Raw genomic sequence first — 60,948 nt, 5'->3', positions numbered from 1 at the left:
ATGTTCACTGTAGTTAAAGTAGTTAATATTTGCCAGATTAGCTTGAGGCGTTTCGATGTAATGTGAAGATAATGGTGGCACAGCGTGCTTACACAGATAAAATGAGACATACTCACATCCAATGCTTTTCACAGAAACACGCCATCAGCACGGTTCCTCTTTAACCTGCAAAATCTTATTTTACTAATACCTTCTACAGACTATGTTGTAACAGTGCAGGAAGTGATTCATTTTAGACATACAAATGTAGTTATACTTTATCACTTTATCACTTTTCTGTTTCAACTTTACGTACAGCAAGTGGGTAAAACTTCAGCAGCATTTAGCTGTATGAATTAACCCCATGGGCTATGCCCACTGTGGCAGCAGGACTATTTGTCAGCAGAATTTCTTCTCACAGCCTACTCTTATCAGAAGACAGATGCGATTACTAAGCTAAAATGGTATGTGAAAACATATGGTGTTTTGGAGCTGTTGGTTGCTGTGGAGGATAAATAGCTCCTGACCCTAACCAGGATCTTTTCATGAAAAAAGAGCGGTGTCCCTATGCCTTATAAAGGCATGGGCAGGCTTATTCCAGCGCTCAAGAAGGGGCGGTAGCGGGTTCGTGCTGCTGATTTTTTTTTTCCAGCAGCGGTCGCAGGCGAATGAAGAAGTTGAGCTGAAACTGCCAACACTTCATCCCGGCACTTAGCGGCAAAACTCAGTCAAGAGAGGAGGAAGCCGGTGAAATTTAAAACAAAACAAAACAAACAAACAAAAGAAAGCCACTTGGTCATGGGGAAATCAGGTGAGCAAATGCCTTCGTGCCGTTGGCCGTGTGTTCGCACAAAGTCCGTGCCTGGTTCTGTGCTCGGAAAGCGTTGCTGGAGCGTTCAGTGGCTTTCCTCGGAGAAGGCTGCTTTCATTTGTGCATGGTACAGCCGGGGAGGAGCTTTGTCTCTGACAAAGGGTTGGATTGGAAAAAACGGAAAAGAAAAGCGACCCCCCTCTTCAGTCTGCACGGTGTAGAGGTAGTTGTATTTCAGATACAGTTTGTATTTTGTAACCTAAAGTAATTTTGCTTTGCTGTAAAAAAATGACTATGAATCCTGAAGCTTTAAAGTTATTTTGTGTCTTGCTGTCTAACAAAACTTATTAGCCTTGCAGATAAGCAGCAGGATGCTTCGAGGGGGGTAAGCTTTATCACTCTTCCTTGTCGGAAGGATTTAAATGTAAGATTCGGTTACCATTTAACTGAGGACAGCCTTGCTCAACTCCTAAGTCTCTCCCCAGCTGTGCAAATATTCTTTAAGCCTTTCCCTGGTGCTGCTGCCTGTGCTGCAGGTTCTTTCCCCACTGCTGCTGGCTCTCTCTCTCTCTGTGTGCCCTGTTCAGTTTGGGCTGGGAGAGACTTCTCCAAAGCTTCCCAGGAGCAAGAGACCTTAAGAAGGGAGTGCCCAGCGCCCCGGGTTTACTCCACCTTTGTCCTATTAAAGCCATGAGTGAAAAACTGTCCTGAATTTCTGAAACAGCTGTGAAACTGGATGGGACTTTTTGTTTTGTTCTTAGGGCATTGTTTCTGTGACAAATCAGAGCCTGGTGGCATGTTGTCTGTCTGTCCTGTGTGTGAACAGCACATATGGGGACACACTCAGCAAAACATAGTACTTGATTAACTCAAAACTATAGGCCTTTTCAGAGAAACTTAAGGAAAATCTTTGTGTGAGTAACACTTAAAGGGCCCCAGCATGGGTATATTGGATTTTTTTCTTTTTTCTTTATTCTTAAAGGTCAACTTGCTAGATGAGATCAGAGCTGTCTGCAAATGTGACTGTAGAGGGCTTACTGGTATGACACCCAGTCCAGAAAAACCACCTGCTTTTTTTTTTTTTTTTGGCAAAGTCCAGCTGCCAGTGGGTGTGTTTGGCCTTATATCCTGGCAGCTAGATTGGGATAAATAACCCTATAACAATTTAAATAAGTGTACTTGATGTGAAGTATCAAGTTCAGCAGTTCACATGCTAACATCATAAGGAGTACAAATGCCAAATCAGTGTAGTGCCATTACATTAGCAAAGCACATTGGGCAAAAGCAGAATAGATACTCCACTGTTTACCTCCCAATCCCCAAAGGACTAAAAATCTCCTTTTGTTTTAATACATGCAAATTGCTAAAGCAGTCATAAGGAAATTACTATTTTCATTTTTTTCCCCTGCACATTTATTGCTGTGCATTAGTTGATTTTTACAAACTTAGGAACAGTGACAGACTAGAAACTCCCTCTGCGAAGGCTTGGGTAAAAGTTTGCATCCTTTGTACAAATAGAGGTTGAGATCTAGGTACATGTTAAAAATGTTTTGTCACTTGTGTCACACTAGGTCCAGATTATTGTCTTTGAGCTGTGCGCAATATTTTTAGATGAATCGAAAACTGAGATCCTGCCCTGACAATTGGTTTATTGACTAAATCCCATCTGCCCTTTCTAGTTCACCGAAGTCTTCAAATTCCTGTCTGAGATCATTCAGTGTGGTTTGCCTTTGAATGGGGAGAGCAGCTGTTTTACAGAGCACTGCTTCCTCTGTGTTTTGTGCTAAATATAAAAGGTGTTCCTGCTCTAGTACTCTTAAGGTGTGATGCAGACACATTTCTCTGTACTGTACACGGGTACATGAACATGTAACAGGTTGCATGACAGATCTGCCTGACTTTAAACAGATTCCTTGCTCCTCTCCTGGGTCATAAAGATTAAGGCAGAGATTACCTGAAGGTTTAGTATAAGGATGCTCTAATTCATGACAAGTGGGGCCATTACTTTGGTATAAATGAGCACTTTCTTTAACTTTTTGGTTTTGGTAAATCTGTCTTGAGGTCTAAGTATCCCCATGCAAACAAAACCTGCTATTGGAAATCTCGGTTCTTTGATAAAAACTCTCCAACAATTTTGTATGACTAGTAGTTAAATTATATTTGAAGCAATGTTCATTCCAAGTGTCAGAGCTAGAGAGCATTGCTTTATTTCATTGGATAGAGCTGAATGTTGAAAGCATCTGTGACTCAGCTTTCTTCCCTGGAAGCTACAGGCTGATGAAACCAAATTCATATTGAAACTTCCTTGTCAGGGTTAGAAAAATGCCTCCCGTGTTCATAACTCCTGCAAATACTTAAGCCAAACACGGAGACCCCCTCTGCCCTCCCCCAGGTTTTCTCTTTTCAGACATTTGGATTAGTGGAGGCTGCAGGCAGCCGGCCCCACAGACCCCAAAGAGCTCTCACCAAAAAGACAGGGATAAGTATTTCTGCAGGAAAGGAGGAGATGGTGAGCAGGCAGCTCTTCCTTGCCCTGTTGCTGGGACTGCCGTGCCGGCAGGGCTCTGCCCCCGCTGCAGCTGTGCGCGGCGGGAGCCGGGGATCCTGCGGGCATTCCTGGATATCCAGGATATCCATCCCTGGGGGCAGCCCTGGGTGTCCAGGATATCCATCCCTGCAGGCAGCTGCAGGAGATGCTCAGGAAAGCAGCTGGCTGCAAGCTCCACTCCTCCACTCTGGAGCACGTGGATTTCTGCTGAGCAGTGGGAGTCTCTGAAAAGACTGGGATAGTGGTAGGAAAGGCTGCTAAAAGTCTTATTTCTCCCACTTCCCCCCCGGGTTCAACGTCGTGGGGGAAGGGAGTTTGCCCCGCTTTCTCCCTGCGGGGGAATAGCCCTCTTTATTCTGGCAAGTGGGTGCAGACGGTGTCGAAGTCAAGGTCAGGCTCTGTAAATACTGCGATCATTTTACAGAGTTTGGTTTTCTTTTTATAGTTTGGTTTTATTTTTCTGCTGTTTTTTCCCTTCTGCAAATGTGGGTGGGACTCCAGAGAAAGGGCTGGGAGTTTCTCAACTGCTCTGCGTGTTGAGTCAGTGCACAAAACAAAAAGGGGCTGAGAAAGGGTTTTGACAAAAGGAAAAGAGACAGAATCCAGACTCAGTGCAGTCTTCTACGCTGGTTTTAATCTCATTTAGAGGCATGTGCTGGTTTTTAACTCTTAAGATGCATCTTCGGAGTACAGTAAAAAGGACTGTTGTGTTTTCTGCAGAACAAGCTACATCTTCAGCTGAAATGCTGAATTGTACTTCAGCATCCTGGTAAGAGACAGCCGTGGCCGGTCATGACAAAAGTACAGGCATATTAGACAAGTGACCTGTTTGCTTTCTGAGAAATGAGATACTCCCAAGCTGCCAAAATGACAAACAGTTGGTTTTACAGTAGTGATGGGGATAGGGAAGATGGATTGTTCTGAGCTGCTTTTGCATTTGGTAACATTGGGACATTTGCAGAACTTGCCAACACAAGTTAGTGTCTTTTTCTTTACACCAGGACTGAACTGGAGGTGTGGTGGGAAAATGACGTTTCAAAACCAAAGTTAATTCAATTCATAGCCCTGCATCTCCAGTTGTTGTGTGCAGAAGACATTGATCGTTGGGTTCAAGTTCAATAAACAGCAAATTGTAAGAGCCCAGCCAGCGAGCAGAGGGATGCTGGACTCCAGACTGGCTCTTTAAAATGCTGTTTATTGTATCCACATAATACAGCAATTCACAGGTCATGGGTGAAAGAGCCTGGCCTACATCTGTCAGCCACAGCTGCAGGCTTGTCTGAAGGCAACTCTAGTTCTGGTTACAATGCATTATGTACTTTTCCTTGCAGAGCATCTTAATACATAACAACCAATCAATACCTTTACTATTACCTATCATAACTACTAACTTTACCATATTCATGCTACTATTTTGCAACCATAAAAAGTTAGTATGTTACAGTTTAAGCTAGAAGTTGTTTTTCAGTTTTCTTGCAGTGGAAAATTCTGAGACCTTTTTTTCTATTTGCAACATGGCGTTCTTGTTTGTCTGTGAAATCTTTTTGCTTGGTAAAAACATATTCTGTTTGAGGTGGATTTATCCTTTGCTCTGAGCTATAAAAACCCCTTCCAACTCACATACTAACATAGCCTTTGCCTTCTTAGTTATCCAGTAAGACTGGCTCAGCAGTTCTTCTATATCAAAACTTGTTTTCATTTCTATTCCTTCTTCAGATTCTACATTCAAAGATCTTTCTGTTGCACATACATATCTGTGAGACTTTCTTATCAAACTTTTTTCCATCCTAACAGCAGATAAAAAAGTCTTCCAGGAATGTGTCAGGCTATGGCAGTATCCTGGGCCCAATTTTTACCTGTCTGTTGGACCATCAGGGTTTTGGTGTGGGAGGAGAATGCAGCAGCCACCCCGTGCAACAGCGGTTGCTCCTGTGAAGTGTTAGATTATACCTGAGCTCCTCATGTTCAAGGCAGATAAATACCAAAACAAGTGGGAAGGGCTCAGGAAGAATAAGATAGAATGTGATGGTCTGTAGTAACTGAGATACCTACCAAAGCAGATACATCAAAAATAAAGAAAAAAAGTTGAGCATGAAGAAAGCTTTTATTACTGGAAACATGCAAACCTTGCATTTTCTATCAGTACAGTTGGTAGTGTCTGCCTTGCCTGGGTTTGAATTTGCTTCTGTTGTTGCTTAATGTGCAGGAACAAAAAGTAAGAGAAAACATGTATTTTGATTTTAACCATTTTGTTGTTTATTATTTACCTCAACAAGCCAGAAGGCTACAGCTCTCTTTCTGTAGAGGCTGTGCTGTTCTCTGAAAGATAAGTTGGAGCCTATCTGTGTTCTGTTTTTACAGGCAGATGTAGGCAAGTTCTGCCCAGTCTGTGAATTTCTGAACAGCAGCCAGAGCTGGGCTGGGTGACCCCAGAGAGGGGGGTGAGGTGAGGCTGTGTGGGTGCCTAATCTCCCTGGTGCAGAGCTGGCTCCTGTGCAAGAGGTGTGAGGAGGTGGTAGGAGTCCGGGGTGCTGTGTAGGAAAACAATATGGGCTTGTTTAGGTCTCTGTAAATATCATTTAATGTATCCTTGGAAATGTTCAAGGACAGGTGAGATGAGGCTCTGAGCAACTTAGTATAGTTGCAGGTGTCCCTGCTCATTGCAGCAGGATTGGACTAGACAGCCTTCAAAGGTCCCTTTCAATCCAAACCATTCTATTATTCTGTGATTCTGTGAAATAAATACCTTTTTAGAAAAGATTTTGAATTGTGAGAACTGGAGTTTGACCTGTTGAGGAGAGGGATGAAAAACAGGTGATGTAATTGATAATAAATGTGAGTAAAGAAAGAGTTCTGTGCCTCCCTGCCTGACTTGGCTACTGGATAGCTGAGTTCACACACATCAGTGATCAGGAGAAATGTGCATGGCCATATTTCCATGCCTCAGGGTGGTGCATGAGTAAACATACTTTGGGCATTGCCACAGTTATCTTGGATGTCCTTGGCAGAAAAGCAAGGTGGGAGGATATTTGAGCTGATGAAATTAAAACTAGTTCAGGTATGCGTACCCCAAACCATGATAGAACATGAATGCTAGAGGTGTAAAATGAAGGAGCATATCCCAGGAGACATGGGATAGTTCTTCTATCTCTCTTTGGTTCTTGTTTACATAATTTTTCACTTTCCAAAGACTTTAGTTAGCACCACACAGCTAGCAGTGCTATGTAAAATGAAATTGGCACTGTGTAAAAACAAGGTTATATCTGTTGCTGTCCATTTACAGAGCATAAGAACGTGCAGCATCCAAAATATGAATAGAAAAAATTATTCTGTTTCAGTTCAATTATTTCTTTTCAATTACTCAAAAAAATGGATTCCTGTTGTTACTCATTACTGAATATAGTTGTGTCTTATTTTCTTCAATAAATTTATGTAATTATGAACTCTAAGCAGATACAGTGTTGGGGAAAGAAGAGTTGGAGAAGATTACATGAATTATTTCTCCTGCATGGTGTGGTTCTAATGCATGCAGGTCACTTGTAGCTTTGTATTTGGAAGTGCCTGTGCCCTAGGAATTGTGAGGCAGTTGGATTTAAGAATAGAAGGTCTTTCTGATGGGAGAGTCTCCTTAGTCTTTTTAAAAGGGATAGCAGCATACACATTAACTGCCTACATATGTTGTCTCCTTGGGTGTGTCATGATTACAATATCCAGGTGTCCTTCCTGGCAGAATAGTAACAAAAACAACACTTTTGATTATCTTTCATGCAAAGCCAGGACTAACTGCTCTGGAGATGACGAGCAGTCAGTTCCAACCTTATGTAAGATGAACACTCCATGGAAATGACTGTTTGCTATCCTGATTGTTGGTCAGTTTGGAGGGGTCAGGGGCTACAAGCCAAGGACTTCTCCTCACACCCTCACCTCCAGTGAAAGTGAAAACTTGCTTCTGTCAGTGCTCAAGACCTCAAGACTGCTGATTAGTGCTGCTTGTTTTTTAAATACCTGTATCATGGAAGGCTCTGCTGCCTCTCAGAGCTGTGCAGCCTCCAGCTTACCAGGTGTTCCTTTTCAATCAGGGCAGTCAATTGCCTTACTGTTTATAAAAAGCTTTAAGTGAGGAAGTAATCAGCACTGTCTGTTATAGCAAGAATAGGATTTGCAATCAAACAGTGATATGACTAATGTCATTGAAACATTATTGCATTGGCAGCTTCATATTCGCAGGCCACATGCCTCAATTTGGGTATGAGGGAAAAGAGTGTGGTACATCACGTGGCACAGGTGATGCAAGGTTAAGTTGCCAGTTTGCTGTAGAGCAAGCCCAGATACTAAAGTAAGTGGGGTCCTTGTCCACCAGATCCAGTTAACTCAGACATCTTACTGTTGTCCTGAAATTCACCCCAGTGGTAAGCAGGTGTCTGAGCAAATTCAGGCAAAACTGGATGCTGAGAAACATCAGAGAAACTCTTTCCTGAAGAAGGATCTCCTGAGCTGAAGGGAAAGCTATTTTGAGCAGCAAACGTAGGAACATTCCAGGAAACTACTCCTATTTGAACTAGTATCTAATTATAACTCCCAATTCCTTTCACTTCCCTGAGCAATACTTTCTCTTCTAACTTTTAGTAAGGCTACAGGATAATTCAGGTTAGAAGGGAAATCAATTGTACCAACAATTATGATCTCCCATAAATGCCTATTGTATAGGATGGAGACCTTGCCCCTTTATTGAATTCTTGATTGCATAAAAGGAGACAAGGAAACCCCACCCAGGACACAATACTTTCTAAACATAGTATGATTTTTATCTTTCCTTTCCTCCAGGATTTATACATGATTTAATTTCTTCTGTAAATTTCCAAGCAATCAGCCATTTTTGTTAGAGAAAAAGGGAGTTTAACACTGAGGGAGATCAGTTTTTATGGCTGGAAATGATTCATGAATTGGAGTGTCAGATCGGTTTTCCCAAATGACATATTTAAGGGCCAGTCTTGGAAGATGTTACAGTCCCAAATGGGGGGGGCAAGAAAATTAAATACGTGCAGAAAGAAGTGTGGAACATTCACTCCCTGTGCTGCTGCAGACACCAGCCAGCACGAGACCACCCTGAAACTTTTGTGGCTTCAAACCAAAGTGCTGAGTCAAAGTGCAGTAGAACATGAGTGTCCTCCTAACATTTCTCATATCAGTTAGACATCCATCACTTCTCCATAGAAGGAATGCTATTCTCGAAGTGAAAGATTCAGCTAGGGATGGTCTCCAGAGAGTTACATTTCAAATGTGGATAAAGATTTATAATAAATGTCAGTTCTCTTAGAAGAGTCCAGATGCAGATGTGGTCTTTAGAAGCTGGGATCTCTTTTATTGACAATTTTGTTTGTTTCCAGTTGGTGAGTATACTTTGCAAAGTTTGTCACAATAGGAGTATTAGTTACCTGGGACAGTAACAAAGGACTTCTTGATGTAATCACTTTACAGTTCCCTAAAGCTTCTAATTATTATTTTCCTCAAACCTGTTGGGCATACTAAAAGCTGTATTTGCCACATTCTTATTCCATAACCCGCTTCTGCTTCCAGGGAAGAGTAGAGCAATTCTGCAGAATCAAGGAAGACTGAAGGGATTTCAGTTTTAAAGCAGAGCTTTAAACTCAGTGTTTAGGCAGTTACTCGATCACCATTAATGTGTTTTCTATCTACTTTGCATGTGTCTTCTCCATGTATTCTGGCACTTGGCTTCTGTTGTGGTTTAGGAATGGTATTCTCCAATTTAGTCTTCCCACTGAAACCACCCCAAATGATGCACTGCCTTCTATCCCCTCTCTCCCTACCCATGAGTGGCTGGAGAGGAGGATTGGAGAAACAAAAAGTAAAGATGCTAACAGTAAAAAGAAACAAACAGTAAAGAACTAAGGACAATTTACTGGAAATGGCAATGAGAAACAATTTACTGGAAAGAGGAAGAAAACAAAGAGTAACAGCAATAATATTAATAGAAAAATGTACAAGACAGATGAGTGATTCATGCTACTGCAAAAATTAGCCCTGGCCTGGCTAGAAGCAGGACTGCTGGAAGCAGTTTCTTTCTGCCCAGGTTCTGGGCCTGAAAGGGTAACGTGGAAATAACATGCAGTGTCCTGTTATTATATGAGCACATTTCTAGTTATTTGTTTTTGGGGGAAGATTGAAAGTTGGGGTCATTATCTCAATTTACCTGTAATGCATGCATTGGGTGAAGAGTTTGAGGCCTCTCTCATGGTTCAAAGAGAGATTGGGACAGACATAACAGTACCCTTCTGTGTAGGATCCTGAATAAGGTTTGTTTCATAGTAACATAGGGCAATTTGGGCTGGAAGAGAATATTGCAGGTCCTCTAATACAACCCCCAGAGCAGGTATATCTTCAACTACATCAGGTTGCTCAGAGCACCTGACCTTGAATGTTTCCAACATGACCTTGAATGTTTCCAGGGATGGGTTATTCACCACCTCTCTGGGCAGCCTGTGCCAGTGTTTCACCACCCTCATCAGAAAAATTCTTCCATACATCTAGCCTGAATCTACTTTATTTTAAACCCATTACTCCTTGTCCTATCACTACAGGCCTTATAAATTGTCTGCCTCTGTATTTTGTATTTCATTAAGCAGAGGGCACAATAAGGTCACTCCAAAGCTTTGTCTTCTCTAGACTGCACAGTCCCTACTCTCTCTTGTTGATAGCATTATATATTAATTATTTGAAGGCTTGAAAAACTTAGTATTTATGGAAAGTAAAACATTACCAGTGAAGGATAATCCATAAACAATAGGACAAAAAGCACTGAGAAGAAACAATACCTCTAGAGATTCATACAGGGCACATTTTTGAGTCACCAGGGTGGATACTTAGGCACAAAAATGTAAGCCTGTTTTGCAAGTCATGTGGGTGCCTGCTGTAATGTTGTGTGTCCTGAGTGCTGAGGTAAAGGCTACCCACAGGATTTCTGCTGTGTAGGGATTTGTGGAACAAATCACTGTTATCATCTTGTGGCTCCACAAGGAGGTGCAGGTGACAGCTGCAAAAGTGATGCAGGGCAGCTTGTGTTGTGGAACGTGTAACTTTGGGTAACTTACCTCTGTTTTGATGCTCAAACTAAGGCAGATATAGCAGGAGAAGATGGCTCTAAGAAGAGGCTGTATGGACTCAGGCACAAAAAGCTCTTCATGCAAGAAAGACTGAGTAGATTAGCACTGTTTAGGGACAGTAAGAATAGAGAAACAGAATACTCTGAAAAAAAAATGTGATGGGAAAAGGCAACCTAGATTCCTCTGCTTATTTTTCCCTGTTACACAAAGTTGATCAATGAAACTGGAAGTCCGAGAGCATAACAGCTGTAAGGTATGCTCTGTACCACATCATAGCCTAAAAATTCATCGTCACATGCTGCCATTATCTTAGCCAATGTTCCAGAAGAATAAGAAATAGAGGCAATTGAATATTGAGGAGCAAGCAACTGTATCTAATATCTTCAGTTGTTTTACTTAGTAAGCTGTGTAATGATTCATGACCAAACTTAACTCTCTGGCAGTAGAAAATATTTTTTTCTAGCAGCTTAAGCAGCTTACATGAAGGGAAAGAAGTACGTCTCCACAGCTGTTTGGGAAGCTGTTCCCATTTGGGTGGGAGCCTGAAAACTCCCATTAAGTCTCACTTTTAATGCCTGGCTTCTCACTGTATGGAACACTCGTAAAATGGAAAAACTTAACATGCATTCTAAAACAAATCTGAAATTTATCTGGCACTTGGGCGTCCCTCTCCACACATCATCAGGCACAGGAGAAGCTGTACAGAGGGAGGTGGTTAGCACATGAGCTTGAGTCACAGAAGATAAGCATTTCTATAGCAGCCACCTTTGAGGGAAGGGGAGGATGGAGGTTCTCCAGGAACAGCATAGCTGTGCCTGCTGTAGCTAGAAGCAACTCAGTTTTGTCCATGACTTGTTACTTTTTGTAAGTCAGAAAGTTAGTACAGAGCTACATTATGCAGTATTTCAATTAATGTATGGATTGAGCACTGACAAAATCTGTATTTCAGTTGACTTTTTTTAAAATAAGAATTTCCTTTTGATGTTATCATTGGGAGCAAATGATTTGGATGGAAACTTTCATACTTGCAGGTCAGATTGTTTATCTACTATTCAGTGCTGAGTGGGTGGGATATCAAATCTAGGTGATAACAACCTCAAGTTTAGCATGGTCTAAAGCAAAAAAAAAAGTAGTCTGGAGTATGTGATGCAACTTTCAAAGCTGTGTTTTTCAATGTCTTTAATTTGTAGGCTGTCTTAACATTTCCTTGCTGGAAACTTGGACCCCCTGTATCAGGGAAGGGGGTGAATTTGATATAGGCTTGCTTTCCTCAGTGACTTCTGATACATGCTGTAGAATCTGGCTGCCCCTAAAACAGAGCAGATGAGAGGTTTAGGACTCTGGCCTGATAGAATAAGTGAATTGTGAGGGATGGTAATTTAGAATGATGGGAGAGGTTCATTAGCAAAAAGAAGTTTGTGTGCTTGAATACCAGAATGGAGGTGCCTGATTTTTCAATGATGTGCAACCTGTGATACACAAAATTGAGGGAGAACTGAGGAGGAGAAAGGTGGCAGGCAGATGCCACCTTGCTCAACAGAGCTGCTGTGTTATACCAACAAACTGATACCAAAAAAAGTGAGCCTGAAAGCATATTATGGAGAATATATTAGATATATGTCCACAATGACACTTTGGTCAGGAAAAAGTCAACCGAACTTCAGACTGTGTTCAAAAGATTTAAGGTACTGCATGAAATTGTAATGGCTTTCTTATGTACTTTGGATAGTGGCATTATTTTAGGCTGCTATATTATCCCAGTGCTATTGAGGAAACTGGAGAGAACTCCAGGAACAGCCTAAAGCATGAGAGTGAGCTGGGTTCACCTTAGGAAAAAGTTCTGAGAGCAGTGTGTGCAAACTGACAGCTCTATTGTAGGGAAAGTGCATCATTACAAACAGCAGAAGACAATATGCTAATACAGCAGAGAATGACTGATTTTAGTTGTTAGGATCAAGCAGTGAGAGGAAGTTGAGAAATCTAAGGTTAATAACAGGAAACACTTTCTAGTCATAGGATCTGTTTGGATTTCTGAAGTGTCTTACAAGGAAAATTATGGTAGTCATGCTAACTGGAATATTCAGAAATGAAGCTGATGAATCATTAATAAATATAAAAACCCATGCCACAGCAATTGTTTCTTTCCTTACCACTTGCTGTTTGTGAACATTTATTTGTCTTGAGCCAAATAAAGGTGCATTTTGAGATTTCTGTGAATACGTACTATAAAATGAATTAGAATATTGCATGTGTCAAAGCACTTGAAGAGATCTAAACTTTTAGTATTTTCATTCTCTTTAGGTGGTGCCCTGACTAGTACAGACAATTCTTGCATAGAGGGACAATAATTTGTATTTTCAATGCATCTCCTTGAAGAACTTATTTGTTGCTTGCTCTGAGATTGGAATGGTGATGCAGTGCACTGATAACTTAAAATGAAAGTCAGTCAAACTGATTTCTGTTTTAAACTGACAAATGGATTGACTAACCTTAAATCACCCTGCTGTTGAGAAAAGCAGTAAGGATCACAGTTTTCTTCAACCTTTGGTGAGTCCATAGCTTCCCAATGGGAGTGTCTGTTAGAGTTTGTTTCTGGATGGAAGTCATTAGTGGATCATTTCATCCTGCTGCCAGGTAATGAGGGTGGTACTCTTGTGTTCTGTCCAGTGGCATACCAGGTACAGGGTATGCTTTTTCTGTCTTCACTAATGTCTGTATCTAACAGACCTTTCCAATTTTTTAATGTGATTTCAGCTTCCAAACAATTTGCTGAAGAAGTGTTGAGAGTACACAATGACTACAGGAAGAAACATGGAGTCCCCCCATTAAAACTTTGCAAGAAGTTAAACAGAGGAGCCCAGCAGTGAGTTCAATCCTTTCGTTTCTGTAATGAGATTTGTGACACTTTTGTCTGTTAGGTTTGACTGTGTTTGCTGCAAAGATATTTGCCTTTTGACATGCTGATAACCAGTGAAGACTTATGAGTAGAACGTGAGGGACTCTACTCCTTCATCCCCTCTTTTTCCTTCACATAGCAGTAGCTGCTCACATGGACACTTCTGTGGTCAGAACTGTATAAATCTTTCTTGGAGCCTTTTTCAGACGTGGACTACATCTGTCTGCCTGGTGGGTGTCCTCTGCAGAGGGCAGTTGTCTAAAACATGCTTCACCACCACTTCTGTCAGATGAGGGACTGTCATCTGCAGGAGAATATCTACTCCTGCTGAAATAGTGAGAAAATAACTTATTCATGGTAAGAAGTGGTGACTGATCTAAGATCAGTGGAATCAGGCGGAAGTAATTTCAGATAAATTTATCTATCTCCCAGCCCCAAAAGTAAAAGTATTGTATGTTCTCTGTTCTGTCAGGAAGGAAACATCTTGTCTCTTCTCCAGTGCTGAAGACACTGGAGATGCACAGCTTCTCAGTCTAACATAGAGTGAATAAATCTTCCTGCTCTCTGCCTTAAATCTCTCTTACAGAAGTTTGAGTCCAATACTGCTTGTCCTCCTTACTGTAGTTATAATAACCAGATTAATTCCCTTCTCTTTACAGCAGTCTTTTTCAAAAAGTAGATTTAAAAATCTTCAGTTCTTTTTCATGCTGATCCTCACAGTACAAAGAAGATAACTGAAGGAGTAAATGCTGATTAAATTATTCAGAAGATAAATTATACTCAGTGGTGGGCAGTTTGATCCCTACTCTAGACATAAGATCTCCTCCCATTAGCTTTCTACCGTAAGCATGCAGATTCCTCTGTGCTAGGTGACTGGGAGACAGAGATGTTGTGGTCTTTCCAGAACCTGATTTATTGTCCCAGCATGATGGGACACAGATGTCACACAGATGAACTGGCTCCTGACTCCTAGATTTCTCCCAGGTGTTGTGCTGTACAACACACCATGGAAATGGCATGTGGACATGACCTCTGGAAGCAAGAAAAATCTTTCTTTTGGTTTGTTTTTTTTTTTTTTTTTTCTCTCGAGACACCATTATAACTGGATATAGTATTCCTAAGACTTGGAATGCCAGTGACTCATTCACCAAACTTGTAATCTGCTGGGGCTTTCCTTCTGTTTGTCTAAAGGGTTTTTTTGTTTCTGTTTTTCATGCTCACAGTGAGGAAGAGATTTCATTGACTTGTCAATAGCACTTGTTGGGTCTCAGAAGTGCAACACTTGGTTTGAACAAGTCGGCTTGTATGAATAATTCAGATTATTTTATCAAATATGCTTTGCTCCACATTTATCTCTAAATGTGCTGTTGCCTTTGCTGGGTATTTTTAGATCCTTCAGAAATTCCTCACAGCCATCTTTGGTCTCAGCTGATGCCTTGCTGTGATGAACAACAATAGGAAACGTCTCTTTGGTTGAGGTCTGTAACTTGTAAGAACTAAAAGACATGTTCAGAGACGGGTAAAACTGATAGCAAGAATAAGAAATGTTTTGATCTGAATAAAAGACATGAAATTTAAGAAATCTCATATTAAGACAGATTTTGCATATTCTTAAATTAAGAACTTCACCTTTTCTTTGGATATATCCTATATATATATATAATTTTTAAAAATAATAATAAAATACTTTGTTGGTATGTATTTGGTGTATCTCTGGGTGCTTCTCTCTGCTTCTCTACTGAGTTGAAAGTGGTGTTTCCTACTATTTTCAGGTCCAATTATTGTGGCAGGTGAACTGACTATTGGATCCATGGCTTTAACATGAGATGAGTCAGTCTCAGCAGGTGTCTATTTATCTCTGACTGTGATGAAGCATAGGGTGATGATCTCAGATGAAAATCTCATGCTTTCAACTGCCTGAGCTGGAGCAGATTAACCACTCTTTGTCTCAAATCCCTGGCAGCTTCATCCATCTGCAAAGTGTACTTTGTCCCAGTCCTGCCTCTAACTTAGGATATGAGGATCCTGAGAAAAATTACAGGACTGTAGAGATAGTATCTAAAGATCCTCTAGTCTAGGATCTAGCAAACTGACAACTGACAAGTTGTCATTGTTTCTAAATTAATGGATGTAGCTAAATACTCTTTTTTGTTGTTGTTTTAGTGGGAGGATTAGAGCAGAAAGAAATTATAACCTAATGACTGAAGTACTGACTTGGGTCAAAATCTTCAGCTGGACAAAATTCATGTCTCTGGCAGATGCCAGTAACTCATGATTAGGGAAGGAATAGGACAAAACAAATGTGATCCTTCCCCCATTATCTTCTCCTGGAAATTACAGATTTATCCTGGAAATTACAGTTTTCCTAAGAAATAAGTTGTATTCTCATTTATTTGTTGCTGTTTAATATGTTGTGAAGATTCCTCCCAACATCCATAGAGTGTGAATTTGCCTCTCTCTTTTTCAAACTCACTTGTGGTTTGGTGTCTGCATTGTCCTGTGGCAATGACTTCTGCGGCACAGTGTGGAAGAAGTGCTTTGTCTCACTTGAATTTTAAATCTATGACCTGATGACTCTCTGTGTTGCCACTATAAGAAATAACAAATGGTCTTTCCGATTTCCCTGTCTCTATACTAAAGTCTTTCCAATGTTGGATAAAGAGAGTAATTGTTTTACCCATGACGTTCTTCTTAACCCTGTTGTTCTAAGAAAATAAAATACATCCCACATTCGCACACGTCAAATTCTATAGAAACAGTGCTGCTTATCCCTGTGTTGGTTTACACAATTGTTGCCTCAGAGTCTCCTTGTGTTCCCCTTCTCTTCCATCTTGTTGCCTGGTACATTGCTCTTTTTTTGCATTTGACGTTTTTTCTTTCATTTGTAAATGTAGGGGATTTATGCTTGCTTTGACTGAATCCCCACTCCTGTTTTTTTCCCAGTCTCAGTAAGAATATTTCATTAATTCCTGTGAGGGACCTAGAAATGCCAGGAGGTGACACCTGTAGCAATTGCTGTAGGTACTTCCCTTTCCACCAGCAGCTGTGGCTAAGGATGGCCATTGGATTTCCAGGTGCTGGTTAAAATGTGGTGCAAGGGGATCTGCCCTTTGATTTTTTTCCTGGGCCCTTCTCAGAATTCATACAGATACTCATGAAAGACAGGGAAAATGTGTTTCTGCTTTGCCTAACTCATAGATCTGTGTAACCTTAATGCATCTCTGGCTTCAGGGCTTTGCAACTTCACTTAAACCTGTCATCTTCCAGTGCAGTCCCTTGCTTGCATGTCCTTCTCTTCCTCCTGTTCCTTCTCCTTTCTGCTTGTTGCAGCTGTGGTCCCTTACCCAGTGTGTGGATTCCTTTGCTAGGTATGCAGAAGAACTGGCTACCACGAGGGTCCTCAAGCACAGCTCCGAGTCCGCTAATGGGAATTGTGGAGAAAACCTAGCATGGGCATCCTATGACCAATCAGGTGAGCTCTCTTCTCTTGTTGTCTCACAGACACCTGATAAATGCCTTATCTCAAGTGCTTCGGGCTCAGAGCATCTGATTGCAAGAGTGCTGGAGTTTCCTCTGCTTCAAGAATGTATCCAGCATAGCCCAGCCCAGGCTCCCTGGGGACAGGCTGGTGGTTTGCAGTCACCTCTGTGTCCTGAGAGCAAGAAGCCCATGTGGGCACAGAGGGAGTAAGTGGTGGTGTGGTGTGTTCCGTGGAACCTGTGTGTCCATGGCAGGAGAGAAGGAAGCTGACAATGCCCATGCTTCACCTGTATCCTTAGCTTGTCCCAGCCAAAGAGAGGTCTTCCCACAGCTGTGGTGAGGGAAATGGAAAAATGTCTCTTGCACACTGCACAGCAGTTCCTGTTTGTGGGGGCAAAAGCAGGGGACTGGACACCAAAGTGACAGTGGCTAATGTCCTTCCACAAATATCTTCCTCTCTGTCAGCAAACAGGCTTTAGGCCCTTTTCCATGATTACATTTTTGAAGACCATTTTACTCCATGTATTTTCTGATTTTAAGTGTAATATGTAACTGGGAGCCTTTGGTTTGGGTGCCCCAGGAGCTGAATTTTGGTCAGGCTGAGCCCTCAGTTGGAGAGAGATTCAGCAGAGTCTTTCTTCCCTTCTGCCTCCTCCAGTGGGCAGGGCTCATGCCTCAGCCTTCTGGGACAGCAGGTGGGATGTATTAAAAGTGACCACTTGCTTTCTTTATTCCATTCTACCCCTGGAATTTCCAGCACAGCTCCAAAGAAACAGAAGCTTGTTTCTGCAGGCTGGAGTCTCTGCTTGAAGGACCTGGAAATTTTAGTGAGTTTTAGTCCCAGGGATGCTGTTTGGCTCTTCTTCAAGTGCCAACTTTAGTCCAAAGTGAGCACATTGTCATGTTGAAAAAGAAACCTGTGGTGGAAAAATACAATTTGATCTGCTCATATTTGGCATTCTGTCCTTTTCAAGGGTGTGAGGAAATGATTCGGAGCAGCATGGGAAAACACAGATGTACAGCAGAGTTTGCATAGTGGCTATGACTCACTGACTGAGCTTACTTCTTTCTTTTTGTTTGTGTTAATGGCCTATGCTCCTTCCCTCGAGGTTAAAACCACAGAATTCCCATGCAGAGAGCTGGAAACATAACACACAAATCCTTGTACATAATGTCTGTATTTTCTCTGGATTCGGTCTGTTTTCTTCAATGCAGTTTCCATACATAACTTTCCAGTTTTGAGAAGTTTTGCTGGTTTTTGTCCACAGGATTAAATTCCATGTTGAGAAAATTAAGCTACATCCTCTTTTGTTCTGTGAAACATTTTTACATTTCCAGTACAGCAGGATCACTCAAAGTACCATAATGAGAAAGCTAGTTCTTCAAAGGAAGTTATTTTCTCATCTAGGCTTAGTCTTCACCTCTGTGGAGTTGGTTTATTCTTCCTCTTTTTCTCATATAGTTCCCTCTGGATAGTTAATTTGTACCCTGCTCAGTGAGGCTGAAATTTGGATTAAGACATCCATTCAGGGGCTTAACAAAGGCAGGCAGTGTCTTCTGGTTTCTTTCCTAGATAAAGCAAGACTCAATAAACCTCTAGAATACTCTGTATTCTCTCTCAAAAAGTGATGCTGTTGTTTATTTTGGCTCTTACTGAGTTCTGTAATAATGCCAGAAGATTCATTTCTTGATTCAGGGACGATTTAAGTTTTCAACAATAAAGCCTTCTAATATGACTCTTCTCCTGGTACAAGAATACCTTGAATTCTATTCAGGATTTTAGAGTTACATAGCCTAAAGCTGTTGCTAGAAATATGTTTATCCCTGTAATCCAAGAAATAGTTGGCAGCTGTTTCCTCCCTCCAGTCCTGCAGGAACTGCTCCGTGGCAGACTTTTCTTTGTCTGTCTTCAAATAAGTGAGCTGTCATCTGCCACTAATGCAAGAGACCCCAGCCTGCCTTGGCAGCTGTGCTATGTCAGGCTTCTCAGGATACCTCATCTCATTTCTCGTGTGTCAGGAGGCTGAAGGCAGGCACTGGATGTCTGAATTCTCTTTGGGATGGCTGGTGTGGCTGAGAAGAACCTGCCCTGTTGCTGGTGGAAACACTGCAGCTTATGAGCTCTCTAGAGAGTTTGTAAGAGAAATCCATAGTGTGCTATCCAAAATGTGCCCCAAATCTGTCATGGGAGGAATCTGGGTCTCCTAGAGTTGGGACTAGTGGGCAGAACAGCACAAGCACTGTCTGTGCAAGCCCTGGAGGAGTGTGCTCTGACTGAAGCCCTGCCTTGATATATCTCTGTCTAACACCAAGCCCATACAATACTGTTAAATAAAGTAAAATAAAATGAGGACCTGTGTGAGGGATGTTTAAAAGCCACTGGTATGACTTTAGTCTAGGCAATGTTAAATCTCCCCTCTTTCCCCTTGGACTAGTGGAAGAAACGTTGTAAAAATTTAGTTTTTAAGTAGATCACCAAGGTGCTGCCCATTTGCAGAGAAATATGGTCTATGTGATTTTATTAGACTGTTTTTGGCAACTTAGTTGGATTACTTGAGGATTTAAGCATTCTTTGGTATGAGGAGAAACAGTAAGGCTGGGCTGAGAGAAATTAAGTAGGCCCAGTTGAGGGGAGCTGAATACAGGAACAGCACAGCATTGTGTTCCCAATGGTGAGGCTGGGAATGTGTGCCCAGTCTTGCACAGTCTGGGAATGTGTTTCCAGCCTTACTCACACAAACACACATATATCATGGACATGGGTTTATGTGCAGAGCAGCACAAACAGATGCAGTCAGTATTAAAATGAACAGCACCAGTGGTGGCCTCCTCTTGCCTTTTCCAGCTGATTCCAATATATGTTCCAATATATGTTACTGGAGTATATATAAGTAAATTAATATAGTATATAAAAATACAAATATCTAGAATGTGTATTTTATAGTGTTAAATTACATAAATTTGTATATAAATATATAAAATAATACAAATATAATTCCAGTGTGGATCCCAGCAGTAACTAAGCTCAAACACTCAGTCTGCTCAGTAGCTGTCCCTGGGTCCCAATTTCACCAGTAGCTTGCACCTGGACATATCAATTCCTGAGGCTGCAGTTCCACTCCAGTTGTCACTACAGTGCATCTCACACACACAGGTCCCTGGCTGCTGACCAGAGCCCACCCTGCAATGGCCACACACTTCTCTAGCAATTCCTCCCAGAGCACTTCACCTGCTTTGCTGGTGCTCCAGTTGCTGGCACCACAGACAGAGGTCTCTGCAATCCTTGGTCTGGTACTGGTTGTTGGCACTCACACCCTCAACATCCACACAGAATGGAGTTCCTCACCCAAGAGGATAGCTAAAAATGACATTTAATGAGACAACAGCACAGCTGATGAGATGAGACCATGGCCAGGCCAGAGTAAAGGCACCTGCTTACATTCAGTGTCCCCTTGATAGTAAGGGGGATATAATTTAGAGTGTTAGTTCTACATCTAGGCTGAGCTTGCATGGTCTCTCCTCTGACCCTCTGAGGAAGCTTGAGGCACAGTCAGTGTGGCCACATTGCAAGCATGTAGCTTGTGTAAATAAAATGAAATCACTATGCTGGTTCTGGTTCTAGTCTTCGGCAAAACTATAGTTCAAGGACTGTTGCACCAAGTTTTCATGGGATTGTCCATCACGACTGATACTCATTAATGAACATCTAGTAAGCCTAGCTAAGCAGGTCATGAGTGAGCTATCTCTCACTAGGAGAAGGGTGGAGTCAAACTGTGTTTCCAAAGTGACAGTGTTGAAACTGAGTGTGGTTTACAGCAGTGCAAAGAAGAAGGATGATTTTAAAACCCAGCAGAATATTTATGAATCAGTTCCACAAGCAGAGCAACAGAAGAGAAGCTGCAGCTCTGACTGCAGGGCAGACCCATGTGCTTCTTGAGACGAGTAAACTTTATAATTTCTGCTCTGATCAGGAATGAGGGATGTGAGCAATTTCTTTTCTGCATTTTTTTCCTTCTGACTGAAAAGCATTTTGAACAGGAACCAACTTCCTCTGTTTTGGGGGAACTTTGGGAGCAGGGGGAGCTGTTTTCAATGAAACGTTGAAAAGCAATCAAAACAAATATGATTTATTTATCCTAAATATGATTTATTCCATAATACATTTAAATGGAAATATTGTGGTAAGATTTTTGAACCAGTAAGTCTGAGGATGCAAGTTGCTGCTAAAGCAGGTAGGCTAAGTGCACTCCTGACCCTTATGCTGTTTTCTTTCAGGAGTCACTGGGGTCACTGGGTTCAAAGCAGGGGTTTTCCTTAGTCCCCTGTGTGCCAGCTGTCACTTTCAACACTGGTTTGGTTTGTGTCTCCCACCAAGGCATTGTTTACTGCTCCATGAAGGGCAAGGCATGAGAAGAAAAGTATTCCAGAGGAAGGAGAAACTGTTTAATCACTGTGTACCTTCCTGTCTTCTCACGTGGCAATATCTTCCACACTGGACTCCCCCTCACTTCCTGTGCCACCTGACAGATACAATTCATTCCCCTCACTTACAGGACACTTCTTTAACATGATGTTAAGACAGAGTTTGTCAAAAGTTGCCTGGTCCTTTGGTGACCTTCTCTTTTGCTGGAAAAGAGCCAGTCTTTATTTTCTTACACCTTATGAGGCCGTGACTCTTAATTCAAGGATGATGACAGCAATGCTGTATAATGAAAACTTGATCCTGCATGTGAAAAATGGAGAATAGCCATCAGCTTCTTGGCTTTAACTGCCTGGCCTCAGTCAGTTGAAAGCTTTCATCCTTGAAATCTGGGAATTAACACATGATAGACTGTGTTGCCCAGCTATGCTCACTGCCTTTCAAGTACAGGATTGAGGCAGTCTTACCTGATGCCATTGCTATCCCACTTGAATTAAAAAACAAACTTTTTTTTCAATGATAGTATTCTTTAAATTAAAAGCAAATTAATTATGAAGAGGTAGTGTTTGTCAAAATTTCCATGTGCCCTGCAATACTTGCATTATGGAGATTTTAAGTTCTGTCACGTGCAGCTTAGGCACACTTCTCAGAGCTACAGTAAGCAGAGTGGAGGTGACTTTCTCTTTAAATGCTGTTTATACTATATCACACTGATACATTAACAGAGGGAATAAAAAGCTGGCAGCAGTGAGAATGCAGTACTACATCTGCTAAAATCCTACTTATGTGGTATAGTCACTTCAGCACTTGTACACAAAAAAATACATAGGCTTGATATGTCAGTCACATTCTGTACTTCTGTTACACCCAGCTTACCACAAACCCATCTGAATCCTTCATAGCTATGAAATCTAGAGTGGGATAGGATGATCTGATTGGTTTGCTGTGTGGTTTTTTACTGTGTGCCTTTTCTTTTCTCCTTGTATTGCATAAAGGTCACTATTTGCACTTTCTTTTAGTCTTCATTTTAGCCTTAGCATGAGTAAGAAACGAACAAATAAGTATGTATTACATACTTCAACCATAATACAGGACTGCTGGGTTTGGTTTTTTGATGCAAGGAGAGCAGGAAAAGAAGAAAGCAATTGCTATTCCTGAAACCTTTAGTTCGGGAGGCAAGAGATATTTTGTTACTTTTTTATGTAGAAAAAAATTTTGATTCTACTAAGCACTGTTCCTAGCAAGCAGTGTGGCATAAAAGTTCATAATACTTCCAGTTCATAAAGCTCTCTAGAGATGGCATTTCATTGAATATTTGCTCATCAGCTAGGGCTTTGACAACCAGCTTGCCAGCCTAACAGCATCATCCTTTGAGCTGACTTCAGTCATAAGGAGCTGAAGTTTAAAGAAGTTAATGCCGCGTCTGACTTCTAGAAGTGCGCAAGTTTAAACTTTTTGCTGCAAAATAGCAAAGCATGAGTCATTGCTCTTCTGCAGCCAACAGTCCACCAGGGACCAGCATTCTTCATGATGGCAGGCTTAACAGCTTTGGCAGCTTGCTTTGAAACCTCCTGGCCTTGTGTGGATGATGCATCCTGGAATGCTAAGCAGAAATTTAATTATCGAGATTGCTCAGGGAAAAACCTGACCCCTTTCATCCCCCTGGTGTTTGACACAAGAATTTCCTAACAACCAGTAATGGAAAACAAGTAACATTTGCCATTTGTCTGCATTGCATCTGCAGATTCTGGTCTGAGCTACATCCCTGGCCATAGTCACCATCCTTATACAGCTGTTGTCAGGGAAAGCCTTGGATGGGATGAGACAGTGCTGGACACACAAACTTCCTCACAAAAGCAGCTCCTGAGTATTTGAGGTTTCTTCTGTAGTACCCTGGACTAGTGTGCCTCAAAATGTACCTTCACAATGGCTTTTGTGCTAGGTAGAAACCACTAAAAATAAATGCACTCAGAAATCTGAAATATTCAATGCTGGTGAGAACATGGGAAACTAAAAGACATCAGAAATTTAATTTTTCTTTGGTTTACTTGGAGCTGAAAGGGGCAAATATCCACAGGTGTGTCCTTTTGCTTAGAAAATATAGCACACAGGAATTTCCAAATATTTCAAGAGGAAGGAGCTGGTAAAAGCTATATGTATAAGCCCGATGACAGGAGAACTTATCCAAGATGAGGGAGATGTGTCTTCATTACCTTCCAAGCTGAAAGTTACAGAAGATCTTACTGGCCAAGCTGTAAGTGAGCTACACTTTTGTGTTTATGTCATGATTCTGAAGCACATTTCTTTTTGTCTTTCAGGAAAAGATGTGGCTGACAGATGGTACAGTGAAATAAAAAATTACAGCTTTCAAAACCCAGGGTTTTCTTCTAGGACAGGTAAGTTCAGACTGGGAATTATCTCTTCAAAAACTAAACTACTATTATGCTAAAAATTGACAAATATGTAAAAGACCCTGAGAAATTAGAAACTAAGCAAAATTTGTAGGTGTTTTTTAGTACTGCATTTTCCCTCCAACTTCAAAGTTTTGAACAGGCAACTTATTTTTAAAGCAAATTAATTTGTAAGAAATACTAAATTGGAATCATATAGGAGTCTTACTAAATGTACTGTGTTGTTGTTTACATTTACATATGACTTCTGCTAAATTATATCACTCCACTCACAATGATCACCAGCTAAAATTTGGAGATTGGGAACAGGTTGTTGGCTGCATATTGACAATCTAGTGCAAAATGAATTTGAGAACATTGTTCCTCAAATAATGCTCAAGCAAGAGAGGTACCTGACCTTGTTTCAGATTAAGAAAATCACACTTTTCTCCCTGATTCTGGGATTTGCTTATGCATAGAGGAAACAACAATGTAGGGGTGGCTATTAAACTAGGCAGAAGAAGCTAGAAAAACAGTGGGTTTTTGAAGAGTTGCACATGAAAGCACATGGGGGAGTATGAGGTGGTTAAAGCAAATGAATAATAGTCACTCCCAGAACTGCTGTTCACACTGCAGGGAGTACAGACTGTGATGTCTTTGTCAAATTTTACATCAGATACTAATCAACTATTCCTTTCATGATTCTCAGGCTACACGTTCTTATTTGGATATAGGACATGGAAATGGGAATAGTGGTATGAAAACAGATTAGATTAGGGTTTTTCCAGACAAAATGCTAGAGGTAGGGTTCCTTTTTATGTCCTTAGCTTGTTCTCATGTTAGACAAAGAAGAAGTGTGTATTGTTCTTTTTTCCCCCAACACCTCACATGTTTAAGGGAATGTTACAGATTTAGTATCTAAGGGGAACATGTTCATAAACATAAGTTTCTCTCTCTTGCTTCAGGTCACTTCACAGCAATGGTTTGGAAGAGCACAAAGAAGATGGGAGTTGGAAAAGCATCTGCTAGCGATGGCTCTACCTTTGTGGTGGCTAGATACGACCCAGCTGGAAATGTAGTAAATCCAGGCTATTATGAAGAAAATGTTCTTCCTCCAAGAAAATAACTTTGTTTTTTTTAAGGTAGTCTTATTGCTTAATGACAAATGAATCTGGATTTGGACCTAACAGTGTTTGAAATGAAGCCCAATTCAATGAAATCTCCTGTTTGATACTGCTGTTCATGTCTCATTGTGGAGGAAGCAATTACATGTTGCTTGAGTCAATCTTCACATCAGGTCCCTGTTGTTTCTGAGGGAACCTCAATTTATTTGAGGATGAACTATATGCAGCATTTCTATAAAAGGGATAAAATGGGTAAGATTTTTTTTTTAAATTGTTTGCATGAACTCTGTGTCAGCATGTGAGTAAGCACATGTTGGATGTCTATTTTTTTTAAACCAACAAATGTATAGCTTTCTGTAAACTGAAGATACCAGCTTCTAATTATATTATGTACTCCCAGCTGTTCAGTACCTTTTAATAACTGTACCTTCATTGCTCTGTCTTTACCTCCTGCTGTTGTGGGACCTACTCTCTCCAGATGGAACACATGCAAAACATCCTGTATGAAAGGTACCTGTGTAAAGTGTAGTGGAATTCAGACCTGTGTGTTTTTATTAAGAGAATCTTGTAGAACACTAAAAGGCTGCTGGCAAAACTGTAGCCATCAAGCAAGCTGTAACTAATGCATGATCTAAAAAAAACCCTAAAATTTTTAAAATCCCATTTTAGATGCTGTTATATATGTTTGAGATGAGTGTATTTTAAGTTCAAAGTGCACCCTACAGTTTACAGTATGTACCTTGTATTATAACCCAATTGTTTACTTCCATAGCAGAAAAATAAGATTCTACTTTTTTGATATTTATGCACAAATAAAGTTTCTTTGATGGTGCACTTTGGATTTTATTTCTCAGTAACTTATTTTTTATTTCCTAAGGAATATCTTTTTAAGGTGTCATGCTATACAGGCAATAACATTCCCAAATCATCTCATCTCCTTTAATAATATAACAGTAGGGGTATTCACATTGTCATAATTAAGAGATGTTTGCTCTTTATTCATATTATTCAATAATAGTACTATTTCACATGCTGGATTTATACCTTGAAAACAATTAAGATTTCATTTCCTTAACAACAAGTCAAGCAAAAATTCTGGGAACACTCTTCTCTGATTAAATGTGGATTGGGCCATTTTGGCCAGATTAATATACTGTGCTTCAATCTGTAAAAGTTTCCCTTAACTTTTGCTTAGATTCTGTATGCCATAATCTGGTTCATGGACAGTGCCATTACAGAAATACTTCTTTTTGTTTACACAGTTGTAATAAACTGCACTCTAATGGCTTGATTATATGTCACTGTGATGCTGTTTGTTACAATTTTTTGCTGTAACCAAGAATTTGACACATATCATGAACAACTGAAAAATAAATATTTTTGAATATGAACTACTCAAGCCTTTGCTGTTACCTGATTCTTTGTTGAATAATCCTCAAATTTTATTTCCAGGACGTTAATATATGACATTATTAGTTTTGTAGTATGGAGCCAAATAAAAGCAGCAACTCTTCTAGTCCAGGAAAGGAAGAAGAGACCTTCTAAGAGAGGCTAAATCATACAGCAGATCATAAACCCTCACTTCATACAAAGACTGAGTGAAGAGTTGAAGCTGAAGAGGCTCTTTCTCTCCCGAGCTCCTGCTCTGTACCTTGTTTCATTCTGCTGCTCCCTCTCTCGGCTGACGTGTTGTCAGTAAAGAAAACCCACTCGACTCCCACTCAGGTGGGTTTGTGTTCCAGGAACTGCAGCCTTGGGGCCTTCCACCCCTCAGCCCTCAGCTGACAAAAAAGATGGGAATGAAAACAGTACTTTCTAAAAAAAATAACAGGCTTGCTGCAACTGACATAAAGTTAAAAGATGAAGAAATTGGCAGTATTAAAATACTCTGCTTTTTTCCTAATGGCTTTCATGCTATGGGCACTTGAATAATTGATGCAAAACTGTACATATTATAGCTGAGTGAGTCAATTCAGAATCTTTCTCTGCTGCTACCTAGGTTTTAATTTAAGTTCAGAGAGAACTGGGAAGTAGGTAAAGACAGGACAAAACAAAACGAAGTTTTACTTATATTTGTTTAAAATAATAATGGCAAGTGAACTTCTGGAGGTTTTTAGACCCCATTTTGAGGGGGCATCAGAAATAACTGGACATGGAAGAAGCACAAAGCCACTCAGATCGTCTCAGTGCTTGCTTCATAAACTTCACAAAAAGTCCGTGTAAGTATGATTGTAACAATTAAAAAACTCCAAACTTCTTCATGACCCAAGATTATGATATCTTCTGCAATTGAACTCTGGCTGTGCAGCAAACCATGGTGTACGTAGGAGTGCAAATGCCAAGGAAAAGGTAATGCTGCTGATGTGACTCACTCAAAAGCCACATGATTTTTGGGAATTGTACACTGAACCTTGACTTGCCAGCCATCAGTATTAAAAGACTGTGTTGGTGTATTGCCCCACTCTCTACCACATGTTGGAGAGTTGTGGAGATTGGGAGGTGGCAAAGAAAGGTTATCTCCTGTAGGTTAGAGCAAAACAAGATGGTCCTCAGGATTCTAGAAGTAGAAGTAACATTTGCCCTGGGAACAAAGAATAGGCTAAACTGAGAAAAATACTTATTTTTAGAGGCCTGCAGATGATTTCTAAGGTCTTTTTGCAGCAGGAGGAGGAGAAAGAGAAGGAGGGAGAGGAGAAATAGTTGTTGGTCTGAGGTTTAATTTCTAGTTTTCTGGGTTAAATAATAACAGAGCATTTGGGGAAGAACTGAGATTGATCCTCAAAAGGCGCTGAAAAAGGAAGTCTGCATTAAGCATTTTCAAATTGCCAGCTTCCCTCCTTTACCTTCCCAAAAGGACAAAACCTATTCCTGAGGAGACTTGAGGCTGTTGGTTGACTGGAAGTTCATTATGACCCGACAATATGCACTCACAGCCCAGGAAGCCAACGTCCTGGGCTGCATCCAAAGCAGTGTGGCCAGCAGGGCAAGGGAGGGGATTCTGTCCTGGGAGGTTTAGGCAAACCTCCAGGTGCCTCTTGGGCACCCGCACGGTCGGGCTTATTCTCCTTTTGTGTAAAAAGCAAAGCAGCTAATAGTTGCTATAAAGTTATTTATTGCAGAAGCACATCAGTCTCAAAAGCAAAAAACAAAGCAAAGCAATGGCATAAAAGCAATGGCCAAAGCAATGGCATAAAGCAATGGCAAAATTGCAGAGGCAAAATGCAATGGCAAAATGCACATGGCATAAAGCCAGCTCTCTCTGATGCATGTTCTTTTATAGAAACTTTCCAACTAGCTAAGACACAAACTCAGACCACTACTTCTTAACCTATTAGAATTCTGGTTTCTTAGCACGCCAGGCTATGTATAGACTATGTTCATGGCCTATCTTGTTCTAACTGAAAAATGTAAGCAATATTCTTAACTCTACCTCTATTATGTCTGTAGCTAGGTTCTGGGAGCCTCTAAGGAAACACTAGTATGTTTTTCAACCTTCACTAGAACATGTACTACTTCTCAGGCATCTAAGACCTTTTACTCACTAAAAACACTTAAAACTTAGTCCATTTACTTATTTACTTATTCACTCCATCTATTCACTTACTCATTCCATTCAAAGACTAATTCAGTCCCTTCACTCTGATTTCTCTCTGAAGAAATCAGAGACTCCTGAGTTATTGACTCCAACATGCCCCTCTGCTCTGCTCTGCTCTGGTGAGATCCTTTCCCTGCTCCCAGAGTACTGCATCCCCGGAGCATCTGGAGCCCCTGGTGTAAAAAGGATGTGGGCCTGTTGGACTAGCTCAGAGGAGGGTCATGAAGATGATCAGGAGTCTGAGTCACCTCTCCTGTGAAGACAGGCTGAGAGAGTTCGGGCTGATCATCCCGGAAAAGAGAAAGTTCCTGAAAGACTTTGCAGCATTCTTCCAGCGTGTAAAAAGGACCTGCATGAGAGCTGGAGAGGGACTTTCTACCCAGGTAGTGATGTGGGGAATGGCTTTAAACTGGCAGAAGGCAGGTTGAGATTAGATATCAGGAAGAGATTCTTCACTGTGGAGGTGCTGGGGCACTGGAACAGGTTGTCCGTACAAACTATGGATACCTCCATCCTTGGAAGTGTTCAAAGCCAGGCTGGATGGGGCTGGCAAGGAGGATTGTAGCTAGATGATCTTTAAGGTTCCTCCCAGCCCGAACAGTTCCGTGATTCTATGATCAGATATCCCCTCAGTCTGGTATGTGCTTTGCTGGTTTTTGACCGCTTACCTTTCCCACCACTACACTCCCAGCCGGTCCTGCTGGAGAACCAGCCTCAGCCCGCACTCCGGCGGTGTCCTGGTAGCTTCCCAGCAGTTTCCCGGCAGTTTCCTGACAGTGCCCCAGCAGTGTCCCGGCAGTGTCCCGGCTGTTTCTCAGCATTTTCTTGGCAGTGTCCCGGCAGTTTCCCAGCAATGTCCCGGCAGTTTCCCGTGGCCGCCGTTCCCGGCGCGGCCCGCAGGGGGAAGCCGAGCCCCGCGCATCCCGCCCGGCCCCGCCCGGCCCCGGCGCTCCCGCCGCTCCTCCCGCTGCGCTCCAGCCTCCTCCGGGTGTTCTTAATCTCACGGCATCCGGGGGAATATCTCAGGTCTCAGGCTGGTGTTTGGGGCTCTGCTGCACGGATTTGACTGAAAACGCGATTCGGAAATGCCTCAATATACAGTGAGATAAAGTGATGGGAACAGAGAGTGGATTTATATTCTGTCTTTTTTTCGCTCCAGTGACTGCACCTGTAGCTATGGCTAGGGGGGCTGCCCACACCCGCATCCAAAATTCACATTTAGCTGCCAGAAAACAAAGCAATAATATAGAAATTCACAAAAAGCTTGCCTTTATTAAAGTGTGGGGGCTGACACAGTTCTCAGTGTTATTTAGTCCTAACTCAATAGCTAAACGTCCTCTCTGGCCTTAGGCACAGGGAGAAGGTGGGGCTGGATACCTGTACGTGTACTGATGGGTGTCTGTCCATGTCTTGGGAGTGGCAGAACACAGAGGAGGGAATCATGCCTGGAACACTGTTTCAGAGCAGCTTGGCAGGATCTGTAGTGCTTTCTCCCACCTGAGGGAAAGCATTGTCCTTCCAGGCTGCATCAGGGGATATAGATGGCTTCCCCACTCCCCCTGCCTCCACTTTTCTTCATTCCCCCCCATTTAGTTAGGCTTTCGGCAAAATAGAGCAGAAACACTCTGCAACAGAGAAAGTTGGCTTTTTGTGGGTTTGCCAAGAAGGGCTCATTTGCCTTATGACAGTGGCAAACTCTTGTGCAAAATTACCTATCTCGTGTGTTTCTTACCCAAAGCAAATAGCTTAGAGTGCCTGGCATGCTTTGTGTCCATGCTGTGCACTGGCTGAGTCTCCTCTAGAAGCCTCAATACAAAAGCTATGCCAAGTGTAAGGAGCATGAAGGGATTTCCCCCTACTCTTCCATCACAGATACCTCACCAAATGCCTTGCTCCAGACACAGTTCAATTGTGGAAAATGTATTGAGTCACCATTCCTAGAGATATTAAAAAGATTCAGAGTTTAGGGACATGGTTTATGCTGGAATTGGCAGTGCCAGATTCGTGGTTGGATTTGATAGTGTCTTTTCCATAGCAAAAGATACTATGTTTCTCTGTTTCTATGAATTGTTTCTCCAACAAGCCAGCTATTTCTCTCCTATATTTGATAATTAGTGACATATTGTGTCCCTTTTGGCTGCTTGCCCACTTCCCTTGACAAGTGCAGAGCTTGCATATAAAGCTCAAAGAGTCTTATGCAATTATTTTGGTTTGTGTTGTCTCTCTTTTCCTTGGTTGGGAATTGCTAGTGAACACAGTGCCTTCAGGCTGTAATTTCCTGTTGCATATTTTCTGAAACCATGTGAGGGATTGCTCCTGATGAGCTTTCCAGGAGCCTGCTGCAATTGAACTTGTCTAATTATCAGCCAGTTATAGCCTTCAGCTTCTTGCCACCCTTTTTCTCTTGTCGTTCAGGATTGTTTTATTTTTTTCCTCCTGGGATTTGTGTGCTAATATGGATCATGGAGTCTCTGACAGTAGGTGTCACAAGATTGTCTGGGTTAGCACAGAAAAATGTCAGGAAGAGAGGGCTCTGAGCAGTAGAGATGCTTCATAAAGGGTTTATACGATGCCTGTATCCTAGACCAGGGCTTACCAAAGGATATTCCAGGAGACAGCAATGACTGTTCATGAGAGTCTATCACCCTTATGCTACTCTTCAGTAAAGATATGATCTGGTGGGCAGAGGTCATTGTGAAATTCCTAGGGCTGAAGGTGGCAGGTGGCTCAAAGAATATGGGAGGATTGACAGAAATGTCAGCAGCACTTGGAAGGATTGTTCTGTGCACGTCTGGTTCCTGCAGCGGAGCAGACGGAGGAGATGCCCCAGCTGTGCCTGAAGAGAGTCGAGGACTCTTAGGGCTAGAAAAATCATTCAGCACCACAGAGCTGGTTTTGACAGACCTGTGTACCAATACACCCTGCCTACCACACAGTCAGCAGAAAGGAACACATCAATTCGGGGAATCTGACCATAATTTCTGGAGGTTGCTTTATTCCTGAACAAAGCAGTATTCACTGCCATGTGTGCAGGTGTGTTTCTATGAGCTTGCTTCTTAGCTGCCTGTTTTCCCAGCCTTCTGCATGCAGTGCTCCAGGCCTTTGTGGGGCCATGCTTTTGCCTGCAGAAGTCTCACAAGGAAGAGTCAGCCTGAAGGTGATGTTTCCTTCTTTTTTGAGGACTTAGGTAGAAAAAGGCAATTTATGACTGTGTTCATGGAGCTGGGCGTCTATCCAAGGGAGGATGTTGGGATACTTGCCCTGGTTTTATGTGGTGTACATGGCCAGGAGTGGTCTGTAAGAGCTTTGAATTCCCCTCTTCTGGTTGCTGAAAGATTTCCTTCCCTAAACTTAGGTTGGCACTGTGGCACACTCAGGGTCTGCAGCCACTCTGGGTAAGGAGAGGTATTGTCAGGAATTCCCCAAAGACCATAGTCTTTTGGAGACAGTGGTGTACAGAGCTTTCAAAGATCAGAGGTAGCTTGAAAGATTAACATTCTTTTCCTCAGTCCCTGGACTGCCAGCTTTGTGCTGTCACAAGGCTCTGCTGAATATTGTCTGCCTTTACAAGTAAAAACAAGGTCTGCTTGCTGGCACTGTACCTTTCAATAGCATCTCTGTCCCTCTCCTCCTTCAAATAATAGGATTTAATGAGCAGAACTGAGTATTTGTGTTTACGTATAAAACCTCCCACGCATTTATCAAGGAAGTGTCCAAAAGCTTTGGAAAAATAAGAAAAAAAAGTCTTTTCTCTCTCTGTCTTGTAAACTTCTATAAAATCTAATTCAATAATAAGTTAGTGATTGTTTCTCCCTTGCTGTAACTGGTTTCAGTGTGCCACTGTACTCAGAAAAATGTATTATATATGTTAGCAATTGTTTCTCTATGCCCATCACAATAGCTAATGATCTTTCCAGCAGCCTAGTTATTTTTCAGCTGCTCACTGAGGCCATTAATCAACATACCCAGGACCGCTTGAGCAACATTTGCTAGCAATTAACCTATGGGTATGGGATTTTTTTCGCTATTACATTTCTTTTCTAGTCTTCACATCAAATAAAAGATGTATCTTAACGTTTTTTGCTTTTGCTAATTGAAGAGTCTAGAAAACAAAAGTTCTCGGGCCTACATGGACCAGCTTGATATGAGAAAAGAGGGCATCCAATATGCTGGGAAAATGTGACATTAAATACTTTCTCAGACTGCTGAACATTACCCGATCTCTTGCTTTCTACTTGTTCTTCCTAATATTGTATGGATGATAGAATTGACATCTGAGATGTCTATTCTATCTTTTAGTTACTATGTATTTTAAAATACTTATTGAATTGCTCCCTTGGGGAGAAAAGGAACTGTGTATGTGTTCCCCTGACCTTTACACTGTCTTTACACTCAGCGGTGCCACTGAGTAGTGGTATCTCCTCATTTTTCACTAGTGAAATGCAGTACCAAAATATTTCTGGTTTTACTTAAGTGGTGCCAGCGAAGCTACACCTGGGGAAATCTCCCCCTCTAATATATTCTACTCTCTGCAAAACGTATTTGACTGGAAAGTGTTACTGTGTGACTTTGTAGAGATCCTTTATGTCAGAGAAGAAAGGAAACAGGAAAGTTAGTGGGAAATAGAGGAAAGAGTTTGCCTCTGAAATTATTGCAGGGGACTTCTGGTTTGCAGGACTTTGTGAGATGGAAAATTAAAGATGTCTAAAGGAACAAACACACCATAAGGAGAGCTGGTGCAGTATCCTACCTGTATTGATATGACAGCAGAGGACCAGTATCTCCCATCCCAGCATCCAGTGGCAGTTCTGTATGGAGGTGGTCTAGAAGCCTTTACGTTGCCTAAAGCTGCAGGAAATCAGGTCCTGAAACTGTGATCAGAAGCAGCTTGGCTGAAGCAGCACATGCACCAATGGCCAGGTTGCACCAGCAGACCCACTTCTGTTAGCCTTGGTGAGCAATGAAGGGAGGCTTTTCTGCCTGGAAAGGAGTATTTTTTCATGTGTGCATCCTTCTGCTGGTGGTATTTCAGGAGTGCAAGAGGAAATAGTGCAGTCCTCTAGCACAGCCAATAGAAGCTTTGGATCCTGGCTCCACAGGAAGGGCTAGTAAAAGAATTAAATTACCTGCCACGCTTCAGAGCCTGTTTGCATTGCTAAGATATACTTTTGGTCAATAATGAAGACAAGAGGGTAGTAATAAACTTATTACTAAAGCATCTACCTCAGAATTACTTAATTTTCTCGTCAAACAAGAGTTTGATGTTTGCTGTTTATTTTCCTTCACCCCAGACCTTGCAGGGAATGTGTTCATGCTCCATCTTAGGTTAGATTGAAATCCAGCCTCACCAATTTTGGCAGCATTTGTCATCCAGCCATGCAATTCTAATACGCAGGACTGTAAGAGAAGCCTAAATACAGTGATTCTCTTGGCCCTTATTTATGTTAGAGACAATGCCAGTTTCTAGCCCACATCACTGTGGGGGAAGGAGGCTTCAACATGTGACACAAAAGCAAACAAAAAAAATGTCTCCAAACACATTTAACATAATGCTCTTGCTTTCTTTTGGAGTATGACTCATGTGTTTTAAATTATTAATAGAGTCTCTTCTTCAATCCCCACTCAAAATAGCCCTGTTACCTCTGATAAAAGAGGAGGATGTCACTTTACTGAGTATGGCAGCCCGTCTTATCTGCACCAGAATGAAAAAGCAGGCAAAAAATGGGCAGGCCACAAGCCTAGAAAAGAGACAGTTTAGTTCCCCTGCCCTCATTTAGTATCTTTAACTCTGGTGAGTGTGAGATTTTGGGCTGAGGGACAGACCTTTCTGAGAGAGCAGTCTGAGCTGAGTTAAAGAAACAGGAGCTGACTCCAGGTCTGAGTGTAATGCAACCTAATTAAAATTAAGAGTGGTTGGAAATGTGTTTGGTTATGTTCTGCAGGCAATGAAAGGCCATTTTCCTAAAAATGCTATCTTAATGATTTGCCCAATTTATATTCTTGTCTTTTCATTTATTAGTTACCTAAACCTTATAAAGCAGAGCTTTCTCCATCCTCATGAGGCAGGTGTGTATACAAATGGCAGGTACTGATGAAATGTTTACTGAAAAGATTAGCTTGTCAATGAGGCAAAGGATGGATATTGATCCCCCTTCTATGTTTGTCAACCTGTAACCTGTTTAAGAAATGGCCTACAGCAATGAAATCCAATCAAGCACTCTTTGCAGCTCCAGTTTTCTTGGAATATAGGGAGGGGATTCAATCACAATAAAGGAAATGAACCACTTATCATATAAATGAGGGTAAGGCAATTAACAGGTTACAGGTTCCAAGTGAGGAGCATTCCGACTGCAACACAGGATTAAACAATGGCTAGTCTGTACACCTGAGCTTTCCTGTGGTCTTTCTGCAGAGAAGGGCTGTTATTTGCCAAAATATGTGGCAATGTTAATAGGTTTAACAGAAGAGAGCACACTGTGTCCCTCCCCTACCTATACCACTGCTTGATAACTTTGTAATGGAAATGTTTTCAGAGGTGGCCAAAGCACCTTCTAAGTAATTATCACCACTTGTCAATCCATAGGGCCACCTGAAAAACAATTTTTTAGCTCTATGACAGTTGTGAAAGTTTGCAGAACTTTTATTTTATTCAAGGTCAGAAGAAAACTTTCTAATATGATCCTCCTATCCTCACCTCTCCCCAGTAATGTGTCCCAGGATCAATTGTATTCAAGACAAGTGTTGGAACCACCAGGCTGCAGGTACAGCCTTCAATAGCTTGTCTTTATTTATTTGCATGAATGAGTTAGAGGGCAGCAGGATCTACAGACAGGGTGATGTGGATCCTCTCTTCCTTCCAGCAGAGTGGATACCCATGTACAACACCTAATTTGTAGGTTCAGATCCCTGCCCAGACAACAGCAGCTGATATTGAAGCATTACCATTTGAGAGCTTCCATCTCCTGACACACAATCCCAGACCTTGCTGGGAAAAGATGAGATCAAGTAATTTTTCCATTAAAAGTTTAGATCTTGGTACTGGCAGTGGGTTGAGTTTGGTTGGGTATCAGGTGCCCATCAAGCCGGTCTCTCACTAGCTCTCCTCAGCAAGACAAGGATCTTGCTGAGGAATGGAAGCAAGGGGAAAATAGGACAAAAAGAGGGAAAAATAGGACAAAAAGCTTATAGGTCAAGGTAAGGACAGGAAGAGATTACCCAGAACCTTGACATGAAAATCCAATACAGTGCTCCAGCCTTTCCAGCTAAAAAAGTGTGTCACTGCAAACATTTGATCCATGCTTAACCTAGAGAAAGTTTTCCATCTAATCTTCTATCTCCAGTGCCTTTTTATTTTCTTTTCTGTTCTAAATAATATTCTGCCTAATGGATATCTTTATTGCTTCAAATGTGTACTGAAATAGACTTCATTAGATAAGCAGCCTTCAGAGAGGAGATCAGTGAAAAATTATGCATGGCAGTCAGCAAAATGTGAGAATTCTGTGGACTTGGGGAAGGTGGGGAGGCACAAAGCCCTCAATCCCCACTCCCTGCGTCAGCCAGGCCATGGCAGCCTGTCCAATCTGATCCAACCAACAGCCTCTAAGCCCAACCAACTCAGCTGAAAGTGCAGAGAAACCACAGCTGATCTAAAAGCCTTTCTGAAAAAGCAGCTTACATTGGCCTCCTGGTGTTACCCCGGCCAGGAAGTCAAGAACAAGCTCTTGTGGCAGTCTGCCAGCAGTGGAGGGTTATCTTAAATTTTCTGGCAATTTACCTTGCTGAAGTAAACGGTGTTTCAAGTATTAGAAGTTGTTGTAGGTGAACAGTTACTGCATTCCTTAGACATATCCACCCTTCCAGTGATGACAAGTGCCATGTTTAATCTTCCAGTTCCATCCTCAAAAATGTTTTTCCAGTGGTGTAGAGAGTCCTTGAGCATTGTCTCTTCTTTTGTAGAATCGTGGAATAGAATCAAAGACTGGCTTGGGTCAGAAAGGACCTTAGAGATATCTTGTTCCAATCTCCTTGCCATGGGCAGGGCCATATTCAACCAGCTTGCTCAAAACCCCATCCAGCCTGGACCTGAACACTTCCAGGGATGGGGCATCCACAACTTCTCTGAGCAACCTGTTCCAGTGTTTCACCACCCTAATGTCCAATCTAAACCCACCCTCTTTCAGTTTAAAGCCACTCCCCCATGTCCTATAACAAGATGCCCTTTTAAAAAGTCACTATTCAAATCAAAATAATAATTTAATCATTAGAATTAGTAAAATCAGTGACTGGAGCTATTTCTCATGAGTTTTAAATCTTAGTTTTGTGACTTGGACTGACTCAGACAGCAGAAATAAGATCTAAATTAAAAGTAAATTTTAAAAGTTTTAAATAAAGGACTAAATCTTTCATATGCAATGATGTTAAATTTTTCATAAATAAGCAGTCTCTTGTGAAATAAAATGCTGAAATGAAGCTGTGACATGATGGTTCATCATCCTAAGTACAATAACCATGCTCCAAAATAAGTGTAGCTATTGGAATAGTCAGGATAGAGTCAAACCCTTCAAGGCTCTTATGGCATTATCTTGCCATGCAGACACCTTGCTGGTACCAGCACCATCTGGTCCAGCATTCCCAGGTGGAGATGTCTGCCACTCATTTGCAGGAGAGAGGAGAATCCTGTGTCTGGTTCCCTCTCTTCTCCCGATACCACGTCCCCCAGAGATTTACTGTCTGCTTTGTTAATGATTAAGAGCTAACTACAGAAGGGCACGTATCAAGTATGGACATATTATATGGTGCCAGAATTGAGGAGGAAGCCTCAGGCTTGTGTCCCACGGGCCTCTCTCCAGTATTAATCTTCTCAGTACATGAAATATTTCTCACCAATACATAACCTCACTTATTACTTCCTGCCATTAAGTGCAGCAAATACTCAGACACTCTTCTGGAACATCTCCAAATGAAATCTCAGAGTCATTACATTAACCTTTTCCATTATAGAGCAGAAGGAAATTAGCTATTGGCACACACAGAAATACTTAGAAAGTGGTAGGATATTTAGCATTACTGTATCTTTATACTTTCCAACAATGCAAAGAGTTAAACAAAAGCATTAAAAATCCTGCATGCTTCATTAAAAACTCTCAATTTCTCTATTTTCAGCAAAATAAGCCATCAGAGTTAGATTCTATAATTGACACCATTGCTTAGGGAACAAACCTATGAATCTTATTAGAGACAAATTCATTACTTTAAGTCCACCCTTAGGATGCAGAGCTCATAAAAGAAACCTCTGGAGGGTTCAGCTTAGGGGATGAGATGATTTCAGGCTGCAAATCTACAGATTTGCTGTAATTAACCTGAACTAATTATTGTCAGGCGATGGGTCAGACATCCTGGATAAAAGCCCCTGACTGGTTTTGTGGTCTACTGGGTTTTCAGCAAGAGAGCTGCTTGTTAAACAAAGAAAAAGTACTGAAAGCACAGCCCTATATATTCTTAAAGTAAAATAAATCTTTCCACTAGGAGAGAATACCAGAGTCTATTTAAAATGCATAGTCAATTGGCACACTGAAATGTATCAATGTTTAATACTTTTGTTAGCTATCTCACTGCAGGCAGCCATCACTAGCAATGGTCAAAAACAACTCCTGGGTGGGCTATGCTGCTCTCCCTCCACATGAATAGAATTCCTGCCAGCCTGCTTTTGCAAATATCACGAGAAGGGATCCATTAAACAATTCTTCGTGCACTGCAGGTACGGGTTCTAGTCCTGTAATGGATGCTGCTCTGTCACAATTCTGCTGCTGCTTTCAAGGGGTAAAAAAGATGCACGAGTGCACCTACAGAAGCTTCTATGCCTGGCATAGGGCAGAAGGAGCTGGCTGGCCTCTATAAGATATGCTGATAATTCATATCACCCCAATTTACTTATCACAGCTTCAAAAAGCAGTGACTATTTTTCAAACAGTGGAAGAACTTTTTAGTTTTACTGTTTCAAATACCAATTTTTGTATTCATCTAAATTTCTAAATTCTGTTGTAATCAGTGCCCATGGCATGAAAATATTTTGGGGTCTCTCCATGCTTTGAAGTTTTCAAGACATAGCTGGGCAAAGCTGACATGATCGCCTTCCACCTTGAGAGGGACATGACCTTCAGAAGTCCCTTCTGGCCAGTGTTTCTATGACCCAGTGTGGTTAAGACATGGTTTCAAGGAGGACTCAGGAGCTGTACTTTCTCAGAAGGAGATGCTTATTGACTGCCCCTTGCAGAGGATTTCTTTTCCTTTCAGTCCAAAGGTTCATCCAATGCCATTGCTTTTTCTCTTGTAAATATGCATCTTACTTTCCCTCTCACCCCTGATGGTGTTTCTTGGCAGATGGTCACATAATTTTACTGACTGTTTCACTGATATTGGGCAATTTGTTTTCCATTTCCTCTGGGTGTCTCTGATGCTGTGGGACTGAGCTTCTAACAAAGGACTCTGAACAAGGGAAGCCTGTGTGTGAGTGCAGCACAGTTAGAGCTGATTTTGGCAGTGATCACCTACAGACCCTGGGATACACCAGTGAGGGAGCACAAGGTCAACCAGTGGGGATACTCAGTGGTTCTTGTCACATGAGCAAATTAAAATACCTTGGTGACATTTTAACTCACTTGAATGTGATTTAAATTGCTTCAAATTTTGAGCCTCTGTGAAAAAATTCTCTGTCAGTGACACCTGATAAATTCCAGGTCCCTCCTCTGCTGAATGTCTGTGGAGTTTCTTCAAGTTCCTCATGCACTCAAGTGCTCCCAAATAAAACTTTCTGCCTCATGGGAGTATTGTGAGTGTAAGGTACCCTCATATCTGCAAACCTAATGGGATCCATCGAGCTTCAGAGGTCCTGAAAATGAAAGAAATTCTGACCAGTGTTTTGGGGGTTTTTGTTGTTTTTTTTTTTTTTTTTTTTTTTTTTTTTATCTTCAGCGTATTACATTGATGAGTTTGTTATTGGTTTTCACTATTTGTATTTCATTATCTTTTGTCCATCATTAGCAGTTTTCCTACTGGTATAAAGACATTTCCTAGCAAGCAGAGGATTAAAAATTACTGGTAAGAATAGCTAGAAATCTAAACAGTTGAACTGAAGGAAAGTATGGGAGGGATTGATACTGAGCATAACACTGCTTTTATGGGGAGGCAGCAGCACATGAGTTCTTCTGTAGATCTGAATGTTCTAGGTTATTGGATCCTTGTAATCAAAGTCAGAAGTTATTCATTACCTGAAACAAATTTTTAAATGCACAAGTAGCAGCATTTAAACCCTCGTAACATTCTACAGGAGGCAGCTCTTGAAGTACATAAAATTCCCAAGTTTTATGTTTTCTAAGGACATCCTGCAAACTAAGATCATTAAAATATCGCCCCTCTTACCCTGTAAATATCAAGCATTGTTTCTGTTTGCTGATTTGGGCATCCCTGTAATAACGATGTATCTTCCTGTTGGGAGAGCAGGGAGAGTGATGCCAGGTGAAAAGTTCCTTTTTGCCTTCCTTCCGTGCACTTCAGCCTTACTCAAGCATCAGACTTTACATCAGACTGACCTCGATGTAAACAACACCTTCTTTAAAGTTAACAAGCTTGCCCACCGTTGACTGCCCTGTTTACAGATAAAACCTGCTCCTTCAGCAACAGAAGGAAATCCTCCAAACCCCTCACTTCACTGTCCTGGTCAGCTGTGACTGGTGCTTCAGGTGTGACTTTTTGAGAACTGGTCTCTCCCCAACCAGCATCAACTTAGGGGAAAAGCATTGCAAGCTTGCTCTGTGCCTGTTTATGATGATATTGCAAACAAAAACTATTTGCCAGTGAATGGAAAATCCTGACTGCAGCAGGAAAAGCTGCAGTTATCAAGCATCACCACTGTATGCCACTACAGACTAATTACTCTAGTGGATCTCAGAGATGAGGCACTGCTACAGCAGACCCTCAAGAAACACTTAGTTAATATTAAATTGTAATCCTATTACCTTTAGATGTTCTCAGTGCTATTAATCTCACAGTTTCAAAGCCAGTAGTTTAAAAATGGATTATCTGAAAATCACAATGCCATTAACTTCTTTGTGTATATACCATTTTTAAGCACAGGAGCCAAGAGGAGTAAAAACAATAATAAATTTATGTTTTCAGTATCTTTCTGCCTAAGAATATTCCACATATAATTTAAAATTTATCAAAAAAGCACCAGTCATGGAAAATATTATTTTCATAATCTATTTATGCAAAAGATAAAATAAACATGAATAATCAGAAATGAATTATCTCATCCACTGTCTTTCATAAGTCCTCTATTGGACTGGTACAAAATTATCCTCAGATTTATATCCTAGCACTAAAAAGCGTAAATAAAATGCACTACAGAAAAATTATTGGTTAGATATCTTGAAACAGGTTTCTAGAGTTAATTTACACCCTAATAAATTTTTTGTTGAAAATTCACTAATGCTTTAGCAAAAAAAGTCTTTGCAACACAGACTACTGCACCAAAGTAAAAATTAACTTCTTGCTGACAGAACATGAAGAACTTCTTAAGCGTTTGTGTATAAATGCTTAAGCAAGATTGTAAGTGCATAGGTTAGCACTTACATGCTTTTTGAATCATATCCTAAATTTGGTCTCCATTCTATTGCTTTCTCCTACAGGCTTGAAATCTTAAAAAATATTTCCCTTTTTGGTCTCTTCTATTTTCTGATCATTATCATTCATCGTTGCTATATCTGGTTATTAACAGACTTAAGCAACTGCTTGTTTCTGTCTCTATAAAGGTGTATTTTTATGCTTTCCTCAGTTTTTATTTTGTCTGCAGTTTAAACTGTTCTTTGCTCAAGAAAAATCCCTGTAAGATGGGTAGGAGGGGGAGAACCAGTGTAAGGAAATTTATAGTTATAGAAATTTTCACTTCGGCAAAATAAATGATTCCTAGAAGTTTTTAGTATTTGTTACAAAAATTCTAGGGAATGTCTCCGTCTTGAACATGGAAGCCAAATAATGTGGAATTGTGGTCTCACCGAGAGCTAGGATGTTTAAATTCAAAACTTCACAACAGAATTATCTGGCACAGGCTGCATCATCACTTATCCCAGGGAAATGACAGACCCTCTTGGACTACATCCTTTCCATTCCCTGGGCAGTGAGGAAGATGGGTGGTGCAATGCTTGGAGAGTGTTTCCTTTTATGGCTGGGATATTTGCTCACCTTTGAGCAACTCAGAGATATCTTTCTTTTGCCTGTGCAAAGGAGCTGTGGGACTTATTTACAAAATGGATTAATATGAAAAACTGTATTAAAGAGATTAAATGGCAGGGGAAAAAAACCAAGAAAATGAAATCTTCCCCTTTGAAAGTGCACTCTTAGAAGGCTGAGGGGTGCACTTTGTTCCTAAAGTAACATCCATGAATTGTTTCAGTGCTGAAGATCTTTTCAGCTGATTTTACAAGAGCTCCTGCTAGAGTTTGATGATGCTACTTCTGCTGCAATGCCACAGCAGTTTCATGGAGATGGTACAAATTGATGCATTATTTCTAAGAACCCTTCCTTGTCCTCTGGGGTTTCTCTGGGCATTGTGAACCATGATTGCTACCAGGAAACTGGATCCAATCCAAATATTTAAATCTAGACGTGACTTCAATCATCTACTGAGTTTTGTCTCCCCAATAATTAGTAACTATTTGTATGTTTGACATTGGAGTTTACAGTTCTGTAAACTACACTTCCTTTTCTGGCTGCAATATGATATTTGAGCTCTGAAAGGGGTTATTCCAATCCCAGAAGTGAATGAATCCCTTCCACAAGAGTTAGCTTCTTAAAATAATTATTGGGAAAAATGAAAGTGTAATCATTAGTCCAATAATGGCTCTAGTGGAAGGAAACATAAATTAAGTCATATTGGATCTCTGAAACACTAAATTAGGCAAATTACAGATCTGATTTTTCTTTAAAAGCCTAAATCTATAGCAGTACTAAAGGAGGGCAGTGCTAGATGTGAGAGGAAAATAACTATCAGCTGTGAAATATCTTTGGACTGTTTAGCAACATTACCATTCACAGCCACGGAATACATTACATTTTATTGTAAACTTCGTTCCTTAGAGAAGTATAAATCTTGAAAGTGTGTCAATACTTGGCAAAGTAAGCAGTCTCTGGAGGCAAAAAATGTTTAAGACCATCTATCAAGTATAAGAAGTTGGTAGCAATTAAAATCAGAGCTGTTTATGTATAAACATAAATTGCAGAGGTAGCTTAAAACTGGCCAGTAAAAATCTTGGCTGGGTGGAAATTCCAATAGCAAAAGACTGCAAAAAGCAACATCTGAATTTTAAGAACTGTTTTTGTGGCATACATAATCTCTTTAGCAACGATATTTTCTATGAAATTTTACTACATTGAGGAAAATGTATGTGCTTATTTATTTTCACATCCAGATATTCTTTAAAAAACACCACAAACAACAAAACCCAAACTCCACTGAACAATGGGTAAAAAGAAGATAGCTTGGTTAAAATATTACTTAGATAAGTACTAAACCTGGTTATAGTTCAATGCTTGCTATTGCCCCAAAGAGATACAGAGAAGGATGGGGACTGATTTAATATTAATTACTATAATAATAATGATGATTTTTAAAATTATTGCGTATTAAAAGGGAATTATTAGTTGTATCTCTTTAATGTGTGGGGTTCTCACAAAATAGACCATTGTGGGCAGTCAGCACAATTTTATTGCTTTTCACAACAGTTACAACACTGAAAACTTCAGTGGAGTGAGAGCCCACAGGAAGAGTACTGGAGGCTCTTCTTCTCCTGAAGAGGAAAGGGACTGACCTGTGTGACCCAGGCACGGGGCACCCAGTTGCTGGTTTGAAATGAATGTGTTGGTCTTGTTCCAGGTTTCTGGTCCAGTGGTCAGTCTTGGGTCACTGTGTTTGGGTCAGTCCTAGAGGAGCTGGAAGGGGCACAGCCAGAGCACCCATTATTGCAGTGCTGGAGGGGATGTGTTGGGCTGTAGGAGGACCCTGCTCCTTCCACCAAGGCTTCCATGACTTTAGGGATGGCAAATAAAGTCAGAGAGGCTGCTTCCTACCTTAAAACTTGGGGAGATGTGAAGAAGACACCAATTCCAAGTGTGACAGTCCTGAGAAGCTTGAAGAGCAGGGCTGTTGTGCCCACAGTGGCCGCCCAGTCCATGCCATGGACACGGGGAAAAAACTTGCTGGCAGCAGGAACAGTGCCAGGCTGCTGGGTGGAAGGGAGAGACCTTGGCTACAAAAAGTGGGATTGAATGCTGTTAAACAGAGCATAATGTACAACGTTTATTTGAAATTAATGAGGCTTGCATGTCTTCAAAAAGCATTTTAATATTTAAATTGCTGTAAAAGTAAATTATTAACATAAAGGGTCCATGAATTATCAGCCTTGATCTCCCAAGCCACAGTACTAGAAAATGAGAAACAAAGAGTGCCTAGGTCAGTGAGGTAAAGGAAAGGCTGTCCCCTTTTCATGTTGAATTTTTTACACTGTCAGATTACCTCTTTTCATTTCTGTGGGAAAGATGTCTCAGGAAGGAAGTCTTAAAATGGGACCCAAATCAGGACCTAGTATGTAACTAGTATGTATGAGAGATTTTGGTGCTCCAGACACCATTATCCACCACTGAGGGAACAGAGCCAATCCACTCATGTAAGTGGATTAATTTTGGCATTAGACAGAGAAGAAACAGCTTTGTCAGGACTTTCCTCTCGTCTTCCTTACTTTCAGAGGAAGATCAGTCCAGCAACTTTCTACATCTCCTACAGAACAGTGCAAGAGGCTTTATTAAGTGCTCCCAGATTTCTAGAGGAAAAGTGTCTGAGCTTCCTCCCAGGTTTGCAGGGCTCCTGCTCTATGCACACACTGGGAAGAAAACCTGAACGAGCGAGAGAGTGAGGCAGCATTTCATTGCAGAGAGCTGCTAGACCTTGGATTTCTCCCCTCCTTTGTTGGAAGAGTCCTTGGACAAGGGACTAGTCTTCTTTCTTTTGCATGCAAGAGCAGGAATACTGATGGGTGCCTTATTAAGGAGTAAAGGGAAGCCCTAGGAAATAAATAAAAAAAAAAAAGTATTCTGGTATTTTTAAACTTAGGCATTGTCTTACACCCTCTCCACCAAGTATTTGTGAGAATTTCATAGAACAAGACGTGAACAAATCAATAGAGGAAACAGCATCTGAACCAGAATGCAGGCATTTAATGTCTCCTTGTGCATTAAATTACCCAATTAATGTTTCCTGTTGCCTTAGCCTGTTCTAATAAGGCTTGACTGTCGCTTATCAGCCCCTAATCTTCTAAATGATGAGCAAGAACTGCAGCTGGATTTACAAGAGCCTTTGGGGCACAATACCAAACTCCCAGAGTGCCAAAGATCCATCCTTGGAATTACGCTTATTAGGGTTTCTCGTTCATTATCATTTACTTCACACAGATATCCACTAATAAGATCAGATTGACTTTATTATTTATTAAGCACTATTAAAATAGATACACTGGACAATCAAATTCTGTGTATAAATAATTCCTCAAAACACAGACTTTTTTGTTGCATTAAAATGTCATTTTAGATACCAATACTCCTTTGAGCTAACTGAGTTTGCCTGCTATGTGGGCTTATTTTTCCTGAAAGGCTGACATATAGTTTAGAATGTTTTGGGGTAAGAAAATTTTTTCCAGAGTAACCGAAAGTAATTTTTATGGGCTGTGTCCATGAGTTAGCTAATTAGAATAAAGATGTTGGGAAGGAGTGGTAAGTAATGAGTAACTAACAGAGATAAATGATTTTTAACAGACAATGGTACTATCTTCAGAATGATAAATATTTTCTTGTTGTATTATAAAAAATAAATAAATCTATTTTACTAAGAGAGACTTCTTATGAACTGTGAGGCCAGCTGGGGGGAGGAATAGATTCATTTAGATAAAATGCTATTAAATTGCCTGCATAGTGTCCTGTCAGACGACTATTGATCCCATCCCGTGGGAGAAATTGATTTCTGTGCAGAGAGCTGTGTGCTCTCTGCAGTGTCTTGCTCCAGCACTATTGCTCTGGTAATCACACACTGCTGCTTCTTTTCCTTTCTCTTTCCTTCAGTCTATTTGTTGTGCAAAGATTGATTGAGAGACATGAAGGATTCAAATTGCAATATTTGTTGTTATTTGACCTTTCCAATTATATTCTGTTAAATGTGCAAATACATTTGTAGTTCAGTACGTATGAATGTGCTGAAGCAGTCTGTGAGGAAGGCTTCCAGGGGGATGGATGCTTGCACCTTTGTTCTCCTGAAGACCTATTGGAGCTGACTCAGTGAAGGGATTCTGAATGCAGCTGGGAATTCTCCCTGCTTCGGCAAAGCTACCTAGGATAGTTCTCAACACAAGATCTAAAGATGGGGAAATAATTCAAACTTTTAACACTAGAATTATGTAAAAGCTGAAAAGTGAAATGATGAGTGATTAAGCATCCTTGTTTTGGTTTCCTTCTTTTAGGCGTAAGTACCCTTTGTCAGCTCTCATTAATGTGAGTCATTTTTTAACAAGACAAAAATACCTGAGGTCAAGTAATGACAACATTAAAGTTGAAACCCACTTTTAGATCTCCCCCCTTTGAATAAGAATAAGAAACAAGATCTTTTATTGCCATAACATGGTCACACATTGTTTCTTGGACAATATAGCTTCAATTCGTCTGATGAGTTATGTGTGTACTTGACCTTTTCTAGTATTTCTTGTTATTATTACATTGGTTTCATTCTTATGACTCATTTATCATCATCATCAGTGCTAAGCAGTTGTTTGAATGTCAGCTTGTGGGGATCAAGGCCCTTGCTGTTCTCTGAGACCTGTTCTCTGAATGGGAAAAACTCAAGGTAGACTTTCTGGCCTCAAATCATGCCAGTGCTAAGGGCATAGAGGGAAAAAAGATCACATCTGTATTTTAGTAGTCCCAGGCTGCTGCATTAGACCTAGGAAGGAAACTGTAGGATGGATGCTCCTGGAAGATTTTAAAAATCTGACAGGACAAAGTCCTAAGCAAACAAGTCTAATATTGAGGTTAACCCTTCTTTAACAGAAGTTTAGATTAGAGAACTGCCTTCATTCTCCTCACACCAAGGTCTCTTTGAAACAAAATCTCTCTATGGTTTTATGAATTTAAGTCCTGGTTACATTTAAACATTTTCCCAAGGTAGCTCCTTGTTAGGACATCAAGTCTATGAAACGAAGCATTTTTTCAATTGCCTTTTAATGCTCTGGATAGCACAGCAAGTGAACATACATTTCTTCTCCTCTTCATTAGTCTCTCCTCCATGCTAGCTTTTCGTCACTCAACATATAATTCAACTTTGCTTAGACTTAGGCAAATGTTGACTTCTTGTGAGCATTCTGGAAGGGGCCCAGGCAGCAGGGAGAGGACCACGTCTGACAGCATAAGGTGCATGGAAGCAAACACGTTTCCCAGCAGTGCAGAAATGCAGCTGGGATGGGAATGCTCAAGCAGGGGGTCAGGAATCATTGGAGATCACTGACTGCAGCTCCCCAAATCCAGCAGCTCTGAACTTCTGTCCTGAAGGTGTGAGATTTTCTCCCTCCGTCTTGGAGTGGAGAAAAGGAAAAAGAAGCTGTGCCATGTGGTTTTGTTTGAAATACAGAGGGAGGGAGGTGATAGAGTAGGGGGGATGAGGGGCCAGAAAGACAGAAGGAAGATGAAAGTGGGGGGTAGTTTGTATGTGGGGATTTGCATAGGGAATGTGCATTCCCCATGTGTATTTGGGGAAACACTGTTGTATGAACACATACGAAGGAAAGGAGTCAGGTGTGAGGAACAGCAAAAAGCCCCAACAATGAGAAAATGGGCTCTTTTTCTTACCTATTCACACCTGTCATAAGTTTGCAGGGGAAGTTTCAGTGGGACAAAGCTGATACCTTGCTGCAAGCAAATAGGGACTAGAAATTATCATGAAAGGGACCTTAAAAACTCTAGAAGCATACAAAAATCAGTCCTGGGACCTTTTTTTTTCTTATATGTCCCCTTTATTAAATAAAATTTAATTTGATAGCCCATTAGAATTACATTTAGAGGGAACTGCTGGCTGCCCCTTACTGAGTTTCTATGTTTCTCTCTCACAACAGGGTGACTTTTGCACTGTAATTACTTTTTGTGAAATAAACAAAGCAAGCTACTTGCAGTTGAAGAGCCTAGTGTTGCTAAACCCAGGATTTTCCTAAGACAGCCTTGCAGTCCAAGTACCTTAGCTTCCATTGGCTTGTGTTTGTTTGTGCTTCAGAGAATATTTAATCAAGAAAGAACTGCCCCTCATCTCAGTCCCCATTAATTTAGTGCAAGAATCCATCATTTTAACAGAAACTTTATTTGTGCACGTGGAAGGCTTTGCCTTTCATGACAGGGAGATCATTGAAGGGGAGAAATTGTCAAAACCGATGGTGAAGGATAAACTGCTTGCAGAGTTTATTTCTGCACTGATGTTTTTCTTCTGTTCAGCGTCTTCCTCCTTTTCCACCCATAGCTAAGGAGAAATACAGAGAAAAAGTGAGGACAATATAAAGCAAAACAGGAAAATATACAGATGATACAAGAATTGGCCACAAACCTTCCCAGATCAGAAACCAAATGTCCCTGTTATTATTTGAAAGACACTTTTTGAAATTAAGAACTTCAATCCTGTCTCCAAGGCTCTTCCTAACCCCACAGGATCTACTAACACAATTAGCATCCTTACTGATGCCTTCAGGTATAGACAAGGCTCTCTCATAATTTGGTTTGTTTTATCTGGGTGTGGGTTGCATTAACCTGGCAGAGTGATGAGGGAGATTTCTGTTGTTCTCTACTTTGAGCTGGTAAGTGCAGGCAGATGCCTGTGGTTTTGACTCAATGAATTTCCTTAGAAGGAAAGAAGCTAAGCTGCTCTGAAAGGTCCAAGAAGTAGACTAATGATTCCTGTCTGTCAGTCTGATAACTCCATTCTCATGGTTCACTGTTTTTTCCCAGTTTATACCCACTTTGTATGTTCAAATGTAGAGCTCTTGGTTTAATCCTAAATTTGTGATTGAAAAAGAACTATTGAACCTGCCACAGTGGTGCTGATGAAAGCATAATCTAAAAGTCCATTGGGCTTTTTTTTTGTCATACTATTTCAGATTTTTGACTGCTGTCCATTCATACCTTTGCAACTTTGTGGCATTGTTATTTCTACTAATTCCCCAGTTTCATCTTCCCAATGAGTTTAAAGAGACAAACAGTAGAAATATTGCTTGAAGTACAAAGCAGCCACTCCTGTTACTTGCATCCCTTCATCTAGTAAATGTGCAGTAAACGAACTGAAGTATTGCTGACTGCTCAAAAGTCATTTGTTAATTCATCTTTATCGAGAGACTCTCACTTACAGATGGACTGGACAGTGGAAGTTGTGCCACCTCTGGGAACTCCACCTCCGTGACATGAGGCCTCCTTGGACATCGTGCTGGAAGCCCTGGATCCACCAGAGATCCCACTGCTGGTATAACCTGATGAGTGGGTTGTGCCTTTGGCACCTGGAACAGTTACAAAGGATATGTTACTGACAAAAAAAACAGGACAATTATAAACTACTGTGTTTTAAAACAATTGAAGGCCAGCAGATGTATCAAAATACAAGGTGACTTCTGATTGCTTGACTTGTTCTGTCAGTGTACTGCTTTTCAGCTGCCACCTTGGGGAAAGGATATTATCAGTGCTGTTGTGGAGTTCCCAGAACACAAAGAAAATTTATGGCTTTTACATAGACTGTTTTTGATAAACCTGGATTTCCAAAGTAGTTTCACCACAATTTGCCTCTGCTGAAATTGCACTTTTCTGTGGAGCTGCCTGAGGACTGTGGAACAAACTGCTTTCCTAGTAGAAACTGGGAAAGTTGCCTGCTTTCCTACTACTTTCCTAGTAGAAACTAGAAACTTTCTGTTCCAGGTGATAAACATGTTCCTTTCACTTCCCCTCACATGAACCTGTAACAGATACCTGTAAAATTCAAGTACCACGAGTTGTGGTAGCCAGTGGCCAATTTTTATGTGTATCTTCCTCTGAGTCTAAATAAGCCCCAAGTAAAACATTCCTTTGCAAACTCTTCTTCTCCTGGGAGAGGAGTAAAGCATTAGTGACGACAAATGTTAGTGATAATGCTTAAAGCATTCCTGGAGGATGCTCAAATATTTTGGTGATGAGCTTGTTATAACATCTTCTGTAAAGTGATACTGAACAATACTCATGCCCCACTGCAGAATCAGCCGCTCCTTCGAGCATGTTTGTTCTGGGGGGAGGAAGGGTTACAGTCTGAATGAAAAGGTTAAGAAGATGTGTTTGGAGAGATTTCAGTGAGCACCTGCGGAAATGAAATCAGGCCCTTTTAGCTCTCAATCAGGCAAAGAATGTGTGGCAAGCTCTCCTGCTGCAGGGAGCCAAAGCTCACACCTGTCTTGGCAATGTTACAGAGCTAGCATTTCCCCCATGGATAAAAGCTCTTTTGGAGTATCTCCTGTAGGCATGGCTAAGGTTTCCTTGAGTCATGCAGACTTCTCTTCACCAAAATGGTGGTTTTCATAAAAGTTTATAGTTAACACAGAGGTTGCAAGAATCAAACTAGGTGTAGTTAAATGCTTATTTTGCTTCTGTTTCTTACAAAAATTCTCAGCACAGAGAGATAGAAGTCTTCGGCATTTTAGTTTAGAACTGACAGCTTCAGTTGCTCTGTAGGGCATCTCTGCTGAAGACTGTGCCACTGGTTATGAGTGTGCTGTACCACCCTGATCTGTAAGAGAAGGCAGCTTGTGCAGCTGACTAACATATGTCTAGAGTGAGCAACTGGCATCTCCTGCTTACCCGGATTTCTGCTGCTAAGACAGCATGGTGCCTGAGAGCAGCTCTCCTCTCTGCTTTTCACTCTCTCTGTCCCCCTCCTCTCCTGATTTTCTGTCATATTCTGTCCCTTGGCTGCTACTATCCCTTAAGCTCTTTCCTACTGAATATTCAATCAACACTGTATTCAGCAACCTAAACTCACCGATCAAATCATACAAAGTGAAAATTAAAACAGTGCCTCACAGGAGTCACATGCAGTATGTCTCTGAATGACCCTTAAGTCACCTATTCCCTCGCTGTCTAGAGGGCCTCACTATGAATAATACTGGCAGCAATGTAAATCATATCTTAAAAAAACCAATCCAACTTATTTCATTTCAATCAAGCTTAACACAGTTTTTGCTACTAAAAGATGCCCTGAATCTGGACCCTGGCCAGCTCACCTGGTCAACCAGCCATTTTATGGTTGGAAAAGTCACATTCAGCTCCATCCTTTGGATTTCTACCTGCTAATTATGGAAGTAGTAGACCAGTGGTAGACCAATATGGCAGAGATACCCACCTATAACCAGCCTGCTCGTTGGCATACCTCTGACACATGGGACATGTCAGTCTGAGACCTTGAAGGCAAGAAGGGGTCTAGAAGCCTCTATCCAAGGTCAGAGAGCAAACTACTGAGCTTCTGGGTAAAGCAGGATTGCATGGGACACCCTGTTCTGTGGAGTCATGCCTGTTCAGAGGATGTCTGCTGAATCAGGTCACACTGGCAGGTCTGGCAGGGAGAATGCCTTGTGCACAGACCCCACGGGATCTGTGGTTAAACAAGTGCCAAGCTGGTAAGAGTCATCTGGTCAGGGACTCCTCCATGCCAGCAGCAGAACAGCAAACACCTGCAGGGTTAACTCATGTGAAAGGCATCTATGCCTTATTTTAGTACTTAGATAGGGGATGTCAAAGATGTTTATACATTCCCTTCATTAATTCGTCTCTTAGACTACAACTAATCTTTCTCCTCTACAGAGTTTGTGTAAGGTTTTAGAAGTTCTCCTTGTATGGATGTGTGTGATAACAAACAAGAGCAAGGGAAATCTGATCATTTATATGAAATGTAGCTACACAGATCATGTTCTTGCATAAGTGCATCATTGCTTGTTGCTACCATGACTCTTCATATTATTGATGATTCCTGGCAGAATGGAAAAGATAGCACAAACTTCAAATAAACACTATCCAAAACCTCATGAATAGCACATAGGTATATGTTCATTCATGCATAGTATGTACCCACACAGAAAACACCCCCAATAATATCCCACTCATAGCACACAGTTAAATAGAGGAATCTTCTTTCTTCAGTGTCATACAGAACTGTAGGAGAGAAGAGATTATTTGGCAAGCTTATTTTCAAGGAGCAACAGCTTTTTGATCCTATGTGTCATCCTATGATCCTGATGTCTGATGCACTGAACCACAAAATCACACACAAAGTCACACACAGAATTGCTCATACCCATTTCCTGGAGAGCAGAAGTGGGGCCTCCAGAACGCACACCTCCCCCAGAGGCTTTTGCTTCGTTGGACATTATTGATGAAGCAAGGGATCCAGCTCTGATCCCAGAGGGAGTGAACCCAGCGTTGTGGACGTTCTGGTCAGACATGCTGCTTTCTGCTGGTGAGAATCCCAGTGAATTCTCTGGATCCAGAGCACCCAGCCCATCCTTTTATACTCTTTCCAGGCTACAGTGAAGAAATGAAACTGCTGCCAGAGCAAGGAAGAATAGAAACTGAAACTTCTCCTGAGCTAGGAAATGAAACTGAACTTTATCAATAGACCTTTTTATTGCTGTTGCCAAGATAGAATTTAGGCAAACCAAGTAATTTCCCATTGTGATACTAGAACAAATTTCTAGTGCTTGAGTCATTGTTTGGCAACTGATGCAGCTGAAAACTTTGCTTCTTCACTCTTTTGCATTGCACCCTATTGCACTGAGTTGCATCTGTAGAAGGTGCAGCCTTGTTTTTTAAGAATTCATCCAACTAGTGAAGACAAGAGACAAAAAGGCAATAAAATGATGGCATGCAGAGACTTCAGGTGAGTTGGTATCACACCCAGAGTTCAGCTGTGATACAGCTACCCCTGAAAACACTGGTTTACACAGAGCTGAAAATCAGAACCCAGCTAAGAATGGATGGTTGGAATTAACTTCTATATGGAAGGAAGCATGAGGAGACCTTGTGTTGTATGAGGAGATTGACACAGATGCTTTGTTCATCATGCAAGTCCCTCTAAAGCAGAGCCTCTGTCTTTAATGAACAGGCTTTTGCAAATGGCACACATGCCTTTTCTTAGCCAGGAGTTTAAATAAGACTCATTAAAAAGCCACAGCCCTCCCTTAGATAAAGAAGAATACCTCATTAGGTCACATTACCACAGGAATGGCTCTCAAAGAGGAAATACACAGAATAAAACTAGAGTGTTTTTACAATAGTGTGATCTCTATATCTTGTACATGGTGAGTTATAAAACAAAGGATATGAAGTCTGTTCTTCTCTTCTTATATGTGCTATTTATCTGAGCAATGGAATATCTGGCCCACATACCCCTAAGCAGCAATGATCTTTTAACTCTTTTCATTCATTCAACTTTAATTCATACATGTTATTTTTCTTTAATTCTAATGTCAGTTATTTTTGTTTTCTACTCTGCTTGCATTAGGTCTTCTGCAATCACGAGGTATCTTGAACTCCATAAGTTTTCAGGTTTCTCATTTATCATTTTAATTACTTAATGTTATAAAATATCTACAGTTGAGGCTGAAATGCAGGTAAAATTCCAAGTAAGAATAGGACAATGAATGCTGCAGGCCTTCAAAATCCCAATAAACCCAAAAATGTCAGTTTCTTTGTACATATTGCTGCAGATCCCTCTCTCAAAAGTGGTAAAATCTTTTGGTGCTTTTTTAATATAATTTATTTAATCTTGCAAACAGCCTCTCAGGAAATGATGGTAAAATCTGGCAAAGCCATGGAAAATTAAGGCTTTACAAGCTGCAGAGATTCTGTATGAGGTGACATTTTACTCAGTTCAAGAACACAAACCATAATGGATACACACAAAGTTCTTAAACTAAAAATAATTAAAACTAGATGTAATAAAAGTTTTATTGCAAAAAAAAAGTGTCTCAAGGTGATTCAGATTGGCAGAGACATCAAGAATAAATTACCAGAAGTCTCATAAAAATAAGTTGAAGAAACTCAGTGTAATAAGGAAAAGGAAGCCACTGGAGACAATCAAGGGAAGCCTAGGACTTGTCTCTACAAACAAGAGTCCATGATTTGGACTCTCGGTTCAATCTGTTTATCATCTCTAGATTTGCTGTGCTCACCTGCCTTAGTGAATCAGCACCTTGCTCTGCCCTTGCAATGTGTGACATTGACATCACACTCTCCAATTTATTTTTAGCACAGATCTTGGCATTATAACAGTAAATTGTACCTGGGAGGATATCAGGGTAAGTTAGCTTCCCCATTCCAGAAACTAAAAATTGTAGAGGAGGTGGGTGGTGTGAGCTGACCTGAAAAGAATCCAGTAGCACTTCTAAGCCTGTGAGCCCAGAGTCAAAGCCATGAATGCCAAGAGTATGACTGCCCTTATTTCCAGTGTCACTAAAATTTCAGTAGTCTTAGGTGCTGGAGCACTTAAACACAGAGTTAACAGTTTAACTCTCTGAGATTAAAGTACAAATGAAACCCATAGGTGTCAAAAATCTAAACTATGTGCTCTTTGAAAGGAATTGAAAAGCCAGAGGCTGGATTGAAAACACTCTGAAAATTTGAGTGGTGGGCATTCTTTTCTTCTTAAATTAAAAAGGAAAAAAAAAAAAAAAAGAAAAAAAAAAGGAAAAATAGGCTAAGCTGAAAACATCAAACAAACCAATGCAATTAGATGTGCAGGCAACTCTTCTATATTTTGCTTGGGAGGACCTCCATCTCTTGTATTTCCGCATATAAACTGTTGTTTCTCTTTAGTATGTTTTCCTTGCAGTCCCCACTAGTGTGACACTTAGAAATATTTACCTCACAGGGAAGCTGGGCAGCTGAACAGAGACATTTATCTCTGCTTTTGGTAGTAACCTTTTTTATTTCAATAACATGTTCATTGAAGTCACTTTTTCATAAACATTTTCCCATAAACCTCTGTTTCAAAAGAGATTATTCAAACAGTTTTTAAACAATTAATCTTTTGAAGGGTCTAATTGAAGGAAATAAACCTGTAGAGAATCTGACTGAACCAAAGATCTTCAGCATCCAAGATTATCTATCTGTCACCCTCTGACCTATTTCCTTTACACTACTTTTTAATTTTTGTAGCAATTATAGTGTATATGGATAATACCTATTAGCATATTTATGGTCATTGCTTCATATTTATTGTCTGCACAACTCATTAATCTTCATCTAGTGTGTGAGGCTGACAGCTCAATCTATTTTGCAATCTCTGGGCAGCAGCCATATCCAAAAAGCTTTTGTTTCCCTGTAAATAAACTGTGTTCAGGACCAGAGGACAATGGTACATCATGCAGTGATTGACACAAGCCATGGCTGCTAATCAAAAGTAGATTTTATTACCAGCTGAGTCAAGTGCATTATGGGGGCATTGTTCTAGCACTGTCAGGGCAAGAGCATACGTAGTCAGTCACCTTCTCAAGATGGGTTGATTGTTCTCCAAGATTAGACAGAGTTGCCTTATTATCCATCCCAGACAACAAGGCATCTCACCCAAACAGACGCCTTTACAGAAACTGCCTGTACATTGAATTGATTTGAATTGCTAATGCATAATCTGTCCAGCACAGATGTGCAATGAATATTTGGATGTTGTTTTGCATGTCAGTTGAGAAGACTGAATGATGAGGTGATGATCGTTCAGTGATGGGTACTGGACATTTGCCAACAATTGAGTTTGAGCACTTTCCCTGACAGTAATCAGATCAGCTTCCAAAACGTCTTTTCTTCAATTCACTGACAATTTATGTTAGAAGATAATGCAACTCTCTCACAGTTAACACAGTTGGCAGCAATTTGCATTTTTTTCATATAATTAAATTTTTCATTTCACCCAAGAAGAAATACATGCAAGCCGCCTATAACTGATACAGATATTCCAAGACACTTTCAAAGTATCTCCACCAGATTAAGAGGCCATCTAGATAGGCCAAAAATGGCAAAACTCTTCACAATACAGGTAGCTCTAGTTTTATTAATTGTAAAGCCACATTTGCTGTGAAAAAATATCAATCTTGCTATCAAGGCTTATTAGGTGAAAACAGTTAATGAAACCACATTTAACCTATGACCATGGTTGAGCTTAGGGTAGGTCAGCAAACACAATTTTCTGATTTTAAAATTCTCAGTGTCTGTGAGGATTGGCATAATGTAAAATAAGAACTGAAAAGAACCCCAAAAGACTGATATTATGATATCAAGGGACTGATACGAGCTCACACAGTGATATCACGTGATTAATGTGAAAAAGTTCTTTATGTAGTCAATCATACAGAAATTTAGGTTGGGAGGAAGCTCTGGAGATCATCAAGTCCAGCCAGGGAATTATCTTGTTATTTGCTCAGAGACACACCTGATTGAGCTCTAAGTATCTCCACGGATGGTGATTCCACATCTTCTCTGTGGAACTTGGTCCATTATTTGACAATACATATGATGAATTTTTTTTCCTGTATATCTAGTCATAATTCTGCAAATGATGTCTGTTGTTGTCCATTATCTATGCACCTCCAGGGACATGCTTTATCTTCTTCATATCCCTCATTATTAAAACCTTACCATTAGGCTATAAGTAGCTAAAAAGGTATTGTTAGCTTACAAAATCAGAGGACTGTAGGGACACTTTGATATCCAAGAACTTTTACCCTCTAACTTTATTTAGGTATATGTCTAGTGAATCTATACTCATACAACCAATCACTTTTCCACAGAAATAAATACTAATGCTTCTCAAGAACTTCTAGCGCTCTTTTTAGAATATACATTAATTATTGAATGTTTTTTATCTATCTTTCAAAGGTAGAGATGAGTACTGATGAGTGTATAACATATGGAACAATAATTTCCTTTAACTTATTAGTCTTCTACTAGCCAAATTTATTGTAGCTAGGAAAAGACTGGGAAATGATCAAAGTTTTATAGCCAAGGTCAAAAAGAATTTTACAGGTAAGTTGCATAATATTTTCATATGTCATTCTTTTTTCAGGACTAGGCTGTGTGTGTCTCATTTGGATTTTTATTATCATTTTCATCTGCTGAAAGCAAGATATCATCATCTCTGCATTACATATAAAACGATTCACAAAGTTTCACTGGTGGCTTTTTGGGAGCAGAAAATTTAGTTTTTGAAGTTTTAATTTGGTATACTATTAAAAAGAGAACTAAACACATTTAACATCTATATGCACTGCATACTCATATCAACCGAAATTCTACAGAATTTCCAGCTAGAAAGCCAGAAAAAAAGCCTTTGAATAAGTAGCCTGAGAAGACTAAATTTAGGCCTTAAATGGAATTAGATAGCTAAAATTTTGTTAATGTCCGCTTTGCACATCCAAGTTTCAGCCTGTGCTACTCAGAGCTCCCTCTAACTGGATCATATCCCCAGTGGCACCTCTGCTTTTGACCTTAATATTATGTTGGAGAGCACAGTCACTCTTGATTTCTAGTTTATGCCAGGACTCCATAGTCCAAGCCTATGAAATAGGATCCTGTTCAAAGCAGACTCTGCAAATGAGGGAGTCGTCCTGGCTTGAATACTCAAGCTCAGAGGATTCCCCCAGACCACGACTCAGCCCTTCAAGAGCAGCCCCGTAGGAACCAGGAGCAGAAGTACCACTCAAACATGGAGTTATGTCCCATTTGTTCTCTGCCTTCAAGGAAGTCTTCATTATTAGATTGGACTTTCTACTGATTCTTTAATTTCCTGTCCTGACCTGCCACATGCCTTTGACAGACTGAGATGGGTGCTTAGGCAGCATCATTCTCAAGGCTCTAAGGACAGTGGTACTTGAAAAATGTCATGGAATAGCCAGTGCTAATGTTCAGAGTGGAAAAAAAATTTTACTCCAAAAACATTTAACCATAAGCCATTATTCCTGCACTGCAGATCCTTTCCTTATGTTTAAATGTCTTACTTCACAAAACATGGAAAGTTGCTTCAGCTAACAAATAAATGACAGCAGCAGGGTCTTCAATTTTTTGAGCCTGAAAACAGAGGCAAAGATGATTTGTTCCTTTATGTATTAGTCTATAAAACAAAATGCATACATAAGTGACAAAACTGTGTCATCTGCCAAGTTAGAGTTTCATTTGACCTTGAGGTTGCAGTCTTCCCATACACAGTTATACCAACAAAACTTCAGAGTACAGGAATACAAACTATTCTAGTCTCTGAGAAGGAAAAGAATCTCAATCAGTTCATACAGTCTTCCAGATGTACAGATTTGAGTGAAAATTTTATGTCTTTCTGAAATCTAGGAAGCAAGTTCATTAGGATAATAGACCAAATATACAAGCCACGAATAAGTTACATCCCTCTCTTAAAGGAATATAAGATGATATGCTTTTCTGGAAGAAATTTGTTGAAAACAAAAATAAAATGTAAAGCAATAGGATTCAAGGTCAAACTCCTATAATTAATAACATTGAGTTCTCACTGCTATTCAAATATATTAACAATTGGTGCCTTAATAAAGCCATTTCAAAACACAATCTGCAAACATTAAGTACGTCTATGTAAATATAGGCACATTTTCTAGTTCACAGATCCCACATGGATAAGCACAGTGTGTGCTCCAAGGAAAGTGCTGAGCAGTTCAGAACTGCTCAGGTCCATCGGGGCAGCCACTTCCTCAGCCAGGGCACCTGATCCAGCAGATCCTAGGGCAGGCCTGGGGCTCAGTCCACACAGAAGCTGCTGGCAGAGGAAGGAGGAGGAAAAAGAGTCTGTGGCACCTACCATTCCTAGTCCAAGCCAGAGGACATTAATTCCATGATGGTACTGGCTTACGGAACTTGCCAGATCTCTTCCTGATGTCCCAGACTGCAGCTTCTGCATCCAAGGAGGGCACTCCAACCGTGTGAGTCTGTGGTCAGCATTGCAGGGTCCAAGGAACAGAAACAAGGTACTGTTTTCAGAAATGAAAGGGCAAGTCTTGTCAGAAGACAGAAGTTGAGCACTGAGAGCTTAAAATATATGGACTTTTCCTTGCCTGTAAATTGAAGGGAATATTATTTTCCTGTTTCCAGGAGATTTCTGAGGCCATGTGTAGTATGCTACTCAGGCATTATGTTAATAAGCATAGTGCAAGCTTTTAATACACACAAAGAGGTTTCAAACACTAATACAAGTGAATACCTATGTAAGCATAAGTGCTGGAAATGCTTTTATGGTGGTTTGAAAAGCAATTATTGACAAAGTGATCAATCTCTTACATAGGCAAGGGCTCCGAAGACCAGATGGGCTGATTTACTTCTCAGTCCCAGCTGCAAGATGCATGGACAGGTCTCAGACCATGCTTAAACGAACTGAGAGGCTTCCTTGGAAGAGCAATGAGTGGCTGCTTCTTTTAGATTCTTCTAGGCCTTAACAGCCTGTTTCAGTTAAGAGAAACCTCTTATTTTCCATTTATTGGAAAGTTTTTGCATCCGGAGGATGTTTGGATTTGGCATTAATCTTCTGGTTTGAGAGTGGGGACTACAAATAAATGCAATACAGCATCTGAGATGTTGTAAAGGGAAAAGCAGCATGAGTAAGGATGAACTACAGGAAGAGATGCACACAGTGAGAGCCCTCTCTGGAAAGATCATGGAGCACATTGTCTTGGCAGCCACACCTAAGCATATGAAGTAGAAGAGAGCAATCAGCACTACTCGACGTGGATTTGATAAGGGCATGTTGTCTGTGGCCAACCTGACTGCTCCCTGGTATCCCAAGTGCCATGGAAGCTTTTGTAACAGAAAGAAAATAAAATTTGTCAAAAAACATCAGCTGTTTGTAAAGCAGCTTGCAACTGTAAACAAAAGAAAAAACTTCCCAATCTCTACAGTATTTAGGGAAATATGTCTGTCCATGGATAAATGTCTTGAAGCAATAGTGCCTCCAGCAATTAGGTAACTTTCCTCGTAACAGAGAAGCCTAAAATCTTCTGAACATCACCCATTTATGACAACAGGCTGCAAGCCTTATGGAAAGGTTCATCAAACAGATCTAAATCCTTGTGGCTAGTTCTTAAATGGGAAAGAAAGTGCTTCCCTATTTATAATGCTAAAGCTTCTGGGCAAGACACAGCGAAAGACTTAAATTAAATGTCAAATCATGAGGTACTAACAATAAATAATGAAGAGATTTCTGTTGCTTGTGGTGGCTGCAGATAAGACACTGGATAAACTATTTACTGCAGGTAAGTTGAACAGTCCTAGATAGATCATTCTGTCCTAGATGGATTGTCTATGTTTTTGTTACCTGGATGAGTGAGCAGACTAGTGTGAGCCTGTGCTGCCCACATCTCAGAGTTTTTATTGTCCCAGGCCTTGTCTGTACTGTAAAGTAGCTGAAAGTGTGCCAGGATTTCAAGAGCAATTCTCTCTCATCTTTTCTCCTTATACAGTATAGACCCACCTGGTGCACTCACTGCCCCTGCTTGTCTGCACTGTGTGATGATGAGAGGGGCTAAAGGATGACACCCTGTAGTGTGGTTCATCTCTATCATTCAGGCAGACATTATTCTAGAAAAAAAAAACAGGCTGCTGGACCTGATTAATTGAAAGAGGCCACAGTATCCACCAGTACAGTATGTGACTGTGAGGGGGGTAAAAGGTGGAAATTTCCCCCTGTTTGCGCTTTGACACTGTGATCTTGTTATACGTACACCTGCCTCTTTCTGACCATTATCTTTCCTTCGTGCCAAGGTCCATGCTTGTTGGTTTGTTCTATTAAGACACTAGTATCCCACTGGAACACTGAGGTTGCTTCTTGGGCTCCAGAATCTGCACAGAACCCCCCAGTCCTGATGACAGGGCATTGAGTAACTCTTTATTCCCCACAGCAGAGTGATATTTAAGAAGGTGTCCTTATGGAAAAGCCATGAAAGTTCAGGTTAAATATCAGCAGCTATTCTAAGTAAACGAGAGAATTGGACATGCTTACAAAATGCCAATGAAGCTGCTGAGAGTAGTTAGTGCCATCAGAAAAAGCAGAATAAATGTATAGCATTTGCTGGCTCTTCTTTGGTACAGAGGAATAGGACTTGAAATCTTATTTGTTCCACAAGATTTTGACACTTGTCAGTTCCTGCCATGGTTATGTCACAACTCATGTGAAAGTGAGTTTTATCAGCTTAAATGAGATGTTGTCTGAGATTCTATGGATAACTTTCTGGCTGTAGGCCCACCCCCATCCATTTCTCCTGCTCTTTTCCTCTGTAGGGGTTGAAATACTCTTTGCAATTAGCAAAGGGAGTCTGGTATGGAAGGAATACAAACAACACTTCAAAGTTGAAAAACTGGTTTTATCCTTCTTATCCCAGTCCACCAAGGCCAGCACCAAGCACAGTAAAATGGCCAATTTGAGTATTTCAGAGAGCTGAGAGTTTCAAAT

At 40.8% G+C, this 60,948-nt stretch overlaps 2 protein-coding genes across 2 annotated transcripts; one reads left to right on the top strand and one right to left on the bottom strand.

The window, feature by feature from the left end:
* Positions 1-448: 448 nt before the first annotated feature.
* Positions 449-26,168, top strand: GLIPR2 (GLI pathogenesis related 2). The gene is made up of 5 exons (XM_014875188.2): positions 449-790; positions 13,214-13,322; positions 16,724-16,827; positions 23,574-23,651; positions 24,611-26,168. Exons 1-5 carry the CDS (start codon positions 778-780, stop codon positions 24,769-24,771), a joined length of 465 nt encoding a protein of 154 aa, XP_014730674.1. The 5' UTR covers positions 449-777; the 3' UTR covers positions 24,772-26,168.
* A 21,615-nt stretch (positions 26,169-47,783) lies between these two features.
* Positions 47,784-51,990, bottom strand: LOC106852524 (uncharacterized). The gene is made up of 3 exons (XM_014875209.2): positions 51,793-51,990; positions 48,836-48,982; positions 47,784-47,958 (listed from the first exon to the last, which is right to left on the bottom strand). The coding sequence occupies exons 1-3, from the start codon at positions 51,938-51,940 to the stop codon at positions 47,930-47,932; spliced, it is 324 nt and encodes a 107-aa protein (XP_014730695.1). The 5' UTR covers positions 51,941-51,990; the 3' UTR covers positions 47,784-47,929.
* Positions 51,991-60,948: the final 8,958 nt, after the last annotated feature.

The sequence above is a fragment of the Sturnus vulgaris genome, chromosome 1, assembly GCF_052056855.1.
Source record: "Sturnus vulgaris isolate bStuVul1 chromosome 1, bStuVul1.hap1, whole genome shotgun sequence".
Taxonomy (NCBI): domain Eukaryota; kingdom Metazoa; phylum Chordata; class Aves; order Passeriformes; family Sturnidae; genus Sturnus; species Sturnus vulgaris.
Note: the sequence above shows the minus strand (reverse complement) of the source record. Positions and strands in the feature narration are given on the sequence as shown.

Coding starts and splice junctions, on each gene's coding strand:
- GLIPR2 (XM_014875188.2), top strand. Junction 16,828..23,573: donor GGCATCCTATGACCAATCAG/GTGAGCTCTCTT, acceptor TTTGTCTTTCAG/GAAAAGATGTGGCTGACAGA. Junction 23,652..24,610: donor AGGGTTTTCTTCTAGGACAG/GTAAGTTCAGAC, acceptor CTCTTGCTTCAG/GTCACTTCACAGCAATGGTT.
- LOC106852524 (XM_014875209.2), bottom strand. CDS start 51,940: ATGTCTGACCAGAACGTCCACAACGCTGGGTTCACTCCCTCTGGGATC. Junction 48,983..51,792: donor TTCTGCTCTCCAGGAAATGG/GTATGAGCAATT, acceptor TAACTGTTCCAG/GTGCCAAAGGCACAACCCAC. Junction 47,959..48,835: donor TTCCACTGTCCAGTCCATCT/GTAAGTGAGAGT, acceptor ATTTCTCCTTAG/CTATGGGTGGAAAAGGAGGA.